General features: G+C 35.9%; 2 protein-coding genes and 2 long non-coding RNA genes across 4 annotated transcripts; all 4 read right to left on the bottom strand.

Moving 5' to 3' along the window:
- Positions 1–21,107: 21,107 nt before the first annotated feature.
- LOC140166949 (uncharacterized) lies at positions 21,108–31,125 on the bottom strand. The gene is made up of 10 exons (XM_072190431.1): positions 31,117–31,125; positions 30,831–30,835; positions 30,432–30,571; positions 30,010–30,123; positions 29,270–29,383; positions 28,705–28,818; positions 27,827–27,940; positions 25,745–25,858; positions 23,877–24,043; positions 21,108–21,273 (listed from the first exon to the last, which is right to left on the bottom strand). Exons 1-10 carry the CDS (start codon positions 31,123–31,125, stop codon positions 21,217–21,219), a joined length of 948 nt encoding a protein of 315 aa, XP_072046532.1. The 3' UTR covers positions 21,108–21,216.
- A 77-nt stretch (positions 31,126–31,202) lies between these two features.
- Positions 31,203–32,650, bottom strand: LOC140165443 (uncharacterized). Its single transcript, XR_011860722.1, has 3 exons — positions 32,540–32,650; positions 31,767–31,880; positions 31,203–31,316 (listed from the first exon to the last, which is right to left on the bottom strand). It is a non-coding gene; the product is annotated as an uncharacterized lncRNA (long non-coding RNA).
- A 485-nt stretch (positions 32,651–33,135) lies between these two features.
- On the bottom strand, positions 33,136–34,550 carry LOC140165442 (uncharacterized). Its single transcript, XR_011860721.1, has 3 exons — positions 34,440–34,550; positions 33,666–33,779; positions 33,136–33,216 (listed from the first exon to the last, which is right to left on the bottom strand). It is a non-coding gene; the product is annotated as an uncharacterized lncRNA (long non-coding RNA).
- Positions 34,551–34,983: 433 nt separating this feature from the next.
- On the bottom strand, positions 34,984–63,739 carry LOC140166948 (FRAS1-related extracellular matrix protein 2-like). Its single transcript, XM_072190430.1, has 14 exons — positions 63,545–63,739; positions 54,059–54,178; positions 51,411–51,725; positions 50,627–50,749; positions 45,529–45,786; positions 44,860–44,973; positions 40,808–41,053; positions 39,503–39,619; positions 39,011–39,265; positions 37,662–37,775; positions 36,910–37,023; positions 36,346–36,459; positions 35,572–35,685; positions 34,984–35,117 (listed from the first exon to the last, which is right to left on the bottom strand). The coding sequence occupies exons 1-14, from the start codon at positions 63,699–63,701 to the stop codon at positions 34,984–34,986; spliced, it is 2,295 nt and encodes a 764-aa protein (XP_072046531.1). The 5' UTR covers positions 63,702–63,739.
- Positions 63,740–72,089: the final 8,350 nt, after the last annotated feature.

Below are 72,089 nucleotides of genomic sequence, written 5' to 3'. Positions count from 1 at the left end.
ACAGCAACAGGAGGCACTGCACTTGATTACACCATCAAAACGAACGAGATAATAACTTTTACTGCTAACACCGAGACAGTGGAGACGTCACAGCTGGTTATTTTGTCGGATGATATTGCCGAAGGAAATGAGTATCTTCAAGTTGAACTTACTTTACCTTCGACTCCACCTGCCGGGGATGCTCTTAGTGATGTTAACAAGGCACTAGTTATAATATATGACGACGATGCACCAGGTAATATATTTCTACAGCCTTTGCTATTGCCCATTGTCTTTGTAGTTTCTAACGCTCTAAATAATAAAGACATCAATAAGAATGATCAATTGTTTAGACATTCTAAACTCAAAACAATGTCATCATTATGTAATAGAAAATAGTCGCTATAAGGGAGCACGACAGAATACAAAACCCAAAACCCGAAATACTGCTTGTTCCTCAATTGGGTAAAACTTGGTTCTTGTATTTGGAATATGTAAACATCAATATTATTGTGATTTTAAAAAATACAACAAGGGTTGTTTTTTCTTCTTCTGTTATTTTTACTTCATTCTGACTTCGCAGGTGTTAATAACCATTTCATATGATATAAGTAAATACATTTTTGAGCAAAGAATAATATTGATTGGTGTGAAGATGTAGAACACCGATAGTCAGCAACAACAAATACATCAGGAGCGTGACTCCGAAAATGCAGTAATTGGTGTAATACATTATGGAGGTTTATTTTGAAAATACATGAAAATGTTTATAGCACATGTGTGTGTGGTAATCATGATTTTTAGTTGAAAACTTGTATTTATTAATTGAATGTCCTTAGTTACCTGGTACAGCCTAGACTGCGGATTTTACACAGCTACCGAAACCGACGCTGGAAACGTAATGATTACGATCACCATCACCAAGAGGGGCGACCTGAGCCAAGAAACCACTGTTTGTAAGTAGAATAAAAAAGTGGAAAGCCAATGAAAGTAACCTTTCATAATATTTGTTCATAATATTTCATTCATTCATTATTATTATTATTATTATTATTATTATTATTATTATTATTATTATTATTATTATTATTATTACATGACTTGTTGACTCTCAAAACCGTGCGGACGTAATCATCTCGTCTCCTGATGTTTTGTTTATTACAGTACTCTCAACAATGGATATCACAGCAACAGGAGGGGCTGCACTTGATTACACCATCAAATCGGACGAGATAATTACTTTCACTGCTAACACCGAGGCAGTGGAGACATCACAGCTGGTTATTTTGTCGGATGATGTTGCCGAAGGAAATGAGAATCTTCAAGTTGAACTTAGTTTACCTTCGAATCCACCCGCAGGAGATGCTCTTAGTGATGTCAGCAAGGCACTTGTTTTAATATACGATGACGATGCACCAGGTAATATATTTCTACATCCTTTTTCTCTCTGTTGTTTATTGCACTATAAATAATGAAGATGATGAGCAAGTGTTGGAACGCAACTTAAGAAGTGACAGGTATGTTCCTTAAGACATTTTTAAGTCGAATAATACCCGATGACCCCGGTTTTTAAGTCCTACCCTATAACCCTGATTTTTATGTTCGGCTGAAAATGACCAATGAACCCGCTTTTCTACTATGCTGTTATTTCAACAAATGTGTATTGTAAATTTGGCAACATTGGAACATTTTCTACCCGATGACCCATTTGTTTCACAAATTTCTATCTCTGACCACATTTCGCCGTTCGTTCATACGTAATGACCACGACGATGGTAGGCACAGACATGTCACTTCTAAAGTTCAGTGCTCCAACCCACTCCCATTCCCCCAAATAAAAATGATTAAAAAATATAAAAATGAACACGAAACTCAATATTACGTCAACCTTAAATCTAGTAATACATTTTTTTCACAGCTTATTCCTTCATTCAAAATTAACATAGTTATGTAGTCTTGGTAAACTTTGACAATTTTCAGGTTGTGATGGTGCGACTGGTTGTGCCAATAATGGAATATGTGTAGCAACCGACGTCTGTCTCTGTCCGAGAGGTTTTAACGGAAACCTTTGTCAATTTTCCGGTCCAGGTAAACTTCATTACTGTTGGTTCTATTCCATATGCACCAGTTAAAACGATTTGATTAATGTAAAAATACATGTTATGTAGCTGGTATGATTAGTAACGATGCGCATTCTTAAAATTCAAGTAATAAAGTTAATCTGTTTCAGAAATCCGTAATGTAGATCTTTATCTGAATGCAAAATATTTATCTCCGAAATGTTCAGCTGTTATAAACAGTTAAATACATCCTTCTCCAAGGGAATGTCTTGATTTGGGACACCCTGTATGTAGGTCCCAGTTTTGTTTTTTGTTTTGTTTTTGTTGTTGTTTTTTGTTTGTTTGTTTGTTTGTTTGTTTGTTTTGTTCCAGACTAACATTTGCATAACTTATCGTTAAATAAGTTTAGTTGAATTAGTTTCTTGATTTGGAACACCCTCTATGTAGGTCCCAGTTTTGATTTTTTTTGTTGTTGTTGTTGTTGTTGTATTTTTTTTTTGTTTTTTTTTGTTCCAGACTAACCTTTGCATTACTTATCGTTAAATAAGCTTAGTTGATTTAGTTTCTAGTATTACCGATGAACATTGCAAATAATAAGTTTATAAACAAGTCTGAAGGGAACTACTATAACACATATTGTATTTTGCTTCATGGAGGTGTTTTTTTAAATAGTTGGACATTGTTTGTAGCACAGAATGTAGATCTTAATCTCAATACAAAATATTTATCTCCGAAATGTTCAGCTGTTGTAAACAGTTAAATACATCATTCTCCAAACTGTATTTGTTAATTGAATGTCTTGATTTGGGACACCCTGTATGTAGGTCCCTGTTTTTTGTTTGTTTTGTTTTTGTTGTTGTTTTTTGCTTGTTTCGTTAAATAAGTTCAGTTGATTTAGTTTCTAGTATTACCGATGAACATTGCAAATAATAGGTTTATAAACAAGTCTGAAGGGAACTACTATGACACATATTGTATATATTTTGCTTCATGGAGGTGTTTTGATTTAAATAGTTGGACATTGTTTGTAGCACACGCGTCTTTGGTAATGACGATATTTGCACCAGGAACTTTTTTCGAGGGCATGGGGGGCAGTGAATTTTAGGGGGACAATATCGAAAAATTTTGCTCAAAACTGCCGCAAAAAGAGGAAACTTACGTAATTTGGGGTGGGGTTGCCTCAAAGTGGGGGAAAGGGGGCAAGAAAATGCCCCCCCCCCCCTGCGCAATCGAGCCATCACTTGATATTTGATTGAAAACTGTATTTGTTAATTGAACAAATTTCCTTAGTTACCTGGTACAGCCTAGACTGCGGATTTTACACAGCTACTGAAACCGACTCTGGAACCGTAATGATTACGATCACCATCACCAAGAGGGGCGACCTGAGCCAAGAAACCACTGTTTGTAAGTACAATGAAAAAGAGGAATGTAACTGAAAGTAAATGTAAAAGAATATGAGCTTTTAAGTTCATAAAACTCATAATAATAATCATTATTATTGTATTATTATTATTATTATTATTATTATTATTATTATTATTATTATTATTATTATTATTATTATTATTATTATTATTTAAAGTGCTTTCAACCATGGATATCACAGCAACAGGAGGTGATTACGCCATCAAAACGAGCGAGATAATTGCTTTCACTGCTAACACCGAGACAGTGGAAACGTCACAGCTGGTTATTTTGTCGGATAATATTGCCGAAGGAAATGAGTATCTTCAAGTTGCACTTCGTTTGCCTACAACTGCACCTGTAGGAGATGCTCTCAGTGATGTTAACAAGGCACTGGTTTTAATATATGACGACGATGTACCAGGTATTGCCGGTAATAAATTTTCTATTCCCTCTTTATCTCATAGTAAACACAGCCAAATTAAAAAGTCTCCACTAGTTCCATCCGTATTTAATCAGAGTTTGATGAGTTTATGGCAAAATAATTCATATAATAATTTTCTATACACTTTCCTTCGAAGGTTGATACCAAAGCATAGGAACCTTTGTTTGGAAATTCGTGCAATTTTAAAAATGACATAGGGAATTGTATCACGTAGCGAAGCTAGCGTGAGTGCCAAGAATTACGTCGCCTAAATTGGAAGGTAGGTTAAAGGTTTACCCATGCATGTCAAAATGCAAATCAAATACCACGCTCTTTCAATTGTGCGCAGGCAAGTGTACAATGATTCCTGTACGGGTAGCTTCAGGCCACATAATAAGCTGATACCATGCATGGACTTTTGCGTGGTCAATTCGTAATTTGTAATTTTTAAAATTGCACGAATTTCCAAACAACGGCTCCTATGCTCACGATGATTGAACTTGTGGTATCAAATGTGGTGTCAACCTTCGAAAGAAAGAGTATAGAAAATTATTATATAAATTATTTGGCCATAAACTCATCAGACTCTGATTAAATGGGGATGGAACTACTGGAGACTTTTTTAATTTGGCTGTGTTTAGTTTATAGCACTATGAAGAACATGACATTTAGGGGCCGTCCAATATTTACGCCAGGGGGAGAGGGGGGATTCTGTTGGGGGTCTTGAGGGAAATCTGACATTTTACCTGGTTCATAAGTGGTTCAGTTTTAAAGGGAGAAAATGGGGAAAAAAGTGGGATCCGAAATTTTTGAGATTTTTTGTGGAATTTTTGGGTCAAAACTCCCCGGCGTAAATGTTAAACGGTCCCTAATACAACATGTACAATGGTTTGTCATTCTAATATTTTATCGCTGGATTTTTTAATCATATTATTCATTTAAAAAAATTCCCCCATCGATTGAAAAAAAATGAAAACAAAACTCATTTACGCAAAAAATCAAATCTAATAAGATTAAATTTTTTACAGAAATAATTTTAGTATTTTCTATTTAACTTATGAAGTCTTGGTGAACTTTTGTAATTTTCCGTGTGTGATGGTGGTAATGGTTGTGCCAATAATGGAATATGTATAGCAAACGATGTCTTATCATGATTTTTGCCCCCCCATTATGACCTTCGCCCTCGTGAGGAGGCATAGAAAAAATTGGAACCAATTCTAGTTTTATCATTTGTAGTGTAAGGATCCCAAAAATCATTGGTTTCCCTGATGTAGCAAGAAAAAATGCTAACCCAAATGTCTCCACAGAACGCCCTGTACTATGAACTGATTAGTAACAATGTACGTCCTTGGCCTTAACCCTGGAATTATGGAAACTTTCGGGCCTTATAACTGCTAAATTGTTGGTCTAAAGTATCTAAAAGTATACATATTTAGGATGGCAAAAGACTTAATGAATTCATCTGTGAGGTAAAATTTATGCTAAAAAAAAATCCCCCAAACGGGTTTTTTGGCCCAATGTTTTTTTGGACAACGTAACAAAAAATTCTTGGGTAAAAATTTTATTAATTTTAAAAACTAGATAAAAATATCTAGGACCCTAGATTTGAAATTTGGGCGAAAATGCAACTTTCTAATTATTTTTTTTTAATTGAGCGGTTTTTTTACCATTTTGGTGCAAAAAATCTCAAAAACTTGATGGATAATATAATTAGGTAGTCAACTTATTACTTTATTAAAAGAAATTTAGTCTTGGTAAACTTTTATAATTTCAGTGTGTGATGGTGGCAATGGTTGTGCCAATAATGGACTATGTGTAGCAAACGACCTCTGTGTCTGTGCCAGTGGTTTTACAGGAAATCTTTGTCAATCTGGCAGTCCAAGTCCAGGTAAACTTCATTACTACACTACTAATCCACCAGTTAATGCGAATTGAATAATGTTCACATTAAATACAAAGTAATGAATTTTTGAGTCATAATGGTGATGTTTTAATCCAATTATCCACTTTTACAACATTGCATAATTTCTGCACTGAATTTGATAATTGACGACGACAACCCATTTATAAAGTCAGCTTATTGCTTTATTCAAAATTATATTATATATAAATTATAATTTTCAGTGTGTGGTGGTGGGAGTGGTTGTGCCAATAATGGAATATGTGTAGCAACCGACGTCTGTATCTGTGTCAGTGGGTTTACCGGAAACCTTTGTCAATCTGGCGGTCCAGGTAAATTTCAATACTGTGGTTCTTGTAACTGAACGGCTTGGTAACGATGTAGGTCTTAGTCCTTAAAAGTAAATATATAATATTATTTACTTTGTTTAGTGGCAAAGCCAACTGAAGCAAGACCTCTGTCCTTCAGTTCGTTCGTAACAAAGGTTAAACATTGTGTGTGTTTTGCGCGTGCTTTATGACTGTGGACGCACCGTTATGCGACGAGTATTGACACATTCGCGATGACTGCGATTACATCATCGGTAAATCTGTGTGCGTCCCACAGAGGTGCGTCCTTATATAGAATAAAGAAAGCCGGTAAAACGTAAACGCGGGACTAAATTGCATGGAAAAAAGAAATTAAATAGGGATGGCGGTCCCAGACAGGTCGTCCGCAGATATGATACCATTTTTTTTATTTTACCTCAATGGTTAGCTACTTTCTGTAAAGCGCAATGATCTTATGGAATTGTGCTATACAAATCCAAGATTTATTTGTTTTTAACATGATTTTTTATCGTTCTTTCCTGACAGGCACATCCCTTAACATTATCCTTATAATAGTAGACGTGATTCTGGTATTATTTATCATTTTCCTGGTACTTGCATTGTGGTACCTCTATAGAAGATACACAGGTATTGCACAAAATCGCCCATTGCAACGTGGAGTTGTTAGTCAACCTATTTTCCAACAGTTGCAGGTAAGTTTCAGCAAGAAGAGATGCTAAGCTCAATACGCCATATTATAGTTGAGGACTTAATTAAATCATGCTATTGTAAGCAAAAGAATTAAGGTATCAGTTATGTTCACACCTGTACATCTTAAACAAAGACAGTATGTCATAATAATTGGAACCAGCATCCAATAGCTGCATTTTTAGCTCGAATTTAAGACCTCATTCGTTGAAATTGTTCAAGAAATAAAGACACGACGATCGAAAAACCCAAGGTAGATGCAAAATTAAAAGTTGCAGTTTGCTCCATTACACGCCCTATTGATTTGTACACAAGACAACCAGCGCCGTGCTTCCTAGCACGTCAAAACTAGCGTCGTGCTTTCATTGATTAGTACACAAAAGTGCAACTTTTGATTTCGTTTCTTCCTTACGTTTTAGATCACAGTTTCTCTTTAATTATCAACCAATTTCGACAAATGAGGTCTTAAATCAGAGCTAAAGAGTACATGTATCGGCTGCTTGTTTACATTTTGACATATTTATCTTTATTTAGGATATACAGGGGTGAACACAACTGGTACCTTATTTTTTGTGGCTTACTGTATAGTGCATATGCCTTCCTCGAGGCAGTGAAGTAAAATCATGTTTTGTGATATTCTCAAAAACTGCACAATTTTGCAGAAATCTTGTCTGAAATTGTACACTTTTATAAAAATATCACCATTACATTAAAAAAAACAATATCTAAATTCTCGAGAAAGGTATACGGACCATAGTTTTCGTCACATTACCTTGCCAATCTAAATGCGTTCCCCATGGTAAATTTTGCATCTTCAAACATACAAATCGTATCAAGTGTTCAATCTTAGTTTTTGACAAAGTGTCATCAATGCCTAGAAAAGTTGCTTTTTTTGTTGTAAAAGTACCGTCATTTTTCCCAATTTTCTGCGATTCCTTTTTTCCGACGAAGGCACTACACAAAACAACTTTACTTTTACTCTATTAACCAATTAGGAGTTGTGGGGAGTTATTCGTCAGACGAAAACTTGTCTTTTTAATTCAATTTCGGATTATAATCTCATTTTGCATTACGGCCACACGTCAGGTCTCAATTCATTGAGACTTGTCCTTGAACAGTTGAATGAAATTGTCCATCCTAAATTTCACATCCTGCGTGTAAGGATATTGATATATTTCTGTGTTCATATTACGTCTTTAACGCCTATCCTCGGTCATATGAATTATTTGGCCAACCATATGATAGCAGAAATGCAAATGACAACATTATTCCTTAAACCGCATCACAAAATTGATTTGATTTGCTCCATTGGGTCACATTTTAATCAAAAATAATTTGAAACGTTTGGTTTTAACATTGAGATCAATTGCTATTTAAAATTGCTATCATATTATTTGATATACAATTGACGTACAACCTGATATTATCTATTCTAGCTCCAGTGACATCTCATTTATTTCCTTGGACCTTTGGCTGCATTGAAATAGGTATACATTAGCATTATCATACACAGGAAAATATGCAGGTGTCACTAGAGTTGGAACACATAATAGTAACATTGCTGCTTTGCCCCTCCCCCTTGGTTTCCAACCCCATTATTTTCAACAATATTAATTCATTGATGCCATGTTTCTTTGTGAAAAAATTGTATTGTTTAATGTTAACGTTTCGTTATGATTTGTATACTTAATTTCAGACAATGTATCAACTTCCAAGGAACTAAGGAATAATGAAGCGTCGAAATAGATATTTCGCAGGGGTGCAGACCAGTGACTTGTTCCAAAAAACATGAATGCATTATGCACAGCTTCAAGTACTTCCCCACCACTATCCTCGGAATATGGGGGAAATGATCGAGTTTTAATTTTCGGACTAATTACAATTAAGTATGTGTGATTGTGATCAAGCAAAATCAATCGGAAGTCGGAAATGTTGATTTTGAGATATAGAGAAACAATGAAAATCATTTCTTCTGTTTTCTATTGTTTTGGAAACACTTCAACTGCTCATATCTTTGGGACAAATTGTGCATTCTCAATAGGTTTTCTGCAAAATGTAGCTTTGCAAATACTTTATACATCCAAGTAGAAAAATTAAAATTAAATATTCCCGATTTCATACTGATTTTGCTTGATCAGACCACATACATTCTCCGACCCATGCGGACTACACAGTAGGTATTCCCGACAATCCAGCGTAGTCGAGAAATTACACAAAATTGCAAAACGATACACGCCACACCCCTGGGCACCAACAAGTTAATCCCGGCCTACAATCCCACCAATGAACACCCCATATTTCCCGAGATGGGGTGGAGTTGGGGAAGTACTTTAGGTCTACTCCGATCATCCGAGAAATACACTGTATAGCACGGCCCTGATACAGTGTAATGGTTAACGGATAATTTGCTAATACATGTAGACAATACACCCTTTTACCATATTTAGGGCCGACCAAAAATAGGACAACAACTTCGCATCAATAATAAACTCGCATTATTCATATTCAAAGCATTAAATGGCACGGACCGTCTTTTTGGCGACAGAATTTGTGAAATAGTTACCCCAAATTGATTTGAACACTTTTTTGATTAACATTTTCATTGCAATTTCAAAGTCCCTTGTCCGTATTTTTTCGGGCCCCTATGACCTCGGGATCTACGACCCCAGACTCGGAGTTAACGCACTCCCTTACCTACCCCCTTGACGGCGGATATGACAGAATTGTACTTTTTTTTCAATACCGATCCCGATTCTTGTGTATATTATTTTGACTTTGTATGTATGACAATGTATAAATTGCTATCACGTTTGCCTAGTTATTAGTTGTCTATTTAACTCGGGGCAGATTGGTCACTTGATCAAATAGGGACTACAAAGTAGTCTATCAACTTTACATTTTATTTGAAAGGTCTAATTTTTAGGTTTATCTCGTTAGTCTGTAAGCTTCTGTATGACATGGTATGACTAAGTTATGAACAATCAGTTGATACATGTGTGTATGATTCTTAAATTATTGATTGTTGGAATAAAATTTTCTTTTCATCTACCTTCCAGAATTTTATATTCGGCCGCTCTTACTACTTTATACTGAGACAATTACGTTCAAAAGCACCAACAATATCAATTTCAGTCTATTTATTCAAAAATTAAGGTTAAGTTTGGCCCTAAGACATGGTGTTTTAAATATCGGGCTGAAAAGCCATTTGCATCTCGGTAGATGGAGCATTTTTGCTAATCTAAAGAACAAAATAATGCCTGGAATAATCTCGTCCTTTATGTTAGGCTTTATTGTCACCATAGGCACTTTTACATATTGCAAACAGGTTTTGACAATACGAGGGAAAACAACAAAGAAAATATGTTTGAAAGTGGCCAATATACTGTTATCAATGTTCGTGATTACAATATGTGACCGTACAGCACGAATGAGCCGTAAATTCCCTAAATTGTATTCCGAGTAACAGCGTAACATGTGTACGAATGTCGTATTCAATGTCGTTGAAGGAGCAAAGTTTAACAAACTATAACCCCGCTTCTGGGTATCGTTTGAAGTCAAATGATATACCATTTTAAAGCTTATGATGTATATTTGTTAAACATGAAATAAAACAAAATTGACCGGGGGAGGAATTTACGGCTCATTCGCCGTGAACGGTCACATATGTTCATACGTGTATGTTTTTTTTTAAAGAAATATAACTTTATATTTCAAATGTAAATATATTATACAAAGGTACTTTAGATTTTATTTTTATACAGCTTTCTCATACGACAAAATCAAACAAAATTAGTCGTTTTGTCACTAAAATTGATTTTGACTATGGTCAAAAGACATGGTCCAATGTTCTTTTATTTTCAGAAATCTGTAATTAATTCAACGCAGCCAAATTCTAACGTTGACAGAGGCAATAACAGTATAGATATATTGTTTGGGCAAGATAGTAAACAAAACAAAAATAAAATGATTCATGTCGATAATCGATTTATTTTGTTTGTTTGCTTCTAATATATAATGTAATAATAGAAAACAATGTATGTATAATGTTTATTAACATTTTATCTAATAATAGCCATAGATTAAGTCAGTTGGTGAAAGTATTATGAAAATAAATACTGTGGGTTTAAAAACAAATGTCATTGTAATTCAAAAATATATAATAATTGTTTAAAATGTTTTACACATCTGAAATATAAGATTTTTAATATCTCTGGTATTATTGTGTTTTACTAGATTTTCAGATACAGATGATCATGTGGCTTTAAAATACTGGAACGCCATTGTAAATTTGACATATTGTGCATGCTCATAAAATTAATGTTATGATATAATATTTCTAATTTCTCCCATAATATTACGTTTTAGTTGTGTTTTTTGTGTGGGGTGGGTGTGTGTGTGTGGGGGGGGGATGTGTTTTCGAATTAATTTCATAATAAACTAATGTTTCTTTAAAGCACTTTACTTTTAAAAATCTAAGAACGAAATAACGTTTCTTCCTTTGTGTTAGGCTTTAATTCAACCATGGTCATCTTTTACACATTGCATATTATCATACTGGTTTTGACAATATGTGGGAGAACGACGTAAAAGAAAATACATGCATGGTAAGAAGTAACAAATTCACTGTTATCAATATTCGTGATAACAATATGTCCATGGATGTAAATTTGTAAATATGTAGTTAGTATGTACAAAAGGATTAGATTATATTTAAGCAGGTTACTCATAATAATGTGACACAATCAAAGAAAATGAGTCGTTTTGTCACTTAACGTGATTTTGAATATGATCAAAAGAAAAGTTCCAATATTCTTAATTTTGGCTAATCTATAATAAACTAAACAGAGCCCAATTTTAATTTCGATGATAGTATTTCGCCTACAAAAGGTTTGTCTTAGATAAAATGGAAAAGCAGCAAAGCGGTATACGTTTTCGTTTTATTTTGTGTGTTTTTTTTTTTTTTTGTTTGTTTGTTTGTTTGTTTGTTTTTGTTTTCTTTTGGGGTCATTAGATCAACGTATCCTTAAAGAGTTTGAAAATTTTTACCCTCGATTAGCCAGTAAAAGAGGGTAACAAATTTTCTCTGATCTTATTTTCACATTCCACTGTCAGTAGGGAAGCTCCAACCCAACTTGGCTCCAACCAAGCCATGTGTAATAACCCTTACCCTTCACTGAACCTCTGCACCTTTGACACATGTGGTAAAATTCAACATTGATATCTTATCCTAGCCTGTCATAAAGGGTTAATATCTTATCAGAAGATGAGTTATTCTTTCTCTTCATATTTCCTAAACCTTCTTTAGAGTAATAATTTTATCTCGTTTCATGTTATATTAGGATTGAACATAATTTGTACCTGCTTCATGCAAGGAGTTAAATAGTGCCAGGCCAGATAGACTGCCTGGGGGCATTTTTTGGACCATGCACTGACCATTATATTTGTATCCTATTTTGTATTTGCTTATTTTCACTTCATAAAGTTTCCTCATGTGAATAATTATATGAAACTAATTTATGCTGTTGTTTTTAGTGCAAAGAAGCAATTTAAAGAACCAACAGCAACAGATTAACATTATAACCAGACTCTAGGGTTTCTAGATAACAGTAAAAAATGTAGTGAGCATATACTTGCTGTGAAAATTATATATACTGATATAATAATGTTTTCACTGTGGGAGAAATGTACCCGAGGTCATGGGATGATGCACCATAGAAATTCTAGCTGTCAACCTTTGCATTAAAAGTTTTAAGGATAGGTACATGAAATGTTGTTTTTGGGTGTTTTCTTTTTTTGTCTTTTTACGCAATTTCTTTCTTTCTTTCTTTTTTTCCTTCTTCTTTTTGGCTAACAGTACATAATATTATTGAGTGCTCATCTTGTTTAGTGGGCAAGAATGAGAAGTGAAGCAAAAAAAAAATATTGGTTGTTTACATCCAACATTCGTCGCTCCCAAGACATAGTGGCGTCTCACGAAAATGGTCATTTTGAGATAATTGCATCTGAACTTTCAACTGTTTGTCATACATTGTCTCGATTAAAATGTCCCCTTTTCTTGAATGGATATGAAAATATAAATATTTAAATTACATTTAATGTATAAAATACATTGCTGTCATTTACCAATTAATTGTAATTAGTCATTAAACTAATACGCCAGTACGTATGTCAAATTTTTATTCTCGATTCAAAATTGACATACGACACGTGATACGCCAGTATGTCGAATAATAGTTGAATTCATTGGCCACACAGCCGCGATATACCAAAATAGTGGTGTATGTCACATATTTACGACATAGTGGCGTATGTCAATGATATGTCACTGATGTCGTCCAAAACAAGGGGAATGTTATACACAATAATTCCATTTAGTGAGATACGCCAAACCTAATTAGTGATAATACTTAATTAATTAATGACATGTATGTCTTGAAAGTTTGTCAGAATGTAGAGCTTTATACATAGATTATGAAACTGATCTTATCTCATTTTGTCAAAAATGGCTGATACACCACTATGTCTTGCGGGTTTTAATATGAATGTTATAATAGACACAGATTAAGTCGCTATTCATACGTAATGGTAACTAAAATAATATAAAATTTGAACTTCAACACTATATAATAATAATTTTCGCTCACCTGGAACGTTTTCGGTACGTCGACTAGCGTCTTCAGCATTATCATTCCATCCTACTATGACGTCATTTTGTTAAGCATAGGACGTCATTATCAAAAAGGACTATACTGTTTGTAGGCAAGACAATATCACAGCATCACCATCTGCTGAAGATTCTGGTTGAACTAGAAAAAGCGTTCCAGGTGAGCGAAAAATATTGTAGTGTTGAAGCTCAAGTTAAACACTTTAATTATAGACTAAGTTGTTTGGTAAAAGCAAATGAATAAATTGGTTTAAAAGCATTGGAATAAAGAAAGGTGATTCTGCTGCCTTATTTTATGTGTTATACAAAATGTACTGTCTAGTCTAAAAAAAGAGGACGTGTGGTACCGTAACATGGGGTAACTTTGGTCACTTTTCAGAGTAAAATCAGTCGGAAGTCAGAAATATTGATTTTAAGATACAGCCAAACAAAGGAAATATTTCCTTTTGTTTCCTACTGTTTTGGAAAGCTCTTTAACTGTTCATATCTTTTGAACTGGTTGTCCAATTTCAATGGGGTTTTCTGCAAAATATAGCTTTGCAAGTGTTTGCTACAATCCAATAAGAAACTGAAAATTGAATAGATTTTAAAAAAATTCTTAAGTGTGCCCTACTTTCTAAATGTAAAAGAGTGAAAATGCCACTCGGAACTTGGAGTGATTTAATTTTCACTCTATTCGAGCGGTTATTCCTTCTTTTAGAGTGAAAAAATCTTTTACTCGGTCAATCCAGATTCACTCCTAATTACATTCATTCATTCATTTATTTTTTTTCACTGATCATATAACAATAAATAGAGTACATAATAAAAATTTACAAAATACAGGGTGAGTAAAAAAAAGTGCAATAGAGCAAAGAATCGATATTTATGTAAGAACCACGTTGAACTTTCAAATTATTCAAAGTTTCTATAAATTCCACACTCAATAGTCACCTGTTGTGAAAAAATGAAGTCAATCACATCTACCGTGTAATTTTTATGAGTCATTTTGCTGCGACACCCAATTTCATTACTTGTCCACGAGGTACCATGTATTTTGAATGAGAGCACACAATGCACGATAAAGGTATCAGCTCTGAAACTCACTTTAACTTAAATAAGGTTGATTTTTTGCGTTATTTTAATTTCTTTTTTCTGTTCAAACAAACTTTCCAACATTACTTTAAGTCCTTCATACCTCACTCGACTCAAACTCCAGTTTTTTTAATCCCAACATGTCCAACTTACTGGATATTTTATAATTCACTCCACTTCAATTTGCGCGCATTTCATTTCGACATTTGAAAAATCCGTGTATGTTTTTGATAGAGAATAAACATCTTTAAAATCAATGTGAAATGAAAATAACAACAAATAATGTTTCTTTTCCTTAAACAAGACCAAGGGCAGTAACAATTTGGGTGCTCCATTTAATTTCAATGCTAATGAGGTTAAGAAAATAGCAGTTGTTCCAAATCTACCTTACACAGAGTGGGCTGACATTCAAATTTTGGATGTTTCTTGGACAAACATTAAAATTGGGTATCGCTATAAAATGTGTCATAAAAACAAAACGGTAAATGCTAATTCGTTGGTTTTTTCACACATGGTCACTAATGGTTATATCATTTATAAAATGTTTTAAAACCTAAAAGGTTCAAATCGTTTCTTAAATAAAAATGGATTCTTTTCTCTATTGCACTTTTTTTTTTACTCACCCTGTACAATATGTGAGAGTGAAGGAGTCACAGAAAAGGCCAAAAGAGGCCTAATAGTATGTGATCCCTTGTTTGGTTAACTCATCAATGGACATGGCAGCAGATTGTCAGATCAATGAATAATTAACAACAAGCTGTCATATCCTGATATGAATTAACCTAAATAGACATTTAAAGAAAACTAACAATAAACAATAGTAACTTATAAAGTCCACGACACAAATAAATAATATAAATATAAATATCCAATGTGGTCATATAAACCAGAAACAATAAGAATTAATAGTAACTGTGCATAAGATGCTTTTTAAATACGCGGCGGAATTGATTGATAGATGATGAACTTTTGATGCTGTTATCAACATTATTCCATAACTTAGTAGCTGCATATTTAATAGATTTTTCACAGAAAGCTCTTTTGATAAAAGGAAGCCATAAGCGATCTTTATTTCTGGTGTTTAAGTCGTGAATCTCAGACTGTTTTGTAAACAAATCATCAAAACTTGGTAAAAGTCCATTTTCATGCTTATACATAAATATACCAAGTTCAAATGTATACATGTCCCTGACACTCCTGTAGCATTGTATCTGATTAGCAAGGGATTCGTGCTACTTCTATAATCACTTGCACTAATAATATGAAGCGCCCTCTTACCGCCCAATCTCAATCTCAGAATGAAATCCCCTTTATTTATTTATTTATATTTATTTATGTTATATTTCCTCTACAGAGATGATGGCAATTTATTTCTCGCATTAACGGGTTCGAATCAGGGGCGTCGCCAGACCTTTTTCATTAGGGGGGTGTAAGAGTCAATGATTGCCGACGAGCCGTCTGTGTGCCGACATGCCAAATACTAGAGCAGTTGTCACCATGTAGCTGAACCATGTTGCATCAGCCGGGGGGACTTTCATTTTACACCTTGGGAATCATAGGCATACCTTCTTGGCATTTCGAAATAGACCAAAATATGAATACTGACATTTTAAATGTCGAAAGCAGAAGCGAAAATGGTCATTTGATTGACCACAAAGTAGGGGGGGTGTCTGAGGGGGGATTTTTCCCCCCTGAGAAGTAAGAAACTTTTGCAAAATGAAGACCCAATTGAAGCGTTTTGGTGGACCATTTTGACACTATTAGAGTGTAAAATATTAGTTTGAAAAAGCCCCCACATTTGTGAAATGAGCGGTCCATGAAGCCTTTTGCGCGAATTTTCGCCTATTATTGTAGGCCTATAAATTGTGTTAAACAAAAATTTGGAAATGTCGAGAACAGAAGCGGAAATGGTAATTTGTGTGACCACAACGCAGGGGGTGTTTGAGGGGGATTTGTCCCCCCTCAGAAGTAAGAAACTTTTGCAAAATGAAGACCTAATTGAAGCGATTTGGTGGACCATTTTGGCACTATTTTGTGTAAAATTTTAGTTTGAAATCTTTCGTGGACAAGTTTTCCCTATTATTGCAAGTGTATAAATTTTGTAAAACATGTTAAACTATAGGGCCTAAACTGGCAAATATTGAAAGCAGAAGCGAAAATGGCCACTTGTTTATCCACTACGCAGGGGGTGTTTGAGGGGGTTCCCCCCTCAGAAGTTGCGAAATTTTGCAAAATGAAGGTCCAATTGAAGCCATTTGGTGCAGCATTTTTACACTATTTAAATCATTGCTTTACAAGACTTGAGACTCACAATATTAAAGCATGCATGTATTGATGTTGAAGTCAACACGGAGTCCGTCTTAATATAATACTGACTTGGTGAAAAAATGTGACGACGGGCCCTGCATTTCGGCGGGCCGGCAGTAATTTTCACATGCTTTTAGGACGAGGACCCGCCTTCAAGCAATGCCTAAAATAATAGCAGGCTTATTATAAGACCTACTTCCGATCGACCCGACTGCATGTTTTTTAGGCATAGGCCTACTATACGTGCAATTTAACCTTTTTCTCTCCTCTTTTTCTCCCTTTTCCCCCTTTCTCTTCTCTTCTCTTCTCTTCTCTTCTCTTCTCTTCTCTTCTCTCCTCTTCTCTTCTCTTCTCTTCTCTTCTCTTCTCTCTTCTCTTCTTCTTCTCTTCTCTTCTCTTCTCTTCTCTTCTCTTCTCTTCTCTTCTCTTCTCTTCTCTTCTCTTCTCTTCTCTTCTCTTCTCTTCTCTTCTCTTCTTTCCTCTTCTTTCCTCTTTTCCTTCTTCCCCTCTTTCTTTTTCTTTCCTTTTCCTCCTTCTCCCCCTTTCTTTGCGATTTGCCGACGACGGCACGATTTTGCCGACGGATTTGACGATTGGGAGGGGTGTCACACCCCCCCCCCCATACCCCCCCTCTAGCGACGGCCCTGGTTCGAATGGCTTATGGGTTCCAATTTCAACCAGCCTAATCATGAATCTCCCGTGGCCGAGTGGATAAGGCACGGGTCTCGTAAACCTGAGGTCCTAGGTCCGATTCCCGGGCGGGATCACTTGTTTTGTATACTTGTCTCCTTTATTATTTGTGACAGCGAACCTGGTGAAAAAATTATGTTTATTTATATAGTTCCCGTCGATCATGCCACTGTTTTCTACATTATTATTATACACGCCCCTGGGCCGGTTCCCCTAAATATACTAAGAGAAGAAAAAATACCCATAAGAAATCGATTAGAATTGGATTACAGTGCATCTGTTTTTTCAGCCCGGTAAAACACCATGTTTTGGGCCAAAATAAGTTTAAATTGCAAATACCAAAATAACCTTCAATTTTGTTTCAAATAGTCTGAAATTGAAAAATTGTGTGCGCTTTTTTCAGTAAACTGTAAAAAAGCAGCCCTAAATCTGCTGGCCCCCTTAAAGTTTACTACTTCCGCCACCACTGAAAAACAGAAAAACAAAAAAAATACACAAATAAAAATAAAAACAACAACAAACAAACAAACAAAAATGGATGTCCATAACTGATAATCATACAGATTAAAGAGATAACCCAAAAATAGAGACATTTTAAATTAAAATTAAAAGTTGATAGACTAAATTATTTGTAGTCCCTATTTGATCAAGTGACCACTCTGCCCCAAGGAAAATTGACTACTTGTTTTACACAAAAAGGGGTCATCTTAAGGCAAAAAAACAACCCCGCAAGAAACTAAGCAAACGCGATACCAACTTATACATTTAGAAACATCAAATTCTGGATCGGTATTGAAAAAACAAATCCAGTAAAATTCTGTCGGCAGAATATATGCAGACTAGCCCAATTCAGCGAAATAGCTGGTCTAATACGGGGCACTGCTATACATTTTATACCAAACTTAAAAATGGGGTTAAAAAAATTTATCAACATGCAATCATATATACAACTATTAGATACAAACTAAAATACAAAAATATATGCAATTTATTTACAGAGTAAGTGATTGGATGCTGACCTGCGCAGTACGGCATTTTCTGTCTAGTTGTCAGAATTTCAGACGCGAACTAGTCCCTTCCACTGGGAAAAGTTGTAACATATAAAGAGATTAAAACAATGTTACTGTCATTCGCTATGAGTTTCGCTATATAACTGTATGGCACATAATTTGGCAAAAGAAATTATATTTCTCTTATAGTCTTTACAAGTTACACCTTTGTACCGTTTGAGCGTTATTGACAAAAGTTAAAGGAACTAGCATGTTAGTGAAAGATATACCCGTTTACAATATTAGGGCCGTACTAGACAGTTTATTATTTATTTATTTATTTATTTATTTATTTATTTATTTATTTATTTATTTATTTATTTATTTATTTATTTATTTTAATCATATTAAATATGCAGACTAGCCCAATTCAGCGAAATAGCTGGTCTAATACGGGGCACTGCTATACATTTTATACCAAACTTAAAAATGGGGTTAAAAATTTTTATCAACACGCAATTATATATACAACTATTAGATACAAACTAAAATACAAAAATATATGCAATTTATTTACAGAGTAAGTGAAAACATATCATTTACAAGTACCAGTACATGCTCAAAATGTATTTCTAGGGTGATCGGAGTAGACCTAATGCATCATCATCATCATCATCATCAGTCGGCTGCGGAGCAGGTGACTATTAAAGCTTCTCCAACTATTGCGAACTTGGGCAGGCGAAACAATTTTGTTTGGATGCAGCATCTCTCCAGTATCTCCCAAGAAGTGGTGGACATACTGTAAGTACAGTGTGCGCGGCCTTCCCGGTTTCCTCTTCCAATGTGGTGCAATATAAAAGGCATGTTCTTTCACAGGCTCGTCGTCGTCAAGACGCAGTAAATGGCCGTGAAAATTGAGTTAATGAATCTTGTCTCTGGCAACCAGTGGAGTGTGTTACGAGTCGTACTTGACTCAAGGCCAAAATCACCTTTTACCCGAACTCACACGAATGCACAACACAAATACACTGTTTGTTTAAGCTAACAAAATCTAAGTCTTTAATTGAAAGCAAGTTTTGTTTGGTACAATATAATGACAACAAATGCACATATACACTAATCAAATATAATCACTCTTTATCTATTTTGTACTTAGCCAGCATTCTTCTTCTTGGTGATCATAAAGTTCTTGTAATGTTCTGGACGACTGATGTAATATATCCCTATTCACTTGTCCTGTGACAATCAGCGAAGTCCTTTGTGCACTTGCATCGATAAATCCTTGCGTATAAAATCCTTATACAAAAATGGTGTTCTCCAAACACGTTTATAACTCCTTGCGCAATTCTCCTATACTAAACTCCTTGCGCCGTTCTCCTATGCTAAACTCCTTGCGCAGTTCTCCAAATTTAACTCCTTGCGCTGCTTTCTCCAAACTTGGTGCTATTTCCACCTTTCACACAATATCTTCAGGAAGCAGGACTGCGATGCAGTTGTCCCCACTTATTTTGACAGTTGCGTTGAATCAAAACACCAGACTTCAGCAAGTCGACAGAAGAATATATTTTCCTTTCTTGGAAGAAGTACGTCTCCGACAACACTGGTAAATAGTAGCACTTTGACTACATAAAATATTTCTGGTTTGTAATTTCCTTTCTTTGAAGGAATTGGACTGTAAGCATAGCCCAGATCAACACTATCAACTGTGACAATAATAAAGGCTATTGCAGCCTGTCAGATCTGTATCCAGATGATAATAATTGTAACAAAATTTCATAAAGTCGCCTCTACAATCCGCAGTAGACCCTGATGTCTTACTTTGGTCCATTTTCGTAGCTCCGAAATAATAACCATAATTTCAACCTTCTTCGTTTAAAGGCTGAACTTGTAGCACTGTAGGAATTCTCCATGGCCACACTTTAAATACTCTCTGAGTATCCAGAATAACTGGTTAACATTAAATACTCTCTTTTTGAGAGATATAGCTACATCCATTCACATTACAATCACATCGATACAGGACTGCCTAGAATTACTGTTAACATTGTTTTTTATCCCCCATCTGGGGTTTTCCCAATGTTCTAATCATAGACATTCACCTTTAACATTACATCACTTCCTGTGGGTTTTTCCCATGATGTCATCATCTTTCTTTACAGTCTCAGGGATTTCCCCTTGACATAAATAGTCTTGATAAATGATGTTGTTATTGCATTCATCTGGGTTTTCCCCTAGATGTAATAATAAACAAACTATTGCATGATTAGAAAGGTAACTTCCCCTATTTCATGACACACAATTATACAGGGTACATCACAAGTGGTGTTGGCACCATCCCACCCGTATCACAGAAAATGTTGGGCGTTCATTGATGGGGATTGTAAGCTGGGATCACATTATTATGTATTTCCTGACCCCGCAACCCGAGGATTGGCAACGGTAGAAACCACATGATAGTGGTAATACCTACTATAGTGGTCCACCTGTGGGTCGGGGAAAATTACGAGCCCCATCACCGCACACACACCCACACACACCCCCCTACACACCCCATCCACGCACCCCCAACCCCACTAACCCCCACATATTCCCGAGAAAGGGGTGAGGGAAGTACTTGAATAGTGCATAATGCATTCATATTTCTTGGAACAAGTCACTGGTCTGGACCGCTACGAAATGTCTATTCCGACACTTCATTATTCCTTATTAGTAGAGTCCCCGTTCATCACGTCCATTCATATACCATGGAAGCTGGTACATTGTCTGAAATTAAATATACACAATCATGATGAAACATCAACATTAAAGAATACAATTCGTTGACAGATTGATTAAAGCAAAGAAACATGACATCAAGGAATTAATTACTGTAAAATAATGAGAGACCTCATAATGGGTTGGAAATCGGGGGTACGGGAAAGCAGCACCGTTACTAGCGATGCTCAATATCAGATTGTACGTCAAATAATATGGTAGCAATTTAGCAAATAATCTCAATGTCAAAACCAAACGTTTCAAATTGTTTTTGATTAAAACGTGACGCAATGGTAGCAAGTCGACTCAATTTTGCGATAGGTTCGAAGGAAAGATGTTGTAATTTGCATTGCAAAATTTTGCTCAGTACGACGGCTCTCTTCCTGTAATTTTTACCGGCGCGACCTATGCTGTTACGTAACAAAGTGATCAAAATAAGCCGGCAAATACGGTTTTTGGAAAACACTCAAAAAAATGGAATACGCGAGTCATTTCTCGCTTAATTCCCGTATTGAGCCCATAGATCAGATATGAAACACGAGAATAAAGCAAACAATAACGTATAAAAGATGAATTACTGCTGAAACAATTTTTTTTTTTTGGTGCGTAAAGTACAGACTTGACATTTAATATGGAATATTTCTTCATGAAGTGTCAAGACTAATCTGGAAGGGGTCTGCATAAACCGCACGGGCTAAATATTAATTGGGGGTGTGTCGCGCGAATTTAAGGATGTTGAATTTGAGCTTTGCGGGGACACAATTTCGGACTTATGCAACATTGTTCTGTTATTATTAAATTTATTGGGGTTTGAGGTGATATTTACTGAACTTCGTCAGGAACTGGTATTCGTCAGAGCTGAAATGTACTTAAAAGAAAGTTTGAATCTCCCCACAGGGGTTAAATGTTATAAACCAGTGATGTATCGTTCGAGTCCGGACTCGGACTCGAGTCCGGACTCGAGTCCACTTTATGTTGGACTCGGACTTGGCTCGGACTCGGACACAAAAAGACTCGGCTCGGCTCGGACTCGGACACAAAAGGACTCGGACTCGAAGCCTAGTCCGGTCCGAGTCCAGTCCAATTAAATGCATGTAAAATGTGAAATGATTATCTAAAATCTGAAATCTGTGATCTGTCATATATCCTACATATCCACCAAATTATTTAGATTTATCTGTCACTTGGCAGAATCATATTATTTATACCATTAATGAAATAATTGATAATTAATTAACTACAAAAAAATATCTAAGAGTTCTTTCATAGAACTTTCCAATCCATTAAAATTAAACTCTTGAAAGAGAGAAATATGCACACTGGACCTTACATTTCAGCTCCCACTCAGTAAAATCATCTCATCCATAGTGGTTTGTGTATGCTACTCATTGCACATTTGTGTGGGACAATTTTGAAAAGATGTTTAGAATTACAGGTGAATTTCTGTTAGTAGTATTATTATTATGACAATGATCATGATGATGATAACGATGATGACGTAGGTGATGATGATGGTGATGATGATGATGATGATGATGCTGATCTTATTTTTCTGTAATGTATAATTTCAAATTTTGAATACATTGCAATTCATTTACATGTACATGTATATGCTTAGGAGCCTTTTTTCAAAGGCTCCTCCTACATTCAAAACTGGTACATTACAAGTGCATTTCAGTTCTGATCAACACCTATTGGTATTTAGGTTCAGTACATATCACCTCAAACTTCAATAAGTTTGATAATATCAGAACAATGTTCAGAAATTCAGAAATTTACCCACCCCCCCACACACACACACAACTCAAATTCAGTCCCCTTAAATCCACCATTTTAGGCATTATGAACACCATATTGTGAACTCATGGAAAGCAAATTTTCTGTCAAAATATTATTTGACACCATATCCCGACACACCCCAATGCAGACCCCTTCTAGATTAGTCTTGGCACTTCGTGAAGAAATATTCCATATCAAGTCTGTAGCTTAAGAAATGAGGAAAAAATGCACGTCACGATCGCTCAAATATTTATATCTACAACTGGGACCAAACGCGGGCTAAATGCTTTTCCGTAATGAAAGACTTCAGCTTGTGTTACATTTTCAGCGAAAATAATTGGTGTCATAATCGAGTCGTACAGTAGGTTGAAAAGTTGCTTTCAAAGAGGTCTCGTGTCGTAATTATGCGTGACCATTGGTGACAAATGTCACCAGCAAAATTAGCTAAAATTAGCGTCTAGTGATGTTTATTTTAGTAATGCAAATAATTATGCAAAACACCGCCTTGTCTTATATAAAGTAATATATAACAGTAATATCGCCCCATTTTACTGAAGTTTGAAGGTGCAAAATTTTACACCAAAAAATTAACCATAAGGCACGCTGTTTCACAGCTGAATTTAGAAATTTCAATCATCACGACCAATCGTAAACAAATCTTCCCGAGTTTGAGTGACGGGTACAGTTTGTGATTCAAGTTGCGATCAATAACCTCAGATTTTTCAAGGATTTGGAGACAGTCTATCACTTTCTTACGATATCCACTAATTCAGTCTCCAATTATAACATGGCGTATTGAGCTTGATATGCCATCTCCTCGTACTCGAACTTACCTGTAGCTGTCGGAAAATAGGTTGTCCTGCCAGTTCACGTTGCAACGGGCGGTTTTGTGCAATATATGTGTATCTTCTATAGAGGTACCACAATGCAAGTACCAGGAAAATAATTAATAATACCATAATTACGTCTACTATTATCAGAATGATATTAAATGATGTGCCTGTCAGGAAAGAACGATAAAAGAAAAAATAATTTGAGCTTTAATAAAAAGCTATGGATTTATAAAACACAATTACATAAGTTGCTGAGCACTATTGTGCAAGACACACCTTATCAATCATTTCGTATCATTCAGAGACGCAGCTAGTACAGGTGTGAACCCTCGTCAGCTTAATTATACTCATGTAAAGGGTAAAGAGATGACGAGGAGTTAACGTACAAAGCTGGAGGATAATGTTTTGTTGTTGTTTGTTTTTTGGGTTTTTTATTGACATGAAATATTCTCTTTAAATATACAGCCCGTCTCAAAAACAAAATTGTGCAAGTGAAAAGCGCGCTCTTTGGCAATTAGAAAATACCGCTGTGACATGGTGGTTATACCAATGTCAAGGGCGCAGTCTTAGCTCTCAAATGCCGTTTGTTCTGTTCAATTTGCTTGTTTTAATCTCGAGATATGTTTAGTTAACAACGAAAGGGTAAAATCACAATTGTGCCACTTTTACTAGGGAAGAAGGATGTACATGTAAATCATTGATAGCTGAAGTTGATGCATCTAATGCACCCCCCCCCCCCCATTCGGGGCTCGTGCATTAGACGCATCGTCATTAGCGCGCGTGCATTGTTTTGTCTAATTTCTCTCCCAACAAGTAATACGCGTTCGTTAACCTATAAGTCTGCAATATTTGTTTGTCTTTTAACATGTCTTGAGTGACAAAGAGAAAAATATTTACCATGGTAAAATCATGACATGCACATGCATTTAATTTTACAACAGAATGTAAAATATTTATTTATCTTTTAATCTGTTTTAAGTGGGAAAAGAGATTCATTATACCTGCATCATGATAAAACAGTAAAAACAGTAAAAAATAATTTTGTATTGTTGTGTAATTGATGCATTCTTTTGATTTCACGAAGGAACTCTTGATAAACTTGATTATATCATTGATTTACATGTACAGCCCTCTTCCCTAGTAAAAGTGGCACAATTGTGATTTTACCCTTTCGTTGTTAACTGTACATATCTCGAGATTAAAACAAGCAAATTGAACAGAATAAACGGCATGTGAGAGCTAAGACTACGCCCGTGACGTTGATGTAAGCATCATGTCACAACGGTAATTTCTAATTGCCAAAGAGGGCGCTTTTCACTTGTACAATATTTTTTAGACAGGCTGTACGTTATATTCATCTAGATCTGCGTTTTTGGCAGAGGTCGTTAGAAAACCCAACAAGTTAGACGATATGGACGCGTCATTTTATGCTCAGAGGACATGGGCGTTTGGGTCGGCCGGTTTTTTTTTGGTTTTTTGTACCGGCTTTGGCGGCGAAAATGTTTTATTTTCAATTTTAATGTATACCTTTATACAGAGTTGGGTGGGGATTTTTTTTTCATCATTGAATCAAAATTGTTTTTTTGTCTCACTAGTGGGCGAAGTTTTATCTTTAAAATGCCTTCCTCTGGAAATCAAATGGTGTTCCAGGGGAGTCATAGGAGGTTTTTTGAGACGAAAAGAACCATTTCGCCCCACTAGTCAAAATAGTTTATGGATTATTAAAACAGATGAATTACAGCAGGTTAATAATATTACTTAGTATTTTAATGACGTAGGCCTATATCGTTACTAATCCGTTCAGGTACATTTATGTCAACATTATTATTATTCAATGGCGCATTTGGAATAAAGGTAATGACGTTTACCTGGACTTGGACTGCCAAATTGACAAAGGTTTCCGGTAAAACCACTAGCACAAACACAGACGTCGGTTGCTACACATAGTCCATTATTGGCACAACCATTCCCACTATCACACACTGAAAATCATACAAGTTTAGCAAGACAAAACATGTACTTTAATTTTGAATGAAGCAATAAGCTGACTACCTATAATTATATTATCCCATCGCGCTTTTGTGAAAAAATAAGATTTGCGATTTCTTATGGGGTTGTGGACGGCGTTGTGAAGTACGGACCTATCGCCTATGTATGTTGTTCATTTGGTCTAAACAAATTTTAACTACTCTGCCCCACCATGACAAATGGGCATAACATACATTTTTTTGAGAAATGGAGTTATCACCTCGGGAAGGTCAATGCATATTATATCTACTTATTAAAACTATAAAACTGTTTGATTCTAACCCGCAAACACTAAGAAATACCCAAATTAGGATGGGTTATCCTGTACAAGTCAATGCAGGCTGAACACAGTTTTAATCAATTAGCCTATCTCGAAATGATCAATATGTCAGTTATGCCCTTTTGTCATGTCTGTGTGCCAACTTTGTGAAAAATTTAGCTTATTTAATGAATTACATATCAATTGGTACTACAATGGATTCAAACACACGATTATGTAAATGGAAAAGACATTTGTCCATTTGTGGAGAACATTTCGAAGAAAAGTTTCTCCATTATGTTATTGCCCAATTGGGTGGATTAAACCCGCTAAAAAATCGATGTTATATTGTATTGTGTTGTAAACTTTCATCATTCTTTTGCCTATGTGTAACACAGGTGATAGAATGCAGTTTAAAATTCCCGCCAAGGACGCATCATTTCACATTTCAGGTGAGATTATACTCAGCGGGACCCAGCCATGGCTGCCACTGAGGTGTAGGAATGCGTGAAATTGGCTTTGTCTATACTGATCTATATAGCCATGTGGAGTCCGGCGAGTCAAAATCGATAATGTATTGTGCATATATATATTTATATATATATATATATATATAACACAAGAGTTATATCAGTTGCAGCAAAAAGTGCTCGATGCATTATTGCAGAGTTTATAATAATATAAAATTAGGTATTTATTGCAACCATTGGTTTCACGCACGTACGTGAAACCATTGGTTTCACGCACGTGCGTGAAACCAATGGTTGCAATAAATACCTAATTTTTATATTATATATATATATATATATATATATAGGCCCATGTATTGTGTCGTATTTCTGTATGTAGAACACGCAATTATCAACAATTTTGCGCTATAATACACATTTATGTTTTTAAGCAGATACAATTCCAAATATGGTACGTTTTCTGTTTTTGCTTGTAACGTGGCCCGTTGAAGTTTCGATTATATGTTCAAAAGTTGGCTACCAATAAGTTAGGAAGGCGAGCGGTCTAAGGCGCTGGAAGTTTACTGTATCCATGATGGCGGCGTGGGTTCGAGCCCCACCTCTGCCGAACTCAATTTACTTTTCTTTTTTTTTTTTAATTTCATATTAGGGAAATGTGGCTGGGAGAATGTATGTATGGCGTATGGAGGAGTGGTGCTATAAACAACAAAGACAAAGAGGCAATAGAAACATATGACTGGGTGCATCGCCATCAAATATTATAACCAGTGCGGAAATTATGCAATGTCGTGGAAACATTGGATAAGTATGACAACCGTATGACTCAAAAATTCACATTTAAGGATTTATATTATCGCTACTAATCGGTTCAGCTACATTAATTTAAAAATTATTCAAAATGATTTAACTGGTGCACTTGGAATAGAACAGATTTTTGCCCCTTACCCATTCCTTAAAACCAGTGTGGAAACTATGCAATGTCGTAAAAGTGGAAAGATTGGATTACATATGATTTTTTAAACATGTTTAACGGTGTGCGCCGTAAACCATTAGTTCAGCTTCATTTATACCAACATTATTCAAATCAAGTTGGTGCAAATAAAACCAATAGGAATAGTAAATTCCGAGGTAGAAATTATTTCTTTGTGTTTGGATCAAAAGTTTAAATCAAAATCAATAGTAATGAAATTTACCTGGACTTGGACTACCAAATTGACAAAGGTTTCCGGTAAAACCACTGGCACAAACACAAACGTCGGTCGCTACACATATTCCATTACCGGCACAACCATTGCCACCATCACACACTAAAATTATAAAAGTTTATCAAGACTACAAAGTATTTTAATTTTGAATGAAGTAATAAGCTGGCTACTTAATATTATATCATCCATCGTGTTATTATGAAAAACTATGTACTACTACATGTAGATTTGAGATTTGCAAAAAAAAGTTTCAAGGTTTTTTTTTGAGGGGGGGGGGGACATTCACGTCGGAAAGTAACAGGCCTATGGCCTATGTATGTATGTTGTTTGGTGGTGATTGGGTTTACACATATGAAAAAATGCACTGGATGAAAAATTTGTCAAATTTTCAAAGGAAATTTGTTGCAAAAAGATAATTTAAAAGTTTTTGCATTAATTTTTGGCCTTTTGATGATAGAATTCTAGGGAAAAAAGGGAGTCATCAGGTATATTCTACTCCAAAAATGGGGATCTATAATTAACATGATAGGCACATACCTATAGGATTAAAGAATTGTGCGATAAGATGTTTCAAACCAATTGCCAATTATTAATAAAGTCGTCTACATTATTTATAGTTATATAAGCTACAAAGACAAAATCGGCAATAGAAAACATATTACAGGGTGCATCGTCATAATTATATTGAATCTAATGCGGATATTATGCAATGTCATAAAAATGAAAACACCACCATTTGACTCAATAATTCAATATTTACTCTGGATGTACATCGCTACTAATCAGTTAAGCTACATTTATGTCATCATTAATCAAATCGCGTTAACTGGCGCATTTGAAATAAAATTAAGAGTACTGAAGCTTACCTGGACTTGCACTGCCAAATTGACAAAGGTTTCCGGTAAAACCACTAGCACAAACACAGACGTCGGTTGCTACACATAGTCCATTATTGGCACAACCATTCCCACCATCACACACTGGAAATCATAACAGTTTATCAAGACAACAAAGTATTTTGATTTTGAATGAAGCAATAAGCTGACTACCTAATTATATCATACATTGCGTTTTTGTGAAAATAAGTATTTCTACATGTAGATTTGAGATTTGCAAACAAATGAGTTTTAAGTTAAGTTATTTTTTGGGTTGCATTCACGTCGGAAAGAACAGGCATATCGCCTATGGATGTGTATTAAAATTAGACAAAGACAAAAAGGGCAATGGAAAACATTACCGCGTCTTCATATATTGAATCGAATGCGGATTATGTAATGTCGTAAAAGTGAAAACACCACCATATGACTCAAAAATTCAATATTTACTCTGAATGTTCATCGCTACTAATCAGTTCAGCTACATTTATGTCATCATTAATCAAATCGCGTTAACTGGCGCATTTGGAATAAAATCAAGAGTACTGAAGCTTACCTGTACTTGCACTGCCAAATTGACAAAGGTTTCCGGTAAAACCACTAGCACAAACACAGACGTCGGTTGCTAAACATAGTCCATTATTGGCACAACCATTCCCACTATCACACACTGAAATTGAAAAAGGTTCACGAAGACTTCATTACCTAATTATATCATCCATCGCGTTTTTGTGAATAAGCATGACTAGATTATGGATTTGCGTAAATGAATTTGAAGTTAAATGTTAATGGGGCATTTACGTCGGAAAGTACGGGCCTATCGCCTATTAGGTGGACGTCATTGGCTCTAAACAAATGAAAAAGGGTGGGTTATTGGTACAGACTTTTTTAAAACTGGGTCATCTGGTAGAAAATGTTGAAAAGGACCAAATTAAATTAATTATTTCCAATTTTGCCAAATTTAAAAGCTTTTGCATTATTTCTGGGCAAATGGGACGATAAAATTCTAGAAAAAAAGGAGGTCATCGGGTATATCCTACTTCAAATTAAAAGGGGATCTATAATAGACATGATTAGCACATGACCGTCACTTCTAAAGTTGAATACCCGGGATGTTATTGGATTAAAGAATCCTGCGATAAGGTATTATAATTTCACACAAATAATAAGATATAAACTTCAAAGACGAAAAGGAGTAGAAACTTATTACCGGGTGCATCTTGTTCAGCTACATTTATGTCAATACTAATCAAATCGCGTTAATCGTGGAATAAAACCAACAGTAATGAAGTTTACCTGGACTTGAACTGCCAAGTTGGCAAAAGTTTCCGGTAAAACCACTAGCACAGACACAGACGTCGGTTGCTACACACAGTCCATTATTGGCACACCCATTCCCACCATCACACACTGGAAATCATAACAGTTTATCAAGACAACAAAGTATTTTGATTTTGAATGAAGCAATAAGCTGACTACCTAATTATATCATACATTGCGTTTTTGTGAAAATAAGTATTTCTACATGTAGATTTGAGATTTGCAAACAAATGAGTTTTAAATGTCGTAAAAGTGAAAACACCACCATATGACTCAAAAATTCAATATTTACTCTGAATGTTCGTCGCTACTAATCCGTTCAGCTATATTTATGTCATCATTAATCAAATCGCGTTAACTGGCGCATTTGGAATAAAATCAAGAGTACTGAAGCTTACCTGGACTTGCACTGCCAAATTGACAAAGGTTTCCGGTAAAACCACTAGCACAAACACAGACGTCGGTTGCTACACATAGTCCATTATTGGCACAACCATTCCCACTATCACACACTGAAATTGAAAAAGGTTCACGAAGACTTCATTACCTAATTATATCATCCATCGCGTTTTTGTGAATAAGCATGACTAGATTATGGATTTGCGTAAATGAATTTGAAGTTAAATGTTAATGGGGCATTCACGTCGGAAAGTACGGGCCTATCGCCTATTAGGTGGACGTCATTGGCTCTAAACAAATGAAAAGGGTGGGTTATTGGTACAGACTTTTTAAAACTGGGTCATCTGGTAGAAAATGTTGAAAAAGGACCAAATTAAAGTAATTATTTCCAATTTTGCCAAATCTGCAATGGAAAATTGTTGCAAAATGAAAATTTAAAAGCTTTTGCATTATTTTTGGGCAAATGGGACGATAAAATTCTAGAAAAAAGGAGGTCATCGGGTATATCCTACTTCAAATAAAAAGGGGATCTATAATAGACATGATTAGCACATAACCGTCACTTCTAAAGTTGAATACCCCGTGATTTTATTGGATTAAAGAATCCTGCGATAAGGTATTATAATTTCAAACAAATAATAAGATATAAACTTCAAAGACAAAAAAGGAGTAGAAACTTATTACCGGGTGCATCTTGTTCAGCTACATTTATGTCAACACTAATCAAATCGCGTTAATCGTGGAATAAAACCAACAGTAATGAAGTTTACCTGGACTTGAACTGCCCAGTTGGCAAAAGTTTCCGGTAAAACCACTAGCACAGACACAGACGTCGGTTGCTACACACAGTCCATTATTGGCACACCCATTCCCACCATCACACACTGGAAATCATAACAGTTTATCAAGACAACAAAGTATTTTGACTTTGAATGAAGCAATAAGCTGACTACCTAATTATATCATACATTGCGTTTTTGTGAAAATAAGTATTTCTACATGTAGATTTGAGATTTGCAAACAAATGAGTTTTAAGTTAAGTTATTTTTAGGTTGCATTCACGTCGGAAAGAACAGGCATATCGCCTATGGATGTGTATTAAAATTAGACAAAGACAAAAAGGGCAATGGAAAACATTACCGCGTCTTCATATATTGAATCGAATGCGGATTATGTAATGTCGTAAAAGTGAAAACACCACCATGTGACTCAAAAATTCAATATTTACTCTGAATGTTCATCGCTACTAATCAGTTCAGCTACATTTATGTCATCATTAATCAACTCGCGTTAACTGGCGCATTTGGAATAAAATCAAGAGTACTGAAGCTTACCTGTACTTGCACTGCCAAATTGACAAAGGTTTCCGGTAAAACCACTAGCACAAACACAGACGTCGGTTGCTACACATAGTCCATTATTGGCACAACCATTCCCACTATCACACACTGAAATTGAAAAGGTTCACGAAGACTTCATTACCTAATTATATCATCCATCGCGTTTTTGTGAATAAGCATGACTAGATTATGGATTTGCGTAAATGAATTTGAAGTTAAATGTTAATGGGGCATTCACGTCGGAAAGTACGGGCCTATCGCCTATTAGGTGGACGTCATTGGCTCTAAACAAATGAAAAAGGGTGGGTTATTGGTACAGACTTTTTAAAAACTGGGTCATCTGTTAGAAAATGTTGAAAAAGGAGCAAATTAAATTAATTATTTCCAATTTTGCCAAATTTGCAATGGAAAATTGTTGCAAAATTAAAATTTAAAACCTTTTGCATTATTTTTGGGCAAATGGGACGATAAAATTCTAGAAAAAAACGAGGTCATCGGGTATATCCTACCTGAAATAAAAAGGGGATCTATAATAGACATGATTAGCACATAACCGTCACTTCTAAAGTTGAATACCCCGGGATGTTATTGGATTAAAGAATCCTGCGATAAGGTATTATAATTTCAAACAAATAATAAGATATAAACTTCAAAGACGAAAAAGGAGTAGAAACTTATAACCGGGTGCATCTTGTTCAGCTACATTTATGTCAACACTAATCAAATCGCGTTAATCGTGGAATAAAACCAACAGTAATGAAGTTTACCTGGACTTGAACTGCCAAGTTGGCAAAAGTTTCCGGTAAAACCACTAGCACAGACACAGACGTCGGTTGCTACACACAGTCCATTATTGGCACACCCATTACCACCATCACACACTGGAAATCATAACAGTTTATCAAGACAACAAAGTATTTTGATTTTGAATGAAGCAATAAGCTGACTACCTAATTATATCATACATTGCGTTTTTGTGAAAATAAGTATTTCTACATGTAGATTTGAGATTTGCAAACAAATGAGTTTTAAGTTAAGTTATTTTTGGGTTGCATTCACGTCGGAAAGAACAGGCATATCGCCTATGGATGTGTATTAAAATTAGACAAAGACAAAAGGGCAATGGAAAACATTACCGCGTCTTCATATATTGAATCGAATGCGGATTATGTAATGTCGTAAAAGTGAAAACACCACCATATTACTCAAAAATTCAATATTTACGCTGAATGTTCATCGCTACTAATCCGTTCAGCTACATTTATGTCATCATTAATCAAATCGCGTTAACTGGCGCATTTGGAATAAAATCAAGAGTACTGAAGCTTACCTGGACTTGCACTGCCATATTGACAAAGGTTTCCGGTAAAACCACTAGCACAAACACAGACGTCGGTTGCTACACATAGTCCATTATTGGCACAACCATTCCCACCATCACACACTGGAAATCATAACAGTTTATCAAGACAACAAAGTATTTTGATTTTGAATGAAGCAATAAGCTGACTACCTAATTATATCATACATTGCGTTTTTGTGAAAATAAGCATTTCTACATGTAGATTTGAAATTTCCAAACAAATGAGTTTTAAGTTAAGTTATTTTTTGGGTTGCATTCACGTCGGAAAGAACAGGCATATCGCCTATGGATGTGTATTAAAATTAGACAAAGACAAAAAGGGCAATGGAAAACATTACCGCCTCTTCATGATCGAATGCGGATTATGTAATGTCGTAAAAGTGAAAACACCACCATATTACTCAAAAATTCAATATTTACTCTGAATGTTCATCGCTACTAATCAGTTAAGCTATATACATTTATGTCATCATTAATCAAATCGCGTTAACTGGCGCATTTGGAATAAAATCAAGAGTACTGAAGCTTACCTGGACTTGCACTGCCAAATTGACAAAGGTTTCCGGTAAAACCACTAGCACAAACACAGACGTCGGTTGCTACACATAGTCCATTATTGGCACAACCATTCCCACTATCACACACTGAAATTGAAAAGGTTCACGAAGACTTCATTACCTAATTATATCATCCATCGCGTTTTTGTGAATAAGCATGACTAGATTATGGATTTGCGTAAATGAATTTGAAGTTAAATGTTAATGGGGCATTCACGTCGGAAAGTACGGGCCTATCGCCTATTAGGTGGACGTCATTGGCTCTAAACAAATGAAAAAGGGTGGGTTATTGGTACAGACTTTTTAAAAACTGGGTCATCTGGTAGAAAATGTTGAAAAAGGAGCAAATTAAATTAATTATTTCCAATTTTGCCAAATTTGCAATGGAAAATTGTTGCAAACTGAAAATTTAAAAGCTTTTGCATTATTTTTGGGCAAATGGGACGATAAAATTCTAGAAAATAAAGGAGGTCATCGGGTATATCATACTTCAAATTAAAAGGGGATCTATAATAGACATGATTAGCACATAACCGTCACTTCTAAAGTTGAATACCCCGGGATGTTATTGGATTAAAGAATCCTGCGATAAGGTATTATAATTTCAAACAAATAATAAGATATAAACTTCAAAGACGAAAAAGGAGTAGAAACTTATTACCGGGTGCATCTTGTTCAGCTACATTTATGTCAACACTAATCAAATCGCGTTAATCGTGGAATAAAACCAACAGTAATGACGTTTACCTGGACTTGAACTGCCAAGTTGGCAAAAGTTTCCGGTAAAACCACTAGCACAGACACAGACGTCGGTTGCTACACACAGTCCATTATTGGCACACCCATTACCACCATCACACACTGGAAATCATAACAGTTTATCAAGACATCAAAGTATTTTGATTTTGAATGAAGCAATAAGCTGACTACCTAATTATATCATACATTGCGTTTTTGTGAAAATAAGTATTTCTACATGTAGATTTGAGATTTGCAAACAAATGAGTTTTAAGTTAAGTTATTTTTGGGTTGCATTCACGTCGGAAAGAACAGGCATATCGCCTATGGATGTGTATTAAAATTAGACAAAGACAAAAAGGGCAATGGAAAACATTACCGCGTCTTCATATATTGAATCGAATGCGGATTATGTAATGTCGTAAAAGTGAAAACACCACCATATTACTCAAAAATTCAATATTTACGCTGAATGTTCATCGCTACTAATCCGTTCAGCTACATTTATGTCATCATTAATCAAATCGCGTTAACTGGCGCATTTGGAATAAAATCAAGAGTACTGAAGCTTACCTGGACTTGCACTGCCAAATTGACAAAGGTTTCCGGTAAAACCACTAGCACAAACACAGACGTCGGTTGCTACACATAGTCCATTATTGGCACAACCATTCCCACCATCACACACTGGAAATCATAACAGTTTATCAAGACAACAAAGTATTTTGATTTTGAATGAAGCAATAAGCTGACTACCTAATTATATCATACATGCGTTTCTGTGAAAATAAGTATTTCTACATGTAGATTTGAGATTTGCAAACAAATGAGTTTTAAGTTAAGTTATTTTTTGGGTTGCATTCACGTCGGAAAGAACAGGAATATCGCCTATGGATGTGTATTAAAATTAGACAAAGACAAAAAGGGCAATGGAAAACATTACCGCGTCTTCATATATTGAATCGAATGCGGATTATGTAATGTCGTAAAAGTGAAAACACCACCATATTACTCAAAAATTCAATATTTACTCTGAATGTTTATCGCTACTTATCAGTTAAGCTATATACATTTATGTCATCATTAATCAAATCGCGTTAACTGGCGCATTTGGAATAAAATCAAGAGTACTGAAGCTTACCTGGACTTGCACTGCCAAATTGACAAAGGTTTCCGGTAAAACCACTAGCACAAACACAGACGTCGGTTGCTACACATAGTCCATTATTGGCACAACCATTCCCACTATCACACACTGAAATTGAAAAGGTTCACGAAGACTTCATTATCTAATTATATCATTCATCGCGTTTTTGTGAATAAGCATGACTAGATTATGGATTTGCGTAAATGAATTTGAAGTTAAATTTTAATGGGGCATTTACGTCGGAAAGTACGGGCCTATCGCCTATTAGGTGGACGTCATTGGCTCTAAACAAATGAAAAAGGGTGGGTTATTGGTACAGACTTTTTAAAAACTGGGTCATCTGGTAGAAAATGTTGAAAAAGGACCAAATTAAATTAATTATTTCCAATTTTGCCAAATTTGCAATGGAAAATTGTTGCAAAATGAAAATTTAAAAGCTTTTGCATTATTTTTGAGCAAATGGGACGATAAAATTCTATAAAAAAAAGGAGGTCATCGGGTATATCCTACTTCAAATTAAAAGGGGATCTATAATAGACATGATTAGCACATAACCGTCACTTCTAAAGTTGAATACCCCGTGATGTTATTGGATTAAAGAATCCTGCGATAAGGTATTATAATTTCAAACAAATAATAAGATATAAACTTCAAAGACGAAAAAGGAGTAGAAACTTATTACCGGGTGCATCTTGTTCAGCTACATTTATGTCATCACTAATCAAATCGCGTTAATCGTGGAATAAAACCAACAGTAATGAAGTTTACCTGGACTTGAACTGCCAAATTGGCAAAAGTTTCCGGTAAAACCACTAGCACAGACACAGACGTCGGTTGCTACACACAGTCCATTATTGGCACACCCATTCCCACCATCACACACTGGAAATCATAACAGTTTATCAAGACAACAAAATATTTTGATTTTGAATAAAGCAATAAGCTGACTACCTAATTATATCATACATTGCGTTTTTGTGAAAATAAGTATTTCTACATGTAGATTTGGGATTTGCAAACAAATGAGTTTTAAGTTAAGTTATTTTTAGGTTGCAGTCACGTCGGAAAGAACAGGCATATCGCCTATGGATGTGTATTAAAATTAGACAAAGACAAAAAGGGCAATGGAAAACATTACCGCGTCTTCATATATTGAATCGAATGCGGATTATGTAATGTCGTAAAAGTGAAAACACCACCATGTGACTCAAAAATTCAATATTTACTCTGAATGTTCATCGCTACTAATCAGTTAAGCTACATTTATGTCATCATTAATCAAATCGCGTTAACTGGCGCATTTGGAATAAAATCAAGAGTACTGAAGCTTACCTGGACTTGCACTGCCAAATTGACAAAGGTTTCCGGTAAAACCACTAGCACAAACACAGACGTCGGTTGCTACACATAGTCCATTATTGGCACAACCATTCCCACTATCACACACTGAAATTGAAAAGGTTCACGAAGACTTCATTATCTAATTATATCATTCATCGCGTTTGTGTGAATAAGCATGACTAGATTATGGATTTGCGTAAATGAATTTGAAGTTAAATTTTAATGGGGCATTTACGTCGGAAAGTACGGGCCTATCCCCTATTAGGTGGACGTCATTGGCTCTAAACAAATGAAAAAGGGTGGGTTATTGGTACAGACTTTTTAAAAACTGGGTCATCTGGTAGAAAATGTTGAAAAAGGAGCAAATTAAATTAATTATTTCCAATTTTGCCAAATTTGCAATGGAAAATTGTTGCAAAATGAAAATTTAAAAGCTTTTGCATTATTTTTGGGCAAATGGGACGATAAAATTCTAGAAAATAAAGGAGGTCATCGGGTATATCCTACTTCAAATAAAAAGGGATCTATAATGGACATGATTGGCACATAACTGTCACTTCTTAAGTTGAGTACCCCGGGATGTTATTGGATTAAAGAATCCTGCGATAAGATATAACACCACCATATGACTCCAACATTCAATATTACTTTGTATTTTAGATACATCGTTACTAATCAGTTCAGAAACATTTATGTCAACACTTTGGTGCATTTAGAATAGAACCAACATTAATGAAGTTTACCTGGACTTGGACTACCAAATTGACAAAGGTTTCCGGTAAAACCACTGGCACAGACACAGACGTCGGTTGCTACACATATTCCGTTATTGTCACAACCATTCCCACCATCACACTCTAAAAGGTATAAAAGTTGCTATTAGGTCAAATATAGGGGCCTATTCCATGTCTATTTGAGATGAAATTATCTTCTTTGGAAACATGTTTAGAGATATAAATTCAGGTTCAGGTCTAGGCAATTACAAAACATCGATCCCAGTCAACGTGTTGTGTCTCAATATTGTGGCCTTGACTATTACTTCTTTTCATCTTTTATAACTGTCCAGATCATGTATTTTAAAGAAAATATACATTTGACACAACCTGTTTATTATAGCCAAGAAAATTGAATTTTATTACGGCTGCCATTTTACAACGTACTGAAGGTGTTAGCTCATAAATGTTGTTTAAAAAGATTGGGTATAAGCAAATGACAAAAGGGGTCAATGGCGACAATTTGAAAACAAAAAACGGGTCATTGAGTAGAAAATGTTAATAAAATGTAGCAAAATTCAATAATTTATTGTTTTCCAATTTGGCCAAATTTGCAATACAAATTTTGAAATGGGAGAACTGTAGAAAAAAGGGGCCATTGGGTAGCTTAAAAAGAGGGTCATCGGGCATATTCGATATTGTGATGTGCCCTCAGTAATTTGATCTAATTATTTAACTTTGTTTACCAGCTGAATGTATGTCATGAGAAATGTAAGATAAGGGGGAAACCCTTGGAAGTAATCATGCAAGAGTTTGTGTGATATGACATGTTTTAGGGGAATTCCTTTTCATTCATCACGTGATCAAAACAAAATGAATCATATCTAATTTTAGATTGTTTGGGGAACCCCTCTTCTTCTCTAGAAGATTCTCTGTATTAATAATCTCGGGAAAATCCCTTGGATTGTGAAATGGATAAGATTTGGGAATCACCCACAGGAAGTCTTGTAATATGACAGAATGGTCTTATTTACTTATTTGAAATGATAATTTACACCTGCAACGTTAGAATGATGTAAAAACCGTTATTGTATTATTTTATTGATGTTTACATATTCCAAATACCAATATTTGACTTCCAACCAATCGAGAAACAAGTTGCAGTATTTGGACTAATTTGGCCTTTATATACTGTCAGAGCGACTTTCGTCTATTATATAGGCTAGATTGCCAAGATCACCCACGGTTTTCCAAATTCTTCCAGAATCCAATCAATATTTTCTGTGGTGACCCCAAAACCATTGCCCCTTTTCATTGTCGTCTTCATTATTGAGAGTGCTATAAACTACAAAGACAAAAGGCAATAGAAAACATATTACCGGGTTCATCGTCGTCGTATATTATAACTAGTGCCTTGTTAACATCACTAAGAGCATCTCCTGCCGGTGGAGTCGACGGTAAACTAAGTGCAACTTGAAGATATTCATTTCCTTCGGTAATATCATCCGACAGAATAACCAGCTGTGACGTCTCCACGGTCTCGGTGTCAGCGGTGAATGTAATTATTTCGTTCGTTTTGATGGTGTAATCAAGTGCAGTGCCTCCTGTTGCTGTTATATCCATTGTTGAGAGTACTGTAATAATAATAATAATAATAATAATAATAATAATAATAATAATAATAATAATAATAATAATAATAATAACGATATTAATAATAATAATAATAATAATAATAATAATAATAATAATAATAATAATAATAATAATAATAATAATAATAATAATAAATATTATGACCATTTATGAAAAGTTCACATTCTTTTTAGATTTACTTTCATTGACATTCCTCTTTTTTTCATTCTACTTACAAACAGTGGTTCCTTGGCTCAGGTCGCCCCTCTTGGTGATGGTGATCGTAATCATTACGTTTCCAGCGTCGGTTTCAGTAGCTGTGTAAAATCCGCAGTCTAGGCTGTACCAGGTAACTAATGACATTTTTTCAAAAAGGCAAATTCAATTTTCAATTAAAAATCATGATTATAATTTATCAAAGACACGTGTGCTGTAAACAATTTTCAAATATATTTTCAAAACAATCCTCCATGTTGCATTACGTCATTTCTGGGGCCACGCGCCAGATGTTGTTGTTGTTATTGTTGTTTTTGTTGTTGTTGTTGTTGTTGACTACTGGTATTTTACATCTTTACATCAATTAGAATGATTCTTTGCTCAAACACTTATTGGCTTTTGTGAAATGATACTTAACACCTGTGAAGTGAGAATGATGAAAAAACCGTTGTTGTATTGTTTGATTGACCAGTTGGAAGTGTATCCTACTCATGATTGGGCATCTACACTCAACCATCGACATGATCGAAGTCAGACGGACCTTGTCCTGCTTGATTTCAGTAAAGCGTTTGATTGATGTTTAAACATTCCAAATACCAATATCTTAGTTCCAACCAGTCAATGAACAAGTTGCTGTATTTTGACCAATTTAGCTTTTATACACTGTCATACTCCTTTATAGCGACTATTTTCTATATAGATGGCCAATATCACCCAAATTTCTCCCATGATCTACCCAATATTTTCTGTGGTGCCTCCTCCCTTTCAACTTTCTTTTAGAAAATCCGCTCCTCCCCAAATTAGTTCCTACCTACGGGCCTAATTGACGACGGGGATGACGATGGCCATTTATTGGCATGATAACTGCTAATTTCCATTGCTAATTACGGATGCGAGTCTTGGGCCATGACCAAGAATGATAGGAAAAGAGTTGCTTTTGAGATATGGTGTTACAGGAGGCTTCTGCAAGTGACATGGAAAGAACAAATTCCTGGATCCTCGACAAGATTGGTACGGTCTAACCATCAGAAACGGCAAAATGGAGAGAAAGCTGAAGTAAGCTTAAGTACTTTGGCCATATTGTCAGGAAACATGGAGGTGTAGAAAAACAAATTTTGCAAGGGGCTATGGAAGGCCGACGAGGAAGAGGACGTCCGCCAACATCTTGGACTAATGACGTGAAGCTGGTTTAACCAAGGAATGCAAGGTGCAACGCACTTGGCATCAGATCGAGTGAGATGGCGTACTCTTGTGAAGACCACAGCAGCGCTACACAGCGCCACCTGACAGAGAGAGAGAGAGAGAGAGAACTGTTATTGTCATACCTTTAGAATCGTCATCAATGATTGTAACAAATGCCTTAGTCAGATCAGCCAGTGCACTTGCGTCAGCAATGGCAGTCAACGTAAGCGCAATTTCAAGGTGTTCTAACGGTTCCTCGCTCATGTCATTCGTGATCGTCAGTGTTATCGGCGTGGAAGATGTAGCATCGGCAGCAAAGTCGACAGCCTCTGAAGTTAACGCTGTGTAATCACTCGTTGATAGTGCCGTTATGTCTGTTGTCGAGAGTTCTGTAGAATTGAGGGAATCAAATGTATCACGAATAAATAAATAAGGGTCTTTGGTTGAAAAACCATGTGTTTTAATATGGGGTCTTTGACCATGTTGCATGAACGCAATGCTGAAAAGGGGTCTTATAGCCCTTCGTACGCGTCACCCCCACAATGGGGGTGACCCCCGGGACAAGCCAAACCACCTTGTTAATAGTAAATGTACAAGGTGTCCCATAAAAAGGTTACATGTAGAAAATTAACCGCATTTTGTGATGGTACAACAAAACAATGTCATTTTTTCAGATTTTATTTATTCATCCTTTTTGTAACTGTTTGCTAAGTTTCAATTCTGTATCTTAAAAGCAACTTAACTTATGAGCGCAAGATGACAGGGGTGTCCAGAGTGACTAACCATCAAAATATCGCACAACGCATGTTGAACACAAGCACACCTTTGCTTTGAGATTTTTTCTTTGCTACATTTTATGTTTTTCTTATTTTTCATTGTTGAACTTATTGCACAAAAGAAACTTATAAATAAGTTTTAGAGCTTCTTGACTCTTGGTGGTAACAAATAAAGGAAGATGGTCATTAGAGAATAACATCTTTTTGGTGAAAGCAGTTCTGCACGCTGTATCTCCTTTCATCAACATATTTAAATGAATAACAATTTCTTGCATTTAGGCCTTGCTTCGAATGTGTTGACTTGAAATCGTAAAATCGACTTGTCACGTAAAGAGCTTGGTCAGGAATGTCTGGAATGCGGGCTAAGTACGTAGGATGTGAACTTGACATTCACAGTGGTACTAGTAGAGGGTACATAGATTATGTCACGATATATATATATTTGTTAACATTAACCTTTTTTGGGACACCCGGCCATACGTACTTACCAACTAAAGCATGATATATAGACATGGTCTATTCACTCTCTTGTATAACATGATATGTAGGCCTATACTATTATAGCCTATAGATTGTGCTATAGACTGTAAACTGTACTATAAAGTACTAACTATAAACTAAAGACTGTTACGAAAAAAGCAACATTCGAAAAGCAACATTTGAAACTGATGAATAAATAACACCATAGTATAGTCTGATCGGAAATATATGTAAGTTACACAGCTGAAGTTGTGAAAGTAATGAAACCCACAATATCACGTTAAAACAGTTTTGGTAAATATTCGGTATTAAATCCCTAAATAACACATAATTACAGAGGCGATTTTTTTCTGGTGTTACGTCTCACTCTATAGTATATAGTAGACAATGCCACATAATATATCGTCGGCAATAAATGTTTGGTGTAAAATTAAGAGAACTTAGGACAGAAAAGGGAAAAGGAAAAGGAAAGAAGATAAAGAAAAAGAGAGATATGAATAAAAAGGAAAAAGATAGAAAGGAATGAACGAAATAAAAAAGAAAGAAAATAATGAACGAAAGGCAAAAGAAAGAAATGAATGGACGAAAGGGAGAAAATAAAGAAAGGGCGAACGAAAGGTAAAAAGAAAGAAAGGAATGAACGAATTAAAGAAAAAAGAAAGAAATGAATGTACGAATGACATGATGCAGTCATGTCTACAGTAGAATTCATCTCGACCTTTGCAGGACTTAAACCCCATTAAAAGCTATTAAACCAAGATAACACTCATTGAAACAGCTCAACTGATTAAATCGGATCTTCTCTGGTTGTGCACATGTGTCTGTTTTCATGTGCGATATCGCAATAAAGCTGGTATTATAGCTTCAGTTGGGTAACCGATTATAAAGGAAACGAAAGGAAACAATGGTATGTGTACCTTTGTTCACGAAATGAGACAATGGCCTGCTTTTTGTAAACCAGCATTCTTGAAAATGAGCAACATAATGATTGTTGACTTAACACGGTTTGGAAATAATTTCTTCATATTTTTGGTGTTATCTGTCTTTTACATATCCTTCCTGAAACACAAAAGTGCGACCCTCTCCAAACACCTAAATTAGCTAAAAATTTAGGACATGTTACAAAACTATATGTGACCCGGCAGCACAAACGAGCCGTAAATTCCCTAAATTGTATTCTGAGTTATGGTGTAAAATGTGTACGAAGGTCGTATTCATCGGTCACTTAAGCTGACGCGGCATCCGTCTTATTTTGATAGTCACAACACCAATCAATAATCCTATTATTGAAGTGGACAATAAGCTTCTACCTTAGATGGCTATAGAACTTTTAATAGCTCTGGTCTTTGTTTGCTTTTGCTAAATCCTTTTCAAGTGGTGGGTTATTTGTACAGGTATGCATAACCAACAATTAACAATGAGAGAACCTTCTTAAACCTCGTTGACTTGTGGATGATTTGAAATGACCGCCGATTATGACTGTTTGATATTTATTGCCAGTAATGTGGAAAAAGAGACACACATAGAAACGATAAAAACTATAATTTTGTTGAAGGAGCAAAATTTAACTAACCATAACTCCGCTTCTGGATATCGTTTGAAGTCAAATGATATACCATTTTTAAGTTTATGATGTTTATTTTTAAACACGAAATAAAACAAAATTGACCGGGGAGGAATTTACGGCTCATTCGCCGTGGACGGTCACATATTTTCTAGAATTTCATAGAATAGTTTAAATGTAGCTTGTACCGTTTTTTTTGTGGCATCCTTCAGAACGGAGCGGTCCGTTACCAATATAGCTCAATATTTTCGGTCAAATCTCCATTCAATTAACACGGGGAGTTGCCTAGCTATGAGCTAGCTATGCTTTGCCCTCACTCATATTCTACGAAAGTGCGACCCCTTCTGAACATCTAACCTAGCTGTAATTTTAGGTCATGTTAGAGAAATATATTTGCTAGAAGTTTGGAGAATAGTTTAAATATTGGCTGGTTATTTTTCACACAGTGATGTTAACTAGGCAATGCCCATATACCTATAACATACACTGTTTGTAGAGGTCACGCGTCAATGGTGAGAGCACTGTGTATTGTGTATAGGAAAACGGACAGTAACTGCAGTATGAACGAAGGAAAAGAACTTTAAATACATTAGATTTATATTTAAAATAGACTTTTACTGTGGATGATTTACCTTACTTGGATTTATTTATCATTAGATTTATTAAGTTTACTTCGAGAACGGTTAGATATCAAAAATATCAATAATTAATAATCTTCCATAAAATTTGTATTATATTGTGCATTTAAAAAAAATTTATTTGATATCAGAAGGACATTCGATTCCTCGTATTCAGAATGTTCAGAATGCAATTCGATATGTCTGATGAGCTGACATGTCCCGGAAAAAATACTATGCAAACGTTGCTATCCAAGGCCTTAAATAAATAAATCCCCATTGAACTTTTTTGACCATGACCGTTTAAACCTCCCTCACTCCCCCCCCCCCCAAAAAAAAATTCACGGTGCCGCCACTGAACGGAACATCCTATGGTGCGAACTATTTTTTTCAAGAGGAACAACAAGAAACCATTTTCAAAATCGCAGCATATTTACGATTTTCATCCCTAAAGGTCCCACAAATGACATTTGACCTTTTCGCTTGTGACTTAACTATCCAAATACTAAAGAAGGAATGCATAGATGCGAGCGTTTTTCAACAAGATTTGGACAATTTTGAAATTTCACTTTAAACATTTAAAATTTGAATCCCCTATCCCATTCTGTCCTTTGGCCCCGATCCGGTTGAGACCATGGGGCCATTGAAAAAACCTCTAGTTCTATCATTTGAGTTGTTAGGATAATAACAACAACATAGTAAGAGAAATATTTACTATTAAAAACATAACTACATAACACCGTGTCTTACAAACTTACCAACAAATCCACTGGTAGCGCTGCTGGTATCGCCTCTCCGTTTCACTACAATGTCTATCATTGTGTCAGACTCTGTGACAGTATACTCAGCACATCCCAGATAGTACCACGTGTCTGATGGTAGATCAGGAAAGGAAATGAAAGAAAAGAGACGAAAGGAAAGAAAAGGAAAGAGAGAAAAGAAATGGAAAAAAATAGAAAAGGAAAAGAAAAGAAAAAAGAAATCAAATGAAATCAAATGAAATGAAAGAAAAGAAAAGAATAAGAAGAAAAGGAAAGAAAATCTTCATTATTTTAATTACAGCGATTGTCACACTATACCCACACTATAGCCTGCATAAGTTATCAAATAAAAAACCTTCGGGCTGAAGCTCAATGAGTCCTATATATTCGTCAAAAATGTCATTTACGATGGTCTTGCCCTAAAGAAGAAAATGAAGTAGAAGATAAATAAGAAAAGAAGAAACCCTCTTTTGCATGTTAGACTGGATTATCCAAAGATTAAGAGGAAAATATTCTATTGAATTATTGGAAGCGGCTCTTCTTTGATTTTGATTCCCTTCCTTTCTTTTTTTGCATCTTGTTTTAGCCTTGTTTAGTCACTTTGCTTGAGCGTGGTCCTAAAGCGGCCTAAAGACGATCTTGCACATAACAAAAAGAAATGCTGACCTATTGTGTCTTCGTCATAAATCGATACTACGGCTGATGTCAGGTCGCCAAGAGTTTCTGTAACGCCGGCTGCAACGACATCTGGCCCAGGGTTTGAAAGAAAGAGTAGAAAGTCCTCTGTTCCCTCAAATAAGTCGTCGCTGTTAATCGTGATATCATGCGTCATAGTGAACTCATTAGCAGCGAAGTTTATTGTCTCTGTCCCAAAATTAACATAATCCGCAGTTCCTGTTGCACTCAGGGCTACCACTGTAAGATCTGAATAAAAACAAGTTTATTAAATATTGAATGCGAATGTTTCAATAAGATAAATGAGTATAGACGAATCCATTTTCACGCATTCCTATACCTCAATGGCAGCCATAGCTGGGACCCCCTTAGGTCTATTCCACCTAAAATGTGGAATGATGTGGCCCTGGCGGGGATATTAAACTGCATTTCATCACCCGTGTTACACGTAGACAAAAGAATGATGGAAGTTTACAACACAATACAATTCAACATCGATTTTTAAGCGGATTTAATCCACCCAATTGGGCAGTAACAACACCAGTTTGGTACAGTTGGTACAGACGGGTCCCAGTAATGGCCGACCAAATCCTGGTCATGACTTGACTCCTGAGATTCGTCTATATCCATACACTACAGACTGCTGTCATTATCATAACAATTTGACACACATACCGTTTAATAATGTTAATGACAAAGTTAACTTTATTTAAGGAATCGAATAGCAACATTTACGCAGTATATTTTTGGGATATGAGAGCACGTCAGACACACCAAATTACATTCTAAATACGAGGAATATCCTTCTAATATCAAATAATTTTGGTTTTTTGAAATCTGAGATATAATACAAATTTGATGACATATTATTAAAAATTGATATTTTTGATATCTAAAAAGAGTTTAGATTTTTATACCACCGGAACACCGGTTACATTCGTGCATAACTCGCAATCGCTCTACTGAGCTCGCGATCAGTAAAAATCGTCGGCTGTATTCCATACCCGGGATTCCATAGTGGCGTATAGTGATTTTTGGTCATTTTTTTTAAAAATTGGCACATATGTTTTTAATGATGTTCTTTTCTATTTTTCTAAGTCTCATCAGTCAAAACTAGCTAATTAATAAGTAATTAATTAATTAAATGTGTCGTATAGCTACAAAGTTCAATTTTGTGTTTTCCATAGTGGCGTATCGACCATACGCCACTTTTTATACACATTTTATAATTATGAAATATCGGCAAAAATGAACAACATTGTATGTCATAGTGGCGTACACGTATCGGACCTATACGCCACTATGGAATACAAACGACGAAAGTAACGCCATAGGGAATACACGGCGACCGAGGTGGCGTAAGGTTAACGTTAGGTTAGGGTATTGCGTTTTGTTTGTTTTCCATAGTGACGTATAGTTTTGTGCTTTTTATTTTCTGTTTGCCAGCAATAGTATGTATTTATTTCTTTTGAAAAATATATAAAAATAAAATCTATTTAGTTTACTACAGAAATTTCACATCATTTACAAAATATAATGAATGTCTGATTTACACAACTCGATTTTAAATTGGCATTTCTTCAAACCCGATTTTCTCGAAAAGTTGTTTATTCGCGGCGCCCCACTAATAATACGCCACTATGGAATACAGACGACGAAATGCCCAGATGAAAATGTTCTCTACTTGTCTTGTTTTGATGCCGATTCATATAAAAATAGTTCCCTATCTAGAAACTTTTGTTACCAATGTAACAGGGCGAAAGATGCACTATGATGCTGTTGACCGTTAAATATTTTGTGATGTTAGATATTTTGTTTGCATGCAAAACAATTTAGCATTATATTTTTAAAAACAGTAGCATTTTCATGTTTTTACCCCTGAAAAATTACAAAATGAAGTTTTCTCAAGTTTTCTCCTCGCAAGGCGATTCGTTCCAGCTCAATAATAGAAACATAACACCCTCTTGTTTGTGACACCCTCTTGTTTGTGACAGCCAAACAAATTTTGATTCAATCAAAAATCATATTTGTGAAGAGTGTAGTAAGTTTCTAGTATCTCTATAGACGAATCCAATTTCACGCATTCCTGCATATCAATGGCGGCCATAGCCGCGACGGGGACCCAACTATCTCACCTAAAATGTGAAATGATGCGGCCTTGAAGGGTATTTTAAACTGCATTCTATCACCCGTGTTACACGTAATTAAAAGAATGATGACAGTTTACAACACAAAAGAATCTCACATCGAATTTTAAACGGGTTTAATCCACCCAACTGGACACTCACAACACCTGTTTGGTGCATGCGGGGACACTAATATGGCCGACCTAATCCTGACCATGACTTGGCTCGTTAGATTCGTCTATAGAATTGTTTCACATCCCTCGTGTTGGCTTGTTAATAGTGGTTACAAAGTACTTGAGGGCCAACCAGTTACTATAAGAGAGCATTCCTAAACTGAACCACATGACTTGAGAAAATTTAAAGAGACCGCCACTTGAGAAGAGTCTGGTATTTATTCCTAGCTATGTTAAAATGTAATGTAATGTAAAAATGACACGTATACAACAACCGGCAAGTGCGTCACTTTGGTAAGTACACAACTGTATATTTATGTAAAGTCATATTAGTCATAATGTGAAATTGACACTAGTGACAGGATAAATGATGCTTATATCGGGACAATATGATGTAGAGTTAGTGATAGTTTTTTGATTTGATTTGTTCGGGTTGTGACAACCCTGGATAACCCAAGAAAGCCTCTATTGAAGCTTATTTCCATTGGGGTCCATTTGAACACCGGGACGGGTTAGGAACAGTCAGGGGTTAACACCCTACTCTTTTCGAAACTGGCTGCGAGATACATGTACAGGTATGGCTCTCTGCACACGGGACCGACGGCTTAACGTCCCCTCCGAAGGACGGAGTACTTTCATGATTCATTTACCCAATTCTAAATGAACCATGGGGAGAGCGGAAGTCTCAATTTAATCTACAGATGTTGCCAATTAATTTCAGACTTTATTTTTTTTCCAAGTCAATATCCCAGCAAATCGCCACCGCCGGGAATCGAACCCGGGACCTTATGCACTAAAGGCAAGTACCCTAACCATTGCGCCACGCTCTCCCTTTGTTCCTTTGTATTGAATTATCGATAAAAGTTCATTTAGGTGAACTAGAAAAATGGGCCATTCCATAAAATAGATGCACACTCCTATTGAGGAGTTCGGATTTCCGGACTTTTTTCCAGTCGTGCTTGTTTAAAGTTTCCAAAGGCGAAAAAGGTCAGCAGAAAAATAGCTTAAAATTGAGAGCTAATTTTTGATATTTCAATGATTTTTCATTCCTTCGATTGCGTTTCCAAGCTGTTTTAAAAATAACAATGGCAACTGGAATTTCAGTCATTTTCAGAGAGTGAACTTGGAAATCCAGACATTCTTTTATTGAAAAGATACTCCTCCATAGAAGGTGATCACTTATTTCTGGAATAGCCCAATTGGGCTTTTTATGCATGGCATAGGGTGGTGTGTATTCGCCGTAGAAGTGATGTAATAATCGGATTAACTACCATAGCAATAGGATAAAACAATTTTTGAATATTTCGCGCTGCACTACAAGCAGAATGCACTCATCACATGTGTATGTTTGCAATCATAGATTGAATACGATACCGCTCTTTTTAAAGATAGTAATCTTACAGGTGCGAGTGATCACCATGATATGGTTCAATGCAGAGATACCACATGAACGTAATAGTGAAGTGCGATATATTCAAGAATTGTTTTACCCTATTGCTATGGTAGTTTATCCGATTATTACATCAATTCTACGGCGAATTATGACTACCTCTTAACAACTCCCAATTTATTTCCATCATGTACGTAAGTATATGAGGTTAGATTCCACGGTGTTTCGTTTTTTAACGCACATTTATTGCCATTATTATTTCCTCTTTAACAACAAGTAAAGAAATTTACCAGGGTTCGAACCAACAACCTATGGATCCATACTCCAGAGACTGTACCACTGTGCTACGAGTCGTTCTGCCAGAAACGTGTCTGTTAGTCATACTTACTGATTAAAATTAAAATATTACCAATGAAAATGTATTTAACAATAGGCGGGACACCACGTATACATTTGCTTAAACGGGCTCCCTATTCAAATGTTACCTTTAAATAATTCGCGGCCCGAGTCTATATGTCATGCGATCTATACCAAGATGGCATCCTCAATTAAATTCGGTCTGCAAGCAAATCTGAATTAAATGGCCCGTTTTTACAAACTTTTACGTCATTTAAACTGAATTCTAGTCTCAAACACCATCAAAGGCACTTGCACCCAAGGGCGCACACCGTCAAAATAAAGTCCAATTGAAAAGTAATTTTGTTTTTCTACTCCACGTGAAACCATTTTTCATAATTTGGTTGTTTCAATGTCTTAGATAAACATTAAAATTTAATTTTAAATTGTTTTCAAACAAGTTGAGACTAACTGTTGAGCTACGGGGACCTGAACAGCGCCACCGTTATTTTTAGCTTACATGAACGCCTCCTTACCATGTCCGCAAGCGGATTGGTTTCGGGAGTCAAACTTTTTGACCAGATCGATATACACCATTTTGTGATATTCTGAACATTGATCAATTGCATATATTTTGATTTAATTATCAATGATGGCTAATCATCTTGCTCCCAAGGGACACCCACTTGTTTGCACTATCGACACGTTTTCCGGAACTATGCGGAAGGATTTATTGGTGTGCTGCGACCAAACTAGATTCGGCGTAACGGCTAAGCAGCCAGTGACATCCGGAGGGGGTGAACTTTGTATTCAAACTTGTACATTACACACAGAAACGTACGGTGGCAGAGTGCTCCCACCAAAGCTCACCAAGACGGCCAGATTAATGATAACCGGACAAAAATCGACCAGAATGGCCCGGTGAATCTTCTTTTTAGCCTGGTAAGCACCTTGACTTATGGCTAAAAAAGTAAAATTATTTTAACCCCTAACAACTGTTTACATAACGTGTACATTATAAGAACCAATTCCATTAACAACATTCTGTAGAATATCAAGCTTACCGACTGATCCAAGAGCGTGATTATTTACACCTTTTCGTATTATTCCAATCTGCAACATCCTCGTTCCCGTTGATGGTTCTGTGACAAAATAGGACGCTCTATCCAAAATATACCAAGTTTGGGCTAGAACGGATTAAAGCAAACCAACAATATGATGAATCAATAAACATGGCATTCTGATATATTACCACAAAATATGTACGTGACCCTTGGATGACCTTTGATCTCGGATGATCTTATTGATTTTGACATGATCCTCTCAATTAATATCATGATTATCAAAGATCTTGTCGCCAAGTGTAAAACTCGTGGCACAAATTGTTAAGTTTGATACCAAGATGACCTCTGACCACGGATGTCCTATTTTACACATATCGAGGATTATTTACATTAAGTTTAAGTTCATTTTACATGACGGACATGACGGTTGAGACCATTTTCATTGAAATCCGAGCACTTTTAGTTTTTGGCCCCTGTGTGGTCAAAAAAACTGACCATCCTCCTCCCCCGATTTTGAACGTTAAGTCGCAGATAGGTCAAACTATACTTCTCCGATATGACCAGGGGACTACTTTGGCGTGGTTTTTGACAAAATCTGAGCAATTTTGAAATTTTAACCCAGTTGTATGAAATTTGACCCATAGGGACACTTTTTGCATGTGTTACCACAGCTTATCTTTTTCTACGCATGTTTTCTTATTTAGAAACGTTGATTAGAAGTATATTTCCAAAGGCCTCCCTTCCAACTAAACTATATGCGGACCAAATAAAAAATGGTACTAACTGGCACAATCGCAGGCTTTATTTTCAACAGGAGGTGTCGAATCATCGTCCACGATATCAACGGTGATTGTGTTGAATCCAGGGTCAAACGTGCATGGGTTCATATCGTTGTCCTCGCAGTTTTCGAAAGTCAAAGTTAATGTGAACGTTTCAGTATCTTCAGCAAGGGAATCTCCTAGTATCGTTATTGTATTATCGGTACATCTCGCCCCATTGCCGCCAAGATTGCTTATTGGTATTACTATTGGATCCACTCCCTCATCAAAGTCTGCTGCTTCTGTTGGGTTAGCGCCGCCGGTATGAGTTATGGTCACATCTGTGGGTATATACACGAATAAGAAACAAATAACATGATTAGTATTGGTTACAGTAGGTTAAACTAATTCACACAAGCAAAGTTTCTGCTAACAAATATTATCACATTATAGGAAAATAGACTATAAACCATTCCTATAGGCCTAATTGGTATCTTCCTGCCGTTGTTGGGGCGAACATATCACATCGATATTGAAACAACGAAAGCGAGGTCAAGAATAGTATCACGTGATTATAAAATAACGAAATAATTATTATCGGGAATTCTTAACCTCGCTTTCGTTGTTGTATAGTACGTGATATCCAGATATCGATGTTCTACCGCATCAACGGCAGTAAAGAGCCAATTATAAGTATGGTCTATAGGGCGTTGCATGAAGTCAGAGAAATGACCAGGCCACCTGAAAAAATTGATAAGTTTCTCTAATTATTTCACAGTTTTGCTGATTAGGCGCTCAAAATTCACCTGCTCGACAATCGATTTTTTATCGCTTAAATCTTCTTAGCTCATCTTCACCTCGGATTTGAGAATAGGAAGGAGAATGCCATGTTGTTTCGGGCCAGTGTTTTGCGTATTAATATGAACCAGGTGGTTACCCATATTTGGCGGTTCTCGGCTGTCGCCATTACCTGGCTGATGGTGACTGTACCCATCAAATTTTATGCCCATACAAGTTTTTACTAATTTGGCCTCAGATGACCCCCGGATGACCACAAACAAAAGGACCTTCCAAAAATGTGGTTCTAAATTTTGACTGTACCCACCAAGTTTCATGCCCATACGACAGTTTTTAGTAGTTTGACCTCAGATGACCCCTGGTCCAAAGTTTGTAGTAACTGATCCAAATAAATGCACTTACTGTGTACGTTTCAGCAACCACTGTTGCCTTTGTCAACACTTAATGAGAAGAGACTGCAATCTACTGACAAACAACACTAGAGGAATTTCCAGCGTGATTTTTTGGGTTGCCAGTTGGTTTTCCTTCTGGGGATTATTTGGATCCCTGTTGCAGGAACTCATCAAAAATGTGAGAAAGCTGGTACTGCCCCTCGTCTCTGTTCATAGTTCTACGCTGGCTTTATTCAATCATGTTCGACAGTCTTATGGAAAGACGCTGGAAATCCCTGTAGCGTTGGTTGTCAGTAGATTGCAGTCTCAAGTGTTGACAAAGGCAACAGTGGTTGCTGAAACGTACACAGTAAGTGCATTTATTTGAATCAGATACTACGAATACTACCGATCCTGATGAATTTATTCAATCATATTATTGTCATTGTTATTATTATTTTCCATCACCCAACTAAGACAGTGTGTAACGTAACTCTTCAGGTAATAAAGAAATAAGGGCACACTGTAGTAGTTTATAATATACTGCGCCAATAAAGTATCCTTACACTTGGAAAAATAATCACAATTTCAAAACTGAACAATATTGAGGTAAATTTGTTTTTTTTTAAAGATGCACTGTCTAATCCTGCACATTATGACACCACATTGAACCCAATGTGACCTCAAGAAGTAAAGTTACAAGCAATTGAATAGACGAAGGTCCAGTTTTAAAAGTGACAAACTGGCCTATACAAGTGCAAAAAGATTCCAACAAGCGCAACAAAGAGACAACACGGTTTCTTCAATGAAGTGTTATTTAAAGCAGTTTTTATTTCAGTTTTTACTTCTCTGTACTTTTCATAACTTTCATATTATTTGTTAGTTCTTTTGTTTCAGTTTTCTTTTGTTCCCTTTGTTTTAAATTAAAGCCAAACGCATAGATTAGCCATAAACCAGATGTCTAGTCTGTGGAGTTTTGAATAGGCCAGTTTGTCACTTTTAAAATTGGACCTTCGTCTAATCAAATGCTTGTAACTTTGCTTCTTGAAGTCACATTGGATTCAATGTGGTGTCATAATGTGCAGGATTAGATATATTAAATAAACAAATTTACCCCAATATTGTTCAGTTTAAAAATTGTGATTATTTTTCCAAGTCTAAGGATACTTTATTGGCGCAGTATAGTAGTCATTTTCAATTTTAAAAAACCGCTGGATTATCTGACTATAAGATTTCTCTTCATCTTGGCAAAACAGAATTCATCCTCTTTGATACTAAACGAAACCCCAACTGGCGCCTAGAAAATTTCACAAGTTCCTGAAATCCGAAGTTGTTATTTTTATATCTAGTTTAAATACTATTTCATTATTTCAAACTATTGAGTCAGGAACACAAGAATCTCGTGATCATAATATCCTGACTATCTGAGTTACAAACTGAACCGCAGGAGTGGCACCTGGTCTTTTCCGTACCATTCAGATAATTTTCAACTTTTCTATACTTACCAAATTTGGCACCACTAGGGTTAGGAGGTCCTTTACAAAGACAGAAATTGAAATCTATATCAGCGCCAGTGGTTTCAGTAATCTGGAACGTTGTTCCTGCGCATTGCATGAAGCCATACACTGAAAAGAGTATTACAAGGCAATTAATAGAAGCGGACTGATCTGTCTTCAAGGGTTAAGTATAGACTTGATAGAAGTATAAGAGTTTAAGGGTACAGCTTATATGAAAACAAACAAACGAACATTTTTTTTATATGTGACCATCCATCTCAAACCGCTCGTAAAGTCGGCAAATTGTATTTCGAGTTACAGTGCAAAATATGCATATGTCCCTAATATTTGTCCGACATGTTTCTCATTTTAGTCCAGTCAAACACCAACCTTTAATCCTATTGTTGAAGAGCATAATAAGCTTATACTTATGTATAGCATTAGTAAAAAGCTTAAGTCTTTAGTCGTGTTCACACCGTCGGGCGTAAGTCACTTAACACCGGTAATAAGTCACTACAGGGTGTATCAAAATGATTGGTACCGGGCTATGTGACATTTTCAAAAATATATCAAAAATATAAAATTGCTAATTAATATAGTTTTTTGAATTACACAACACAAGACGAATAGGTTCACTGCTTGAACCATTTATTGCATACATACTCTTCAATATCTCACCTCAGTATACATAACATAAAATTGCTTTACACCTACTTTCCTTTAGAATCATGTAACTTCTGAACACAATGTGCTATCTTTATGATCTAAAATTCGTAGTGAAGATAAAACTACTATAATTACAGCTATTTAATCAATTAACCCCAAACTGGCACAAAAAAATAGTAAAAATATTCGGCAGAGAAAGTCTTCGGTACCAATCATTTTGATACACCCTGTAATACCGGTTATAAGTCGCATATTACCGGTAATAACTCACTTATATCCGACTGTGTGAACACGACTATAGTTTGCTTTGGCTAAATCCTGTTCAAGTAGTGGGTTAACCAATAATCAACAATGAGAGGACATTCCTGAACCTCGTTCAGTTGGGGATGATTTGAAGTGACCGCCAATTATGACCATTTGATACTGTATTTAATACCAGCAATGTGGAAAAAAAGAAATAATGTAGTGCCAAAATAATGTACCCTTTTACTGAAGGAGCAAAGTTTAACAAGTTATAACTCCGCTTCTGTATATCGTTTGAAGTCAAATGACATATCATTGTAAAACTTATGATATATATTTTCTAAACACGGAAGAAAACAAATTTGACCAGGGGCCGACTTTACGAGCGTTTCGACCTGGACGGTCTAATATGGATAACCACCAAACAAACATCAGCCTATTCTTGCTTATGCCTTTATAATGTAGTCTTTCAACCCTTTCACAACAAAATTTCACGCTAAGAAGCGGTTATGTTAATTTGAGAAAATAAATTTAAAAAACGCTCTTTTGTACTACTCATACTTTAAATGATCATCAGACTATAGACCTTTTCATTTATTCAGTAATCTAGGGGGTCAAATTGTACCCAAACTGGCGGACAAGAAATGTCATGAATTACGACACCCTTTTGCGCGAAAATACAGCTTATTAAGCCAATGTGAACATGGGGTCATCACGAGAAATATTTTCCTATAGCATAATGTCCGTAATTTTTCGTCAGTTAATTTTTTTTACAGAACGTTTTGTTCACGTGCATCACCTTTTCCACAGTCAGTCTCTTACGCAACGCTACCACCGCACGCTTGATTGCACGTTGGGTATCCTTGGCAAAAGTACCTCTCTCGTCCCTAAATTGACCGTCGAAAGTTCATCGTAGTTATGATGCATGTAACACATTGGAACTTCGCACTGTACATGATGCTGAAGAGGTACTTTTATGCGCGCGCGCGATGGGGGAAATTATTTCATGCTTCGGGTTTTATCGGAATTACTTATGAAAGGTCTATAATGTTCTGACAGGAGCCTCATACGGGCAATGTCGGGTCGATCGGTTTCAACAAAGAGGTGAGAGTAGACTAAGATACACAGAAGCGTCATAGAGTCACGGGGCATGTCCCCCTATCGATTTAAAAATTTTGCAAATCACAGGAAAATTTCCAAAACATTATCTCTCATTATGTATCACACTGACGGCGGAGGAGAATACTGACTGGTCAGACGGTCTAATTCCATCACGCATGTAAATGTAATAGAGAGTTTGCGAAATACGGTTCAAAAGCACAAACTTAAACATGTAGAGGATTATAGCGGGATTATTTGTTCAAAACCACTCTGCCATGAAAGCCTTTAGAAGCCGAAGTAAACGCAAAAATCTACAGCTATCAGTAGATTATGAACGAACATTAGTTTCTATATTTCCCCATGCAGTACAAAATTACAAGTGATGTATTATTAAAAGACCAATTATTGGAAATCTTTTAGTTTGAGTAAAAAACACGCCAAATATTGTTGAAAATATTGATTGAATTAGGTTAAAACATTTTTAAATCAGTTTGTGAAATGGCGGTATGTTGAAACTTCAACAGCAAGGGGATTAAGTTCACGTAAAATGGCTTAATTTTACTGGAGGATACTTCTGGGAAGAGTGTAGCGGGTGGATATACGAGTATTTTAAAATGTAACATGGCATACGTTGCATCTCGTAAGAAAGAGGGTAGAGAGGAGGGCATAAGTGGACAGGGAGGTGCAGTAGCGTTAGCAAAGGAGGCGGTACAACTCCCCAACGTGACATCTTGTCGTCCTGCTTGACCCTCCCCAGTGGGATACTGGCCGTAGTGATATTACACCGCACAGGCAGGTAGGCATATGTCCAGACTTTTTACTCTGGTATATCTGCCTATGCATGTCATGTTTGTTACTTCATGTTTATCTCAATTTATGCACAATTCTTATTTTCCCTGTATATTGATATATTAAGAAAAACGATTAAGCATCATTGGTTTGAGATAAGCGCTGGCTCATCATCGACATAATTAATCCCTGTTGAGAAGGTCATCGCATGGCGAGTCCATTCATGTTTATTCAAGAAGAGTCTTTTGACTTGAAGAATGACCAATAACCCACTTGACCAAACAAAAGGGAGAAATGCTGTGGCGGTCGCTAACACGTGCCTATCTTTCGATCATCTATTGTTACACATGTCCACATTTCCTTATTGACTGCAAAATCACCTGTTATCAGGTTATGTATTATCTAATTTTGTTAGGGTAAAACACATGGAGCTATTATAAGATGGAGAGGAAATAGATTACGTAACGCATTGAAACCTTGTGCCGATTTGAAATCTAACAAGCTATTCATCGAAAGGTACCTTTTGTTTGGGACAAAGGGCTTCCGCCATTAAATCGGTAAGCTGACCCGACAGTGTATTAACGCTTTACCTAGCAGGCTACTGTCAATAAGTGATCAAATGAAAGTCGTGAAAGCGCTTAATGGAACGAAAAGTACCTATTGTTATACATAAACCCAAGGGTGTGATTGAGTAGCCGTAAGCACAAAAGGCACACATTAGCCGCTAATGCATATTTCGTTGTCACCCCACTGACATTAGGTGCTTCATTTAAATAAATTGAATGCGCTTGCTGAATGATTACGCATCAAGGCTGCCATGTGTCTGCATGTCAATAGTACAATAATGGTATTAAATAGCTACGTCCCGGGAGCTACGTATACATGTAACATATAATAAGTATACCGGTATAGGCCTATATAAAAGTTGTTTTACAAATTGAGATTTTATTTTATTAGAGTCACGCGGTAGCTTGACCAGCAAGTTTAAAAAAAAACGACTGATAAAGAAGAATAAACAGATGCACCGCGAGACTATATTTACACGGAACAAAACGCTATTGTTCTATGATATTTTTCGCTGGGTACAAAATATATCTAAAACCATGCTAAATCGTATTTACTGTCCAAAGTGTCATATTTTAATAACTCTCTATTTCAAAAAGTTACACGAATCTTACAGTCAATCCGATTGTTTGATAATAAACAAACATTCTTGCTTTATTTCACGCGGTATTTCATAGCCAAAATTAGTGGCAAATCTTAGCTAATCATACTGATCTCCACAATCTTTCGACACTGCTACAGCCATACATGGCTGTCACTGTCGCACTAATTTTTCAGATTCACTTTCAAATATACCCAGGCATTTTCCTGGATACCCTACATACAAATTCTGGACCCCATTCGCCAAAAAATCAAGTTTTTCACAATTCTTTTATTCTTTCCGGACCACAGCATATATTCATATTAATAAATACTCCACTTTCACACATCGTAATATCGGGACGTCCCCGTGGCGAAGTGGTTAAGGCCATGGACTTCTAATCCATTTATGAATTTTTGCTCAAGTTCGAAACTTCCCACCACTTTTTTTTTAAATGTTTTATTAACCAATTTATTGTCGTAAATCAAGAATAACACCATTTCAAACATCCATTGCTATTGTGATATAATTATTTTTTCATCAAACAAACATGTTTGATTTTTATTCACATTAAGGCCTAGGCCTTGGGCCTACTTTCACCATCCAGATGCTATCACCATGCCTGACTATCATGGCATCTTCGTCATTTAAAACACCGAAATTTATTTATTATTCATTATTTATTTATCAGTGGCTCTGTTCACAGCTCAGACTGAAATTATATTTGATATACATATTATAAATGAAAATCACAAACCGCGAAAGATCGCCAACAACTGCCGCTGAATATTGATATCCAACTAGATTTCCCCACAGGGCTAAAGGGCAGGACTTAATTAGGGAATTAAAATCACAAACCGCGAAAGATCGCCGACAACCGCCGCTTAATAGGGGTATCCAACTAGGGCTACAAAGAACTACAAACCGCGAAATTTGGATATCCAACCAGATTGCCCGCATGCATATCGAGTATATGGATATCCAACAAATTAAGACCACAAACCGCGTAAGATCGCCAACAACTGCCGCTCAATATTGATATCCAAGTAGATTGCCCCGCAGGGCTATAAAGAACCACAAACCGCGAAATTTGGATATGGAACTATTGCCCCACAGGGCTTCAAAGAACCACAAACCACGAAATATGGATATCCAACAAGCTTAAACTACAAATTAGCTCCCGATAGAGAGCAGGACTTGATGAAATTACAACCACAAAACACGAAAGATTACAAAGAACCACAAACCGCGAAAGACTAGATTGCCCGCAGGCCTATCGATTATAAAGAATCACAAACCACGAAATACGGATATCCAACAAGCTTAGACTATAAACTAGCTCCCGATAGAGGGCAGGGCTTGATGAGGGAAATTAAAACCACAAACCACGATATTCAACTCTATTGCCCTGCTGGGCTACAAAGAGCCACAAACCCCGAAATTGGGATATCCAATTAGATTGCCCGCAGGCCTATCGATTATTCGATTATAAAGAACCACAAACCGCGAAAGATCAACAACAACTGCCGCTTAATATTGATACCAACTAGATTGCCCCGCAGGGCTATAAAGAACCACAAACCGCGAAATTTGGATATGCAACTAGATTGCCCCACAGGGCTACAAAGATCCACAAACCCCGAAATATGGATATTCAACAAGCTTAAACTATAAATTAGCTCCCGATAGAGTGCAGGGCTTGATGAAAACCACAAACCACGAAAGATCGCCGACAACCGCCGCTTAATAGGAATATTCAACTAGGTTGCCCCGAAGGGCTACAAAGAACCACAAACCGCGAAATTCGGATAGCTAAGTAGATTGCCCCGCAGGGCTACAAAGAACCACCAACATTAAAACACGATTATCTGGGGCGTTTAGACGCTTCCGTAGTATAGGCTTAAATATAATGCGCATTTACCACTTCCGACATGAAGTAGGCCTAAATCGGATTTACTTTATGTGTGTCTCTCTGGCATTGTCAACATTGGGTGTGTGTTGTTCATATTTACATTTTATTTACATATTTACGTAGCCTTGAATAATTAAAGTATATTAAAATGTTTATTGACCATTGTGTACGCCTCTGAACATTACAGTCACACGTGACGAGCAAGTTTTAAAAATAAACGACTGATAAAGTTCTGTTTAAATATTTATTGTCATGAATCAAGAATGGCAACTTCAAACATCCATTTTTCGTTTTATTCGTTTTATGGTGCACTTCATAACCTGACTTTCCAAGCTTGGAGCTGCTTGGCTACATTCATAAAAAGAAAAGAAATCTACCAAAAAACGTTGACAACGTAAAGAAATCAGCAAGTTTAAAAAACCCACCTCGGCTCACTTTTTGAAACTTGGTCCCATTTGAACACCAACAGCAAATCAGTGTTTTTATTTTATTTCAACAGAATACATCGTTTCCAACAAGATTACAAACAAGCCTACTTGTTATTCGTTTAATTCAATCATTAATCATGATATTATAAAACAAAACACAAAAAGATATTGGCTTATCATGCAAGAACAAGATAATAATCGTTCAGGTCGTTCCAGAAAGCTTACAAATTAATATCGCATCTGCACATTAAAGATACATAACACTTCTGGAAATGTTTTAAATTGATGTAAATATGATAAAGTTTAAATCAGTACCTTTTACAAATGGGACCAAGTTTCAAAAAGTGAGCCGAGGTGGGTTTTTTAAACTTGCTGATTTCTTTACGTTGTCAACGTTTTTTGGTAGATTTTATTTTAAGAAGGGGATATCATAATCAGTGGCGTACTGAAGGGGGCAGCTCTTCTGTGAGAGGTCCTTGGAGGGGATGAGGGTGGAGGAGGGGATATGAAGAATGAGAGGGGACTGGGGGAAGAGAGAAAGAGGAAGAAATAAAGAGAAATAAATAAATAGACATAAATAAATAGAAAGGTAAGGAAAATGATAGGAATGAGAGGGGACAAAACGTAAGAGGGGATGGAGAAGTAAAGGGAGATAAGAAGAGGGAGTGATACTTTAGCAAGTACAGAGAAAGGAAAAGAAATGAATGACAAATAAATGTAGGCCTTTTATAATAATTATTATAGAAACTAAACACAGCCCCCCCCACACACACACATGGGTCTAACACTAACAGCACTATAGGCAGCCATTCGATGATGGCAATGCCTTTATGCGTTACGTATTTAAAACGCCCAGTCAGGTGTATTTTACACCTGCAAAGCACAAGTCACCCAATTTCGAAAATTGGACATTGAATTAAATATTTGTTTGCTCCAAACGTCAAGCTTGGTATATACTTTTGTGTGTGATCATGACGTAACAAAATCGCGTACTATGAAAACTTCCAACGGCATGGGGACTATTTTGCCGATTTTTACTGGAACGAGCAGTGTAGCATACTTCTGGAAGAGTATAGCAAGTGCATATATTTTAGAATTTTCCGTTTTCATGTTATTTATTTAATTAACCCCGTTCGCATTATTTTTTATCTGTCCTTTCTAATATTTCCCCCATTAGCTTCTTTTTTTATTTGCTGCTTAGCTTGTGATTTGCTATTTCCATGTTGTTTATTTAATCCTGTTCTCATTAATTTAGTTTTTTTTCTTATATTTCCTGAGTTTCTCAGTTTAGCTTTTTTTTTATCCTGATTAAAATCTTTCTTTCCTTCTTTACTTTGTTCCCGTTTTCATTTAGTTACTGTAATAATATCCCCTACTTTTTTGTCCTCATTTTCTTTTTATGGATGCTACCGTTCCATGTTGTTTATACTTTTTAACAAACACACATCTTTTTCCCTTATTTATTACGTCCTCTCATAGCATGTCTACGGCCAAGTGGACCAAAAAACGTGTAAGATTATACGTGTAACCTTACACGTGTAAGATGGCATCTTACACGTGTAAGATTGTATCTTATGCGTGTAAGATCGCATCTTATACGTCTTAGAATCTAGCGGGATGCTTAAATTGACGAATCATATATAAAGAGCCCATATTTTCACTGATTTTTAGGCTAATGCTTGACCGTTTTCCACCAAATAATATTATTTACCCGTCCTTACATTTTTTGATCTCCCCCCGGGGATCTCCCATGTGAATTTGGCGACATTTGGATCCAAACTGACGGAGCCTTTAATGGACATACGAACCCACAACATTTCGCTACTTATAGGTGGCCCCGGCCATCCGGGTACTTATTTTACATGACGCTACAGTGCCTACACTTACGCTTTTCAACCCACAATAGACCGTGAAGCTGTGCGACTAGTTGAAGACTTGTAGCAGAGGCTGATTCAGTCTGTTTACATTTTGTTTTGACTCGAATTGAGCTCATTTCTGGGCCGATTTCGGTAAAATAAAGGTTAAATACTTGGCGAAAATTGCATTTTATGTGAAGCTGAACACATGAACATGTCATAGTAGAGGAGAGTCTTTATTTTTTTTGTTGGCTGGAGGCCCCATGTCGAGAAGTTATAGAAATGATAGTATTTTGGCCGATTTGAAAAGGGACAAACCACAAAAAACTAAAAATTTTACTTCTGAATCGGATTTGTTGTCAACGGAAGTCAACGGCTTGTGACGTCACTCCGGGGTCACCTATAGTTTGAGTCCCGAGTTTAAGGGGGCGCAGCACTAATTCAGCGTCCCATAGGATAACGTGTGAATTCGGCCTACTTCAAGCGCCATTTCTGGCGTCCCTGCAATACTTGGCAAAATAAATTTGGTATCATATTAAAGCTCTGTTTCTCTAGATTCCAAAACTTTTGTCGGCATATATCGATGACCATTGACTTTTTTTTCGCTATTTTGCGGTGCAAAAAAAGAGCTAAAAATATAAACTACCACTCACATTTCAAAATCGGGATTTCTCTTAATCCGCCACAGAGAATTGCTTTTCAGATCAATTGTCCAGTTTTTTCTGCATGTTATCATTAAAGACACTTGTCGAATTCATATGAGCCGATTTTGAGTGATTTAAAGTGAACATGTCGGTAGATATATGGTCGCTACAATCTCATATTCACTACGGACTATATTAGCCGAATTTAGTTGTTACATAAAATGCGGAGTGATTTAGTGTTGCGCCCTCTTAAGGGATAAGACGCTGTTGCTGTTGGTGCAACAACCAATCAGACGTTCGCGTTGAAGTAAATTTGAGCAAGATATCCAATCGATGTTTCTGAAGTTGAAGTAAATTTTGAAACTTCATTTCGCAAACTCTATTGAAGACACTGATACGAAGATGAAATTGAAAGTCGGGAAAGCATCGCAATGGTTTGTTTTGGTTTTTGGAATTTAGACAGAGTGAAAAATGGGTACATTTCTTTAAAGGTTGTGAGCTGATTGAAATATATTTTTTGGTGGGGGACACCCTGTAGATATGCATCATGCTACACACATAAATGATTTCGATATCCCCTTTCTTCTAGTCGAAAAAAAATAAGATTGTAAAAAATATTTGAGATACACCCTGTATATTGAGTGTATAATACATAAATATCGCGTGCGTGACTCCGAGAGTGGGGTTTATGTTAGTGTGGTTTCCAACTTACCTAAGCCGACTAGATCAGTCGGTGCACACAGATCCGTACATTTAAAAGACTGTGAGACTGATCGACTAAAGAACGAAACAAAAACACACAGAAACAGTTGGAATACCAAGTATCTGCCGTCCATTTTCCTTGAATATTTGCAACCGTTCGTAATCATGAAACTTATATATCCTCCATTAATACCAACATTTGTTGTAACATATTGTAGTCACCGCGTATTAGCTGCGTATTAATTTAATACCCTACTATATATTATATTACCTGCGCATGTGTATATGCTTTGTTGTTCTTTAAAAGACCCGTATTTTAAAGTTATGAAATCAAACTTTTTTTTTCTTGGTTTAGCGTTAATTATTCAACGTTAATGGCCCATGATGAACCATGAACTGAGTGTCTGAACAGGTAATGTTGTTCACGCTAATATTAATCATGGTATCTATGTATGTGTTTAGTCAGGTGCCCTCGGTTCTTTGTACTTTGTCTTAAAGGTGCGTGATCCACGGCCCCATATCCTTCCACTTTTTTTGAAAAATGTTGAGATTTTTATACCACCGGCTACGCAATGTTTGTGTGGAAAATATTTCTTGCACATCGATTCGCTTGGCAAAAAACTCCTGGAATCTGTATATTCTCTAAACAGAACGATATTACCGTGATTACAGTATACAGTGGCCTATGTAATACAGATATGCATAACTCACAAACGCAAATTAGGACTCAACTGAAATGTTGATATCTCCTGAACTATGCAGTGGCGTAGCCAGGGGGTGGGGCAAAGGAGGCGGCTGCGAGAAATCCCTGTGAGAAGTCTCCCCCCTCAAGGACTACAACTACTGCACTGACAATTCAGCAACTTAAGGCAAGTAGTTATTGATTTATTGATCAAATATTGGTTTTCCCTCATTTTTGACTGTAACTCCACAACTGTTGTCTGTGCTGAAATAAAATGTCCAGTGCAGTAGTTGTAGTCCTTGCCCCTATAATATACATATCTTACTTGTCACCAATGCGCTTTAATTTTTGAGAAAAATGCAAAAATAAGCCCAAAATAAGGCAGGGGTGTATAGTACCCCCTTAACGTAAACTTGTGAAATTATTTATGAAGAACAGCCATAGCCTATGTGGAAAGAAAATAATTATTATCATTAACAACTTTCAGACAAGTAGTTAATATTAAAATTGTAAGCTAACTCTTAGCCAATAATAAATTATTTAAATACTTCAACTTAGAATTTGGTGACTACAATAAATTATAAGATAAACTGCATGTTTTTGGTCCTGTTTCTCAAATTGCAAATATATTAACATTTGGCTTTTTAGTTGCAGTTAGAACTAAATAAAATATTAAGATTTAGCAGTGTTTCATTTAGAGTAGGGTTAACACGCCGGGGTTATTGACACCGGCGTTTTGCACATGACTTCTATCAGATATACAAATGAATTCAACCAAAACCACCAATAATTATATACAATGAATAAGGTTTTGGGCGTAGTGTTAGTTCTCCACTTGAAAGCAACTGAACAATATAAAGAATAACTTTATCCTTTGACATGCACAAAGGATAAAGTCCCCGCCATTTATATGTTGTTTTTCTATATTAGTGCATATACCCTGAAAAGGTTTCATGGTCTCTGATTAGTGCCAGGCGGATGAGCACAAGCATACATTGTTTCTGCCCTACGGCATTTAGGGACCGTTCACAAACACTTGTTAGGGGGGTTGATGCAAAAAGGGGGCTTATATAGTTTATATACTTTTCTATGGGGTTGTCCCATAATTTTCATGTCAAAGGGGGGCTGAAATTTTTGAGATCTGAAAAGAGGAGGGCCCGAAAAAATTTCCCGATGATTTTCCTTTGCATCAGCCCCCCCCCCCCAAGTGTTTGTGAATGGTCCCTTACTTCCACAAAGGGTTGATTCCCCAGCAAACACAAAACGTTTTAGAGAAAACGGTATAAAACGTTTTTTGGAAAACATTTTTTAAAGGCCCATTCAGTGATTTTTGGTAATCCGGTAAATCGTAAAAGTCATCAAAATTCAGATTTTGGTACCTTAGTTAGTGTCGGAGTTAATATCACAGATGTACTAACATATCATGCTAGTGGTTAACCCGAAAGCCGTGTTTGCATGAATATTAAAAACATCGGTCGATGTTTTGCCAAGTTTAAAAAATAACGGTTAGTTCATGAAAAAGAAGAAGTGAAATTTAGCAAAACGCGACGAGGTTTATTTGCCCGTAATAGAGCTATATATTTGTATCCGCTATTGTATCCACTATTGTATTCTATTCATAAAAGCTACTGCTAGAATCGCGGCAATCCCAGATATTGGCGTTTCGCATTTATTAACATTCAAAATGATCCGATACTCTTACATTTATAGACTTATTCGTGCTCTTTATATAATATTCAGAAATTGCAATTATGAAAACTACAAACTTTGAAAGTGAAAATATATTACCATCGAAAATATATCATACTTAAATTCTATAGAATCTATAGATACCCAACCCAGAAGTGCTTTTTGAGTGAACACGATTATGCGATTGATTTTCTTACACATAAAAATACGGAAAATCTTGTTTCTCGTATAGGGCCTACATAGACAATTTCTTTTTGTTGGCTGACCGCTGAGCTACACCTTTTTACTAATTATAGATACGTTAAAACGTGTTCCCATGTTGAAAGTTATTTCTACTTGCTTTAAAGAGCCAGGATTTTGTTTAATATAACTATTTTTTCTTTTAATAATACCCCATACCTATAATATTGTAAAGGTCATAAATATACGCACTCATGCATAAGGAGACAAACATGATAAAGTTAATCTGTTCTTTTCATTCTCGTTTTTCATTAACCTTTGGAACATTTCACATGCATGATGTTTGCATCAATGCCTTCTCGGCAATCTAGGGCCATAGGCCTATAATAATTTAAATCGTGAAACCGTAGAACAATCTATTGGCATCTACGAGGGTTGGTCAATAATATCCCGCAACCATTATTTATCTCCGCTCATGCATGACTTAGATGACTGTTACTTACGATCAATAAAGTTTGTACCTTTGTCTTTGAAAACGCACAACAATTAGTATCACAGTACCTTTAATTATGTAATCTCATTTGCATAAAGTCATTGCTATATGTACACTGACAATTGTCAACATTGAATTTGAATTGGCTTTGAGGAACGTGTAATAAAAAGAAGCAGAAGGACCAAAGCAGTTTACAAGCCTTATTTTTGGTATGAGGTAATCTGAGTATATTCAATTGATAATTGTGAAAGAAGAAATGTATCCGTCAACAGATGAGGAAAGGGACCGTCTTTGAACTTCACCAAAATAGGCCTATAACAACAAGCAAAAATGGTGTGAAAATCGCGAAAAGAGCCCACACGGCAGAAGAAAGACTCAAATTATCTCCAAAATGAAACAAAAACAAATATGATTATTGGTATGGTATTAGAGATCATAGTCAGGACAATAGAATTTGTTGCAACAAAAATAGAAATATGCGCATGCGTTGATGGTATGCATGATTGAAAGTACCAAAGAAGTATGAAAAAAGTAAAAATTCATCAAAAACGCGCTAAAAATATGACTAATACAAGGTTTGCGGAACAGTAGCTGTGTGAGTGAATTGCTATACCGAGTCTTATGCTAGAATTAGACATACGTTTTGAAAATCAAATTTCTTATTCAATCCAGAGCCTCTCTATGGTGTGCTACTTTAATTACAAAAACAAGACCTTTTGAAATTAAGGGTTCATTAAGAAAGAAATGTTTGTGGTTTCACCACTGGGACCTCCCTTTTTTATAATCAGTAGATACCCAATCAAACCAGGTACCATTGGTTAAATTTTGTCATTGATTAATCTTTCCATCTCTTATTATGTAAAGAACAATGGGTAATAAAGCCTGCTCAAAATTGGAGATATTCAACACGATTTCTTTTCTTTAATAAAAATGGTATATGTCTAAAAAGAGTCCAGCATCATGCCTATGTTATCGGTCTATAAAGCTGCAAAAACCGTGCCAGATTCTATTCTTTTATTCTCGAGATATTTGGAATTATGTAACAATACCTCAATTTGGCGCGAGATTTTCTCGACTACTTTTCACCATAAATCAGGCAGTGCCCATACGCTATTGTGTTTATGCTAATGTCATTATGTAATCAAGCATTAAGCATCGCTAATACATATTCGTTTTGAAAGACAAAAGTACAAACTTGAATTTAGCGTAAGTAACAGCCATCCAAGTCATGCATGAGCGGAGATACACCATAGTTGCGAGAACTTATTGACCAGCCCTCGTATATTGAATAAATCCCATCACATCAATTCAAAGCTACACCCTTTTTTGAAATACTGGTTACCAGCGACTTCAAATGAATTGACAATAACTTGAAATTTGGACATTTTGAGATAAATCCATATCATGGGTAATGTGAGGGCGCTCTTTTCATTGGTGACATCCTCAAATCACCACCATGCCACCAAATAATGAAAAGTAATTGAACAAAATGGTGTTGTCCAACGATGTTTTAATATAAAATTATACACTGACGTTTCGTACAAAAGGCTTTATCAAAGTGAGCAAAATAGAGAATGTCTGCGAGCGCGGAAAACAAAAATGAGAAACGCGATGTTAAAAGGTGCGTACTAGAAATGGCGCAACACGCAAATTCAAGCAGCGCGAGCGAAAGCGGTCGCAGACAAACTCTAGATATTAAATGAAATGCAAAGAAAGAGGAAGAGAGAGTGATGAAAATAAAGGAAGAAAGAAAGAAAGAAAGAAAGAAAGAAAGAAAGAAAGAAGAAAGAAAGAAAGAAAGAAAGAAAGAAAGAAAGAAAGAAAGGAGGAAAGAAAGGAAAAAGAAATGAGAAGAAAGAAATAAAGAAAGAAAGGAAAAAGAAAACGAATGGAAAGAATGAAAATAGGCCTATGAAAGAAAGAAAGAAAATAAGAAAGAAAGAAAGAAAGAAAGAAAGAAAGAAAGAAAGAAAGAAAGAACGAAAGAAAGAAAGAAAGAAAGAAAGAAAGAGAGGAAGAAAGAAAGGAGAAAGAAAGAAAGAAAGGAGGAAAAAAAGGAAAAGAAATGAGAAGAAAGAAATAAATAAAGAAAGGAAAAAGAAAACGAAAGGAAAGAATGAAAATAGGCCTATGAAAGAAAGAAAGAAAATAAGAAAGAAAGAAAGAAAGAAAATAAGAAAGAAAGAAAGAAAGAAAGAAAGAAAGAAAGAAAGAAAGAAAGAAAGAAAGAAAGAAAGAAAGAAAGAAAAAAGAAAGAAAAAAGAGAAAGAAAGAAAGAAAGAAAGAAAGAGAGAAAGAAAGGAAGAAAGAAAGAATGAAAGAAAGGAAAAAAGAAAATGAGAAAACACAGGAAATTAATACAAAAAACTGCTATAATGGAGAGAATGAAGATCTACCAAATGGGCAGGGCGTGACCAAAAGGAAATTAAAGTTTGAATGCAGAAAATCGGACATTAAGTCCAATGCTATCAGGGCCAGCAAGGGTGCCGTAATGGTATATAATATGTTGTTCCTTCGACCAACGATAGTGATCTGAACCTGAGGTTTGGAGAAGGCCAGTGACTCTAAGATCAGACGGAATATGGGGAATCTCGTTGTAGTGGCGCGTGATGTGAGTGTCGCGGTTGTTTTTGCTCACTTTGATAAAGTACTTTTGTACGAAACGTCAGTGTATAATTTTATATTAAAACATCGTTGAACAACACCATTTTGTTCAATTACTTTTCACTTTTTACCATGCGATGGTACGTGGGACTCTTAACTTTTTCTGCATCAAATAATGAGATTTATATATTTTCTAAGACATTAGATCTGTTTAATAATTTATTTTATTCAAAACGAAAAACGTCAAGTGTTCAAACTTTAAAGCTCTTTTTCTGGAAACAGCGATTTTAATTTCAAGTTAGATCATTTTACCAAATCAGGGCCGAATTAGGCTGTTTAGCTTAATCATGTGAAGTGACCTCTTGAAATGATATCACACTGATCAGACTGATCTTTATGTTATTGTTATGAATTTTATTTGGGAAATTAGCCATGGGAAGGAAGAGCGAGGTACCAGATTTGGAGTCCCATGGATGAGGAAATGAACGGGAACGGGAATGACCAACTCAAAATGAACCAGATGAAACAGAAATTACGTATAAGAATGTATTAGCAATTTACATGATCAGTTATAATGTGTGTATTAATATAAATCTTACCAGAGTTACATCACATAAGAAGTATAATTTTAATATGAATCACGTGCAAGACATGATGACATTATAATCATCATCATGTTACCAGTCTAACTATCCATCGTGAACCAAAGTTGAGTAGACCTGCATCAGTCACAAGGTTAGCAAGGAGTGACGAATTTATTAACGGAGAAACAAATCCTTGCTTCACTCAGTGCAATTGATGCACGGAATCGGATATAAAAACGTTCACTTGATGAATAGTTATCATAGCTTTCTGCACTATGATCAATAATCAATTATTGACTGAATTATCGTCACAACATTATTACAGTAAGGCCCACATACAATGTTCAACACAAAGTGAACGATTTGTAGTTAAATTTGATGCGCTGTGTTGGTTATGTATTTTATAATATGTATTTTATAATGTAAAATATGGGTTAGTTTCCCCATTTTAAATTCATGATTGTGTATGCTTATATATTTATGTATCCTATGTATTTAAATATTTTGTTTCATTATTTTAATGTATTTTAATGTATTTTTATGTGACCCCTGGGCCTCATGGAAGAACAGAGGATACCTTAAAACATCCACTGAATGAGTAACCCAGGCAAAAGAAGAAATAAAACAAACAAACAAACAAACAAACAAAATGTTATAACTTGGAGGGCTAACAAACCGCCAAATTCGACTGACGTGTGTACAACGTGGGAAGCTAAGAGGAAATTGAACACTCGTTGTCTGATCATGCATGTGTTTATGGTTCGGATAGCGGTTACTTAGCAGCTCTCGTTCCGCTTGGGTTTATTGAATACACTCTATATAGTCATCAATATGTCGTTTTACCCCATGCAGCTGATTGGGGTGGTTACGGGTCGTTAAAACCACTAACCGCGAAATGAGGATATCGAACTAGTTTGCCCCGCAGGGCTTAAAAGAACCACAAACCGCGAAATATGGATATCCAACTAGTTTACCCCGCAGGGCTACAAAAAACTGCTAACCGCCGAAATATGGATATCCAACTAGTTTGCCCCTCGAAATATGGATATCCAACTAGTTTGCCCCGCAGGGCTACAAAAAACTGCTAACCGCGAAATATGGATATCCAACTAGTTAGCCCCTCGAAGCTGTCAAAAAAACCACTCATCGCGAAATATGGATATCCAACTAGTTTGCCCTTCGAAGCTTCAAAAAACCACTCATCGCGAAATATGGATATCCAACTAGTTTGCCCCGCAGGGCTACAAAGAACCATTAACCGCGAAATATGGATATCCAACTAGTTCGCCTCGCATGGCTACAAAGAACCACTAACCGCGCAATATTTTTTACCTCAAAAAAAGAATTAATATCTACCATAAAAACGTTTCAAAACGTAAAAAGGGGCCAAGTTTAAAAAATCTTTCCTGTGTGGCTTTTCACCCTTTTTTAAACTTGGTCCCATTGATGAAAGTTTCTAAAGACCCATACGAAGTCATCTTTAGGCTACTTCCCAGCAAACAAAAAACGTTTTCGACATCATTCGCAAAAGGTTATAAAAGGTTGTCAGAAAACGTTTAAATGTCGGGTTATATAAAGGGTATATTAAGGGTATTAAACGTTTTCATAAGCTTAAAAAACATTTTTTGATAATTTACTGCTCGGCAAACAAAAATGTTTTACAGAAAATGTTTAAATGTCGGGTTGTATAAAGGGCATAAAAACGTTTTAATTGGGATTCCAGGTAAAAAGCACATATGCCTGTTCACGGTCAAAAAAATTTTATTGCATGAGGCGAAAGGGCTTTGGTAGTAGGTTACAAAAAGTCACATAAAAAATTCCTCCGGAGCTTGTTGCCATAGCAACGGCAGATTTTATGATTTTAGCGATTTGTGCTGATTTTGGGGTTGAAATAAGAGAAAATATACACTTTTCTGAATTGCTCTTGACTTAAAATTTGAGGCCACATTAAAAAAGCAACCTTACCACCATAAAGTACCATCTTTGCACTTTACCCAGGCGCAAAAAATATTTCAATAATATTTTCCCATGTGCAATTTTAGGGATGGGCAACATTGACAATTTAGCACTTTTGAAAAAATGACATTTTTAGCCTATCTTTGAAGTCAAAAAACTAATTTTGCTTGAGCACCCAGAATTATTTTCTCTTTGGTGGTACTTAAGCAGACATTGCCCCTCCCAAATCTGATGAAAAAACTCTGGGGCTATTTGTCCTGTAAAGCCAGTGTTGCCAGAAAGTTTGCCAATTTAAAAAAAAATGCATTTTTCGAAATAATGCATTTTCTACATATTTACTCAAATAACTTTTTATATGACCAACTTA

Source organism: Amphiura filiformis, chromosome 12 (genome assembly GCF_039555335.1).
Source record: "Amphiura filiformis chromosome 12, Afil_fr2py, whole genome shotgun sequence".
Lineage (NCBI taxonomy): Eukaryota > Metazoa > Echinodermata > Ophiuroidea > Amphilepidida > Amphiuridae > Amphiura > Amphiura filiformis.
Note: the sequence above shows the minus strand (reverse complement) of the source record. Positions and strands in the feature narration are given on the sequence as shown.

What these genes read in the sequence shown, in the direction of transcription:
- LOC140166948 (XM_072190430.1), bottom strand. Translation starts at nt 63,701, where the DNA reads ATGATTACGAACGGTTGCAAATATTCAAGGAAAATGGACGGCAGATAC. An exon ending in CATTGATGACGATTCTAAAG is followed by an intron (nt 39,620 to 40,807) that starts GTATGACAATAA and finishes AAATGTCATTAG; the next exon opens with TTACCTGGTACAGCCTAGAC. An exon ending in ATTTGGCAGTGCAAGTCCAG is followed by an intron (nt 35,118 to 35,571) that starts GTAAGCTTCAGT and finishes TATGATTTCCAG; the next exon opens with TGTGTGATGGTGGGAATGGT.
- LOC140166949 (XM_072190431.1), bottom strand. An exon ending in ATTTGGCAGTGCAAGTCCAG is followed by an intron (nt 27,941 to 28,704) that starts GTAAGCTTCAGT and finishes TTATAATTTTAG; the next exon opens with TGTGTGATGGTGGCAATGGT. An exon ending in ATTTGGTAGTCCAAGTCCAG is followed by an intron (nt 25,859 to 27,826) that starts GTAAATTTCATT and finishes TATGATTTTCAG; the next exon opens with TGTGTGATAGTGGGAATGGT.